The sequence below is a fragment of the Lontra canadensis genome, unplaced genomic scaffold (assembly GCF_010015895.1).
Source record: "Lontra canadensis isolate GAN:19392208 unplaced genomic scaffold, GSC_riverotter_1.0 scaffold71, whole genome shotgun sequence".
NCBI classification, from domain to species: Eukaryota; Metazoa; Chordata; class Mammalia; order Carnivora; family Mustelidae; genus Lontra; species Lontra canadensis.
The window spans coordinates 7524230-7596318 of record NW_022631065.1 but is presented as its reverse complement, the minus strand read 5'-3'; positions in this window follow the sequence as shown (position 1 = coordinate 7596318).

The window sequence follows — 72089 nt, the reverse complement described above, 5'->3', positions numbered from 1 at the left end:
GAAAACATAAGTCAAGAAAGAGAAATACTAAGATAAATTGAAGAAACAAGTTCTTAAAGAAAAAAAGAGATTCTGGAAACTATCTGCTTACAAATCAATGTACTAACTTCTATTGTAAAAATTCCACATGTAAAAAGCTTACTCCCATCTTATATCTTTTCTGCCTGTGAGAACTGTTAAAAGACTTTTTTCAAGCATAAGGAAAATAATATAGAATAAAACTCAGATCTACATAAAGAAAGGAAGTGTGTAGAAGAGAGAATAAGAGATAATAAAATAACTTTTAAAATGTTTTATTATTTTAATTAACCTAAATATAACTGCTTGTTTGAATTAATAGTATCAATGTGCTGGGTGATTATAACATATGAATAAATAAAATGAATGATACTAATGACTGAAGAAATGTGTACGAGAAATTGAGAACTATCCATACAAGGAAACTACACTACTTGTAAAATGATACAGTCTTATTTAAAGATAAACTAAAAGTACTCCTGGGTTGTTAAGCTGATTAAGCCTCTGACTCTTGATTTTGGCTCAGGTCATGATCTCATGGTCCTGGAATTGAGCTCCATGTCTGCCTCCATGCTCAACAGGGGATCTGCTTGAGATTCTCTCTCTCCTTCTCCCCCTCCTTTTCCCCCTCCCCCAAATCGTGCTCTCTTTCTCTCTCTAAAATAAATAAATAAATACATAAATAAATAAATCTTTAAAGATAAACTAGATTAATTAAAAATGCATATTGCAAAGGATAATCAATAACAAAATTTTTATAAATAAGTATAATTGATATATTAAGGGAGGAGGTAAATGGGATCAAATAAAATACTCAACAGCAGAGAAGATATAAGATAAGAAGAACAAAAAAATGACAAATTAACTGATAGAAACATTTTAAATACTAATATAATTATGTCAATAATCATTTTCTATGTAAATCATTTAAATTTGCCAAGTAAAAGATAGAGATTGCCAAGACTAGGAAAACAAAGCAAAAGAAACCCAATTATATGTTGTGTACAAATCTACTTTAAATGTTAGCACTCATAAAGGTGAAAAATAAAGCATGGAGAAAGATGTACGATGTTACCATTAACCAAAAAGTTGTATTACGTATTATAACATTAGACAAGGCCAACTCCAGATCAGGAAGATTATCAGAGATGTCAATATTACATAATAATGAAAGAATCAATTCTCCGAGAAGGTATAATAATTATAAATGTGTAAATACCTAAAAGGAGTGTCAAAATAGGTGAAGTAAAAACTGATAAAACACAGTTGGAACTTCAATGGTTCTCTTTCAGTAATTGACAAATTAGTAGAATATACTTGACATGGACAGCATTATTAATCTATTGTACCTAACTGATATCTATATACTACTATATCCAACAACAATAGAAAACATATTCTTCTGAGGCTCGCATGGAACATTCAGAAAGTCAGACCACATTCTAGGACATAATATATTTTAACAAATTTAGAAGAATAGAAATCAAATAAAGTATGTTCTCACCCCAACAGAATTAAACTAGAAATCAATAATATAACAGATAAATAGAAAATGTGCAAATATTTGGATATTCAACAACAGGTTTCTAAATAACACAACAGTCAAAGAAAAGTCTCAAGTGAAATTCAAAAGTATGTTTAAAGGAATAAAAATAAAAAATAGAACTTATTAAAAATTGTGGGATGCATAGAACATAGTACATAGAGGGAAATCTTTAACATTAAAGTCATATGTTGAAAGCAAAGAATGTTATGAAAGAAATAATCTAAGCCTCCAATTTACTGTACTAGACAAAACTCCAATATGACTGGTGTCCTTATAAAGGAAAAGACAAAGACACACAAGGAAAAGGCCATGTTACAATGGAGGCAGAGTCTGGAGTGTTACATCTACCAGCTAAGCAATGCCAAGGACTGCCTGCGACAATAAAAGCTAAGATGAAGGCCATCAAACAGATTCTCCCTTAGAGCCCTGCCAACACATTGATTTCATACTTCTAGCCTCCAGAATGGTGGTAGAATAAACTTCTGTTGTTTTTAAGCCACCAGTTTGGGGTAATTTGCTACAGTGCTCCCAGGAAGCAGACAGAGATAGAGGACAATAAGACAACATGAGTAGTCAATGTAATTTGGTATCTTGGATGGGATTTGAGTATATGTTCTACCAAATCAAGCATTCCTGGATGGGATTTTAGAAGAGGAACAGGATATGAGGAAAATATTGAGGATGTATCTATATATAAAATATATAGATTATAGTTAATAATAACATATCACTATATCACTATGTAGTGATATATATACATATACATATATATATATATATATACACACACACACATATATAGATGTTCATTAATTGCAATAAAAGTACTGCATTGTTATAAGATGTCAATAACAGGGAAACAGGTTGTGGGATATATGGAAATTCTTTTTTTTTTTTTTTAAAGATTTTATTTATTTGTTTGACAGACAGAGATCACAAGTAGGCAGAGAGGCAGGCAGAGAGAGAGGGAGAAGCAGGCTCCCTGCCGAGCAGAGAGCCTGATGTGGGCTTGATCCCGGGACCCTGGGATCATGACCTGAGCCAAAGGCAGAGTCTTTAACCCACTGAGCCACCCAGGCGCCCCTATGGAAATTTTTAATCTTTGTAATAATTCTGTAAATTTAAAACTATTCTAGAATTTAAAAAAAAATTATATATGTTAAAAAATGAGATAAAAGTATAAACACATAAGAACGGCCAAATAAAGACTGATCATAAATTAACTGATGCACTCTGAGATATCTGAGATGTTCCTACTTTCATGAAATATGTTACAATAAAAAATGACACAACTGAGAAAAGTAATAGCATTGGAAAGTTTTTACATGACTAATAAAAAGAAAAGATGAATGCCTTTGAAAACCATTTCCCAGAATTTAGAGCCAAAATACCTGAGAGAAAAGGTCAGAACTGGATTATTCTGGGAAGTTAAAGGTGATTGCTAATGACTGAATTTTTTTGTTTCCCAAAATTCATATGCTGAAACTTATACCCCCAACGTGATAAGGAGTAAAACTTTGAGAGGCACTTTGGACGTGAAAGAAGAGCTCTCATGAATGGGATTGATGTCCTCAAAAAAGAAAAACAAAGCAAAACACACAGAGTGAGCTTGCCCCTTTCACAATGTAAGGACACAGGGAGAAGACACTGCATATGAAATGGGAAGAGTGGGCGCCTGGGTGGCTCAGTTGGTTGAGCGACTGCCTTCGGCTCAGGTCATGATCCCGGACTTCCAGGATCGAGTCCCACATCAGGCTTCCAGCTCTTTGGGGAGTCTGCTTCTCCCTCTGACCTTCTCCTCTCTCATGCTCTCTCTCACTCATTCTCTCTCAAATAAATAAATAAAATCTTAAAAAAAAAAAAGAAAGAAAGAAAGAAATGGAAGAGGGCTAACACTAGAACCCAACCATACTAGCACCATATCTTGGACTTCCCAGGCTCCAGCACTGTAAGAAGTAAATTTTTCTTTATATAAGCTACCCAATTTGTGGCCCTTCTATATAGCAGCTCAAAGAAACTAAGATAGTAACCTAGAAAAATAAAAGAAAATCAATAGAAAGAAAATATCAAATAAAAATAGAATTTCCCAGACAGGAAAAACACAAATTATTAACTTGAAAGGGCCTTACTAAGGAACAAGCAGAGAACATGGGGAAAAACTCTCTACTTAGATAATCTTTGAACTTCAAAACATAACAGGTAATTTTATGGAGGCAGGTGGAAAAGAAGGAGAATATGAACTCAAGGGTATACATTCATGAAAAATGACATTGGGGCATGGAGGGAATCAGGCCCACCACCAAGAGAAGAGCTCAGTATCAACTCATGATTTGCCTGACTGGCTTGTCTTTGGTGTGGGACCAAAGTCCTGGTCTTGACCATATAAACTTGCCTAATGGCAGTTCTTGTACCTGCAGATGACTACCTTCACTTATCACTCTCTCACCTCCTCACAGACAAGTTGTAGAAGATCCGAGACCTTTAAAACTCAGATTCTGCAGAGACTCTTTCTGAAACACCAAATGATTTAGAACTAACTGAGGATGTATGTTGTCAATCAGTCATTTAAAATAGGAAATCATTTAAAATAGGGAAGTTTTAGTTTGTTTTGTATAATACTATAAAATTAATACAATAATATCCCAGCTGAACCATGATAGCAAGAGAAAGTGGGGAAGCAGATATAATTACTGCTTAGATGGTTAGAAATAACATTAGGAGAATGATTTCAGGCTTTAAAAATTGTTTCAGATAGCTGAGGTTAGGCTGCATGGTGGTATTTTAGGAACATTTATGCAGTAGCAGGTAAGTCAATAAATAGCTTAGGAGTCTAGAATTCTTCACATTGAAGTCAAACCACACAATATTTTAAAGGCTACGTAAATTGGTTTGCACTAGACAGGAAAAACCATGAAAGAGACCTTTGATCCGCAATAGAAGAGCTATCACTAGAACCAATGTTGTAATTCCGTAATTAAGATATTGTATGATTAAACCCTGAAAAAAAAAATAAATAGAAAGAAGGTAAAATACATACAAGCTCAATTGAAAGAGTTTTCTGAAGAGGAGAATTATTTTGGAGTTAAAAGAATGATGTGTTTGCCTAGCAGATATAGCAAAAAAACACCACCAAAATCTAGATTGTATATAAAGTTTTCTCCTCTTTTGTTTCAAACTGTAATTGTCTTTGTGTTCTGCAATTAAAAGCTTTGGACCTATGATGGATATCACAAGTGGCTGGAAGCCTTGAGGATAAGAATCAGATCCTGACCTTATTGTAACATCACACTAATCTATACAAAGGATCAGAGTTAACCTTAAGGATTTTGCCCTCCATTTGATTAAAATAATGTATGACTAAAATCTTATTTCTGCAACAAATTGTTGGAACTACTAGCAAAGTTAAAACTTGAAAATTTTAGTTTTCTGGTTAAGCCCTTAAGGTTTCTCTGGGTCATATCTACTGCTTGTACTTCCTGTTCTAAATGGAAATTGAAAATGCTTTCACACAGACAATGACCAGAAGAAGGCTTACTGAAATATTCATATCAGATGGTGGACATTGGACATTAGTGATTCAAAGTAGGTAGGCATTACAGGTTCTGACAACTCCTTAACAACTTTAGTGTTGAAGGATACATTTAGAAAATATTTTGCCTTCAGGTTTATCTATATGTTTAAATTCATGAGAATTCCAAATGTCTTACTAACTGGATAAAAACAAGCAATTTTTCTTTAAGATGACATTTTGCATTATTTCTTTAATATCACACATTAAAACAAGGATCTCCCTCACCAGTGCTAAGAAACAGAACTGAGGTAAATGGGAAAAATTATAAATGAGTCATATCTTAAATAAATTATGGGCAATTTAAAATTTATTCTTACTTTTACAATCACTTAATCTATGTAAGGTCCTAAATTTATCTTGTGTCAAAAATAATTCTATTTATCCATTTAGACTAGGTGAAAAGGGTAGAATTATTAAAAAGGAAAAGTTCTGAACCTGGAATGTTTGAACTCCAACTAGAAAACTATGTAAACATGAGTAATTTTCTTAAACTATCTGAAAAATATTTTATGTGTAAAATGTGGATAGTAATATCTACTTATAAAATATTTTTTTCAATGTTCAGTATAATCTCTATCATACCAAATATTTAATGTTAGATATTTTATTTCAAAAGGGATAAAGATTTTAGAAACTTAAAAAAACAATAATAACACTGAATTCTTAGAAATCTGATTTAATACGTAATTTAATACAATTATTTTTTTAGCACTGAATAATAAATCAGTTGTTTGCCTGTTTCTCTTGAATTAAACAATCACTTAAAAATAGTAAGACGCAGGGGCACCTAGGTGGCTCAGTGGGTTAAAGCGTCTGCCTTTGGCTCATGTTACGATAACAGGGTCCTGGGATAAAATCCTGCATCAGGCTCTCTGCTCAGCGGGGAGCCTGCTTTTCCCTCTCTGCCTGCCTCTCCCCCTACTTGTGATCTCTCTCCATCAAATAAATAAATAAATAAATAAATAAATAAATAAATAAATAAAATCTTAAAAAAAAATAGTAAGATGCCTCCTTCATTCAGATATTTGTAACTATTAGTTGTTTAGTTGTTAAAATAAATTGACTGGAATGATCCCCCAAAATTAAATAATAGCAGTGATAGCAGCTATTCCAGTTTTGTTCCTATTTAACAGAAAAAAAAAAAAAAAGCCTTGTCTTTCAAATAAAACAAAATACTGGCTAATAATTTAGTATGATTTTTAAAAAATCATATTGCTAGGATGTGAAACTATCTTTTATACTAAAAATAACTGTAGTATTTTTCTACTATTTTTTATCTTATGCCACTTGTTTTCAGATCTACTAAAATCATGTGTTTTCCTTTAATTTTAAAATCTAAAGTATCTTACATTTTAGAGGTTTTTTTGTTTTAAAGATTTTATTTATTTATTTGTTTGACAGAGAGATTGAGATCACAAGTAGGCAGACAGTCAGGCAGAAAGAAAGAGGAGGAAGTAGGCTCCCTGCTGAGCAGAGAGCCCAACGCGGGGCTCGATTCCAGGACCCTGAGATCATGACCCCAGCCAAAGGCAGTGGCTTTAACCCACTGAGCCACCCAGGCGTCCCTAGAGTTTTTTTTTTAATTAAAGTACTGCATATCATTCATTCATTCATTTTAATGTCTGAGCATTTCTGTAACAACCCAATGGGATTATGGATTCTTTTCCTAGATAGCTGAATGTCATTTACTAATATTTGATTTAGAACATTTTTCTTGTACAGTAACTATGTGAAAATAATTCTATCAGATTCCTTTTAAGAATAACACTGCCTTTGTTTGAAAAAATGCTATAGACTTGAGTTAAAAAGTAAGCCCTTCCTGCAAAATTCCCACAGCTTTTCACCTAATGTGTGGCTCGAGAAATAGGGAAAGAAATGTGCTCTGCATGATACACATAAGAAATTTTGCTCTTATGATCCTAAAAAATGTAGAGAACAAATGAAGGAAAAAGGAAAGAATAGAAAGAATTATATAACAAAATAGAGCTCAGGGTGGATTGAAAGGCAAATGCTACCACATAGTCTAGAACTGTTGATGGGAGATTTTTAAAAGGGCTATGTCTTAAAAACCTTTAGCAGTCTTTTGTGTTGTCATGATTCCCCTCCTTAACAAACTTTGAGAATGTCATTCTAATCACAGGTGCTTTGTAGAATAGGTATTTTGAAGATTTTGAAAAAGTGATACATTGGGTTCTTGGATCAATATTTCAGTCAAACAAAATGGCTCAACTGAGATCACAAACTGTAGTAAGCCAAAAGAAAAGATATTGCAAAATTTACAAAAATCTATGGGTGGGGATGCAAACTGATTATAGTTAATTATATTTCTGAAGGCAAAGAGATTTGGATAACATGTGGATGACCTATGCTGTAGGAGCCCCTTGATTTTCTAATTAAACGAGCCTCTGGAATTTGAAGTAGAAGTACATTCTCACTATAGCTTCCAAACTTCAAGAATTTAACAGATTATGCAGTCTGTTTTGCATATTCTAAAATTCATTTTCCATTTTACATTTATAATTGTTTTTAGTTTTTTAATTATTATAAAATAAACATAATAAAATTTCCATCTTAAATATTTTTAAGCACGTAGTTCAGTAGTGTTAAGTTCATTCACATTGTTGTATAACAAATCTCCAGCACTCTTGCAAAACGGAAACTCAGTACCCATTAAACAACAATTCCCATTCCTCCCACCCCCCAACCACTATTTTGCTTTCTGTTTCTATGAATTTGACTACTCTAGGTACCTGCAAGAAGTGGAATCCTATAGTATTTGTCTTTTTTATAACTGGCTTTATTAACTTAGAATACTGGCCTCAAGATTCATCCATGTTGCAGCATGTGTCAGAATTTCCTTCCTTTTTAAACTTAATATTTCACTGTATATATTTACCACATTTTACTTATCCATTCACCCATGAATGAACATTTGGGGTGCTTCTACCTTTTGGCTATTGGGAATAATGTGCCTCTGAACATGGAGCTACCAATATCTCTTTAAGACCCTCCATTCAATTCTTTGATTTATATACCCAAAATAAGAATTGCAGGATTAAATAGCAATTCTATGTTTAATTTTTTGTGGCACTTCCATAGTGTTTTCCATAGATGCTGCACCATTTTATAGTACTATTGACAGTGCACAAGGGTTCCAAATTCTCTACATCCTCACCAACCCTTGTTACTATTTGTATTTTTTATTGTAGTCATCCTTGAATATTAATTAATGACACTAAGTCTGTATGAAATTTCAAATGTGATTAAAAATCATTACTTTCGACATATCTAACTAGTTATATGTCTGTCCATTTATGTATCTATCTTCTATACATGTATATACAATGTGTATTTATATATAGATAGGTATAGATACACAGATATAATGTGATATAACTATAGTTTCATATATTGTATATATGTATGCAATACATATAAATGTACAGATATGAGACATCTGGGGGTTCAGTGGGTTAAGCCTCTGCCTTCAGCTCAGGTCATGATCTCAGGGTCCTGGGACTGAGCCCCACATCGGGCTCTCTGCTCAGCAGGGAGCCTGCTTTCCCCTCCCCTTCTGCCTGCCTCTCTGCCTACTGTCTGTCAAATAAATTAATAAAAATACACTTACACACAAAAAAGTGTACACATAATGTATATGAATTACATGGATGGATGAATGGATAAATAAGTATAATGATTTGGCCTATAAAATCCATATTATGATTATTTAGTTTTAATTAACCACTTATATTTATAAATAATGCAATGAAATAAAGTACTCAAAAATTACACCAAACTCTATTCCTAAGGATAGCGACGCAGTCAAAACAAAACATACAGAAAACTGAAGTCTTAGCTTTGATGATTGTTTGTCATTTAGCACCACCACACAAAATTTCAAACACAAAAGGACTTTTGTGTTTGATTTTCCATCAAAGATGGCAGATTGATTCTAAAATGTAATGAGCTAAGAATATCCAAGGCATTCTTGGAGATTAAAAAATATAGATTTGAAGACTTGTAATGCTATAATTATTGGGAAAGTATGGTAAGGTTGAAAGCTTAGATAAAAATCAAACAGAAAAGAAAGCTTAGAAACAGATCCATACATACAGGGATATTAATTAACAAAAGAGATAGCATGGAACCAATAAAGATAATTTTTCCAACAAGTTGTATTTGGACAATTGGTGTATACATGGAAAAGAATAAAACTGAAAGTATACTTAATACATAAATTAAAATTTATTCCAGCTGAATGAGAGACATGAATATGAGACTATGTTATTGAAATTGGGGTATAAAAAGATTAAAAGACAGAAAACAGACTCCTTTAGAGAAAAATATTGATAAATTTCATATTAAAATTAAGAACTTATATTGATCAAAAACTCTATTAGCAGAGAAAACTGACAAACTACAGAATAATAAAAGGTATTTATAATACATGAAATTGACAAAAGATTTTATTTAGAATAGACTTTGAAATATAAAGAACTATAAATCCTTAAGTAAAATGACTACAATCAAAGGTGCTCAACTCTTACTAATCAGGGAATTGAAAATCACCTAATGAAAAAGAGAGTATCATATATCCTGTTACCTAGCCTATACGTGTTACCTACCCTACAGAAATGTGTGCTTGTGTTCACCAGAAGTAATTATAAAAGCATATTACTCACAATAACTATAAAAGAAAGCAAGTCAGTTATCCTTAGGCAAATGGATAAATTGTATCATCTGGAATACTGAAATACAATACATAAACTACATTCAAACAAAACAATATATATGAATCTTAAAAACACAAGAGTACTTTATGATTCCATTTATTTAAGGTTCAAAAGTAGAGAAAAGGGAAACTAATTTTTGAAATGATAACAGGCGGTATAACCATAGGTGGTAAAACTATTAATGAAGGAAGTAATTGCTATAAACATTACTATGCTGTTAACTCTCCAACAGACAGAACTGTGATCAGATTGACGTGTAAAGAGGGCTAGAGATGCTGGACATTATTTATTATATGAGTGGAGAAAATGTGTTGGCTTTTTGATAAATATTTGCGTTTTGCTTACATTTTCATACACATGCTGTAAAGCAAAACTATTTTTAAAACTGAAAATCTACATGGAAGGAATATTTCTCTTTTATTTTGCTTTTTTTAAGTATATAAACATTACTACGTTTAGGTTACAAACTTCTATTTTGTAACAACAAATCCTGAATCTGATTAATCATTGCATTCATGTGAATGTGTCCACCCAAAACTTTTATTTTCAATTAGTCCACTGATTAGAGAGAACCCACAGTGCTCCCTAACTCCTTCACCATGTGAATACACAGTGAGGAATTGTCAATCTTCAAACTTGAAGAAAATTCTCACCAGAATCAAAACGTGCTGGCACCATGTAGAACTTCCAGCCTCCAGAACCATGAGGATTAATTTTCCTATTAGTAAATCACCCAGTTTATGGTGTTTTCTTTATTGGAGTACAATTAAAAATAAGATTGTAGGATATTTAAAATATATACCATGATGATTTGATATATTTGATATATGTATATGTCAAAGGATTTCTACCATGTAGTTAACTAATATATCATTAATATCAAATATTTATCTTTTTATGAGAATATTTCAGTTCTATCCTTAGTACATTTCAACTATACAGTACCATTACTCACTATAGTCACCATATTACATATTAAATCCTCAGACCTTATATATCTTATAGATGATAGTCTGTAATCTTTTACTAAAATGTCCCTATTTCCCTTAACCTTCAGCTCTTGGCAGTCACTCTCCTACTTGGTTTCTTTCAATATGACTTGTTTTGTTTTGTTTTTAAGATTCCACATATAAGTGATACTGTGAAATATTTGTCATTGTCTGTCTGGCCAATTTCACTTTCCATAATGTTTCATTGATGTCAAAAATATTTATTTATACAATCAAAGTTTCATTGATGTAAAAAATGGTTAGATTTCCTACTTTTTCGGGGCTAAATAATATTCCATTGTGTAGATAAATCATTTTCCATTCGTCAGCTGATGGACACTTACGTTGTAGATATCTTTTGACATTATGGTTTTATTTCCTTTGGAAAAATACTCAGACGTGGAATTATTGGGTCAAATGGAAGTTCTATTTTTAATTTTTTTGAAAAAAATTCCATTCTGTTTTCCATAGTGGCTGTACCAATATGTATTCCCAGCAATAGCGCAGAAGTATTCCCTTTTCCCCACACCCTCACCAAAACTTACAATCTCTTCTCTTTTTGATGATAATCTTTCAAATAGGTATGAGATAAGATCTCAATCCTGAGGATTGGTGATGTTGAGCACATCTTCATGTATCTATTGGCCACCTATAGCTCTTCTTTGGAAAAAATCTCTATTCAGTTCCTCTGTTCATATTTTAATCTAATTTTTTTTTTCTGTTGAGTTGTGTTGGCTCTTTTTATATTTTGGATTTCGACCTCTTACCAGATACATAATTTGCAAATATTTTCTCTTATTTCATAGCTTGCCATTTCATTTCGTTGATGGTTTCCTTTACTGTATAGAACCTTTTAAGTTTGATATGATCCCACTTGTTTATGTTTCCCTTTGTTACCTTTACCTTTGGTGTCAAATCCAAAAAATCATTGCCAACCAATCTCCAAGAACAGCCTCCTTATGTTTCATAAATAACACGGTGGTTGGAGAAGATATTTGATATACTTTCAATCTTTTTAAATTTATTAAATGTGTTTTATGGCCTAGCATATAATCTATCTCAAAGAATGCTCATGTGCCCTTGAGAAGAATGTGTATTCTGCTGCTATTGGATAGAATGTTCTGTAAATGTCCATTAATTTCATCTGGTATAATGTGTTGTTTAAGCCAAATGTATCTTTTTGATTTTCTGTCCAGAAATGATTTTCTGTCTAAATGATCTTTCCATTGTTGAGAGTTGGATATTTATTGTTGAGAGTTCAAGTCCCCTACGTTTTTAATATTGCTGTTGTTTTCACCTTTCAGGTGTATTAAAATATGCTTTATATATTTAGTTGTTCCCATTTTGATTGTATAAATATTTAAAATGATATGTCTTCCTGTTGAATTGACTGGTTTTTCACTATGTAATGACCTTTTTGCTGTTTATTACAGTTTATATCTTAAGTCTGTCTTTCTGATATAAGTATAGCTACTCTTATATAGCTATTCTTTCTCTTTTGGTTTCCATTTATACGAAATAGTTTTTTCTCTCTCTCCATTTTTTAGTTTGTGTGTTTCCTTAAAGCTGAAGTGAACCTCCTTTAACAGTACATAGTTGGGCCTTCTTTTTTAACCAGTCAGCCATTCAATGACTTTTGAATGAAGAACTTAGTCTATTTACATTTAAATTAATTCTTTATAGTATGGACTTACAATTACCATTTGGTTGCTTGTTTTTTGGGTGTTTTGTAATTCTGTTGTTTTTTCCTTCTTTCTTTTTTCCCTTGTGATTTGATGATTTTCTGTTGTGGTATGCTTAGATTCCTTTCTCTTTATCCTCTGTGTATCTATTATATGTTTTTGCTTTATGGTTATCATCAGGTTTACATAAAACATCTTATATTTATAAGCCCATTTTAAACTGATAAGAACTTAATTTTGAACACACAGTTATTTTTACACTTCTCCAATATTTTATGATTTTAATGTCACAATATACATTGTTTTACCTTGTTATCATAAATTATTGTAGTTATAGTTATTTTTAATACTTTCATTTTTTAACCATCATACTAGATTTCTAAGTGGTTTACCCACCATCACTACAACATTAGAGTATACATGTTTGCTCTTGTATGTTTCCTGTTACTATTTGGCACCCTTTTGTTTTGGTTTTTAAGGAACTCCCTTTAACATTTCTTGTAAGGCTGGTCTTGTGGTGATGAACTTCTGAAGTTCTTTGTTTGTCTGGAGAACTTTTTATTTCTCCTTCAATTCTGAAGAACTTTACTGGGTAAAGTATTCTCGGTTGGCAGTTTTTCGTTTGTTTTCTTTCAGCATTTTGAATACATCATGCCACTTCCTCCAGCCTGGAAAGTTTCTGCTGAAAAATCTGGGAATAGTCTTATGGGGGCTCCCTCACGTATCCCTCATAAGATGTTGTTTTTCTCTTGGAAGACTGTCTCCTTGTCTTAACTTTGGACAGTTTAATTTTAATCTGTTTTTGTGTGGGTCCATTTGGTTTCATCTGAAATAGTCTGGTTTTCCTGGATCTGGGTGTCTATTTCTTTTCCCTGGTTAGGAAATTTTCAGCCATTATCTCTTTGAATAAACTTTCTGTCCCTTTCTCTTCTCTCCTTCTGGGTTCCCTGTAATGTGTATACTGGTCTGCTTGATGTATCCCTTTAAGTCCCTTAAGCTATCTTCACTCTTTTTCTTTTTGTTCCTTTTAAAGTACACAAATAGGTCTTTACCAGGAAAAGACTGGGAGCTAGGAATTTTTTGTCTGCTCCCTCTGTGCTAAGCCTGAGGGATAGTCTTCAGGAATCCTTTAAAATTACTTCTGTGTTCACTCTAGTCTTGTTATCCTCACAGACATAGCCCCATTGGCTTTCAGACCTAGGTGTTTTGGGACCCCATCCCCAGTCTTAAAAATTGGAATATTAGATGTTGGACACAAACACTTCATTCCCCAGGGAGAAGCTGGGAGTCGGGAGTTCTCCCCAGGTTGTATGGCTCTATGCCGGGCTTGTGGGTTATTGTAAGAGTGTTTCTCGGCCATTCTTACCCATTTCAAAGTGGGTGATATGAGTATATTCCCACATGCCTGATACGTAGGAGTTGCTCAGCTAGTTTATGTATTTTTTTTTTTTCCACACAGAGTTGCTGTGTGTATAGCTGTAAATTCAAAGTGCCTGCAGGGGAAGACAGGTTTTCAGAAAGTTCCTATGTCCACATCTTGGATCTTAACCTGTCTGTGCTATTTTGCTATAGCAGCCCAAATGGGTTAAGACAATTACCTCAAATTATTTAATATTATAGACAAGTCTGTTGCCCACCAGATTATTTTGGGGCTTGGGGAGATGGAAAGAAGGGGGTTAGATAATCTGTTTCCTTTATTTTAGTGCCTTATTATTTACTTATTTTTTACTCTGTGCTGGAACTTCTGTGATTTTCTCACTATGTCCCTACCTGGGCAATATATTTTTTTCTCAAGTATATATGTATGAAAATTTTCCTTCTCCCCACTGTGTTTTAGTTCAGGATCAGTTCCTTCTCTTACATTGTTCACTTCTTACAGTGTTGACTGTTTGGTTTTTGTATTCTTTAGTTCTTAATTTAAAAATTTTATTCATAGCTATTAGCATCTGTACTTATTCTGGTTCCTTCCCTATATCCAGTTCTGCCTTTGGCTATTCTCAGATTTAGTTTTAATGGTTGAATTATTTCATATGATTTTTTGGAAAATTTTTTTTTTGTCTTTGAGTTTTGTGAGTTGATTTTTTATAGTTTCTATTCTGATAATCACTTATACTACATCATAATTATTTTAAATTGGTATCATATGCAGTATAAATATTCTCAAGATTTCAGTTGCAAACAGAAGTTAAGTATTTTCAAAAGATTTAACTTATACTTTACAGAATGTTTTATGGAGATATATCTGTTCTAAAATTTCAAGTTATTCTACACATATTTAACAGCTTAGTGTATTCATATTCATATCTCTAATGCTATTTTTCTCTTTGCTTATTCTGAGGGACATGAATATAATTGCCAGAATTGAGTTGTTATGGGTTCTGTCAGTCTATGAACATCCCTATTAAAATCTTTTAGATGAAGAATGGATATTTTATGTCTGTAGTTATTTTAGTTTAATAAGTTATAGAGTGTGATAAAAACCACTTCCACATAAATGAATAGATCTTCAGGGTGGGTGGGAAATAGACCATACAGTCACAAGTTATGAAACTTTAAAGAGTCTTCTTAAAAGGTAATACTGATAACGTATATTAAAAGGGTCAGCTATGCATTTCAGAAGAGGTCAGATTTATACGTGAAAATAAAGGAAGTTAACAGTATTTGTTCTTAAGAACAAAGAGGGTATAACATTGAAGTTCTAAAAAGGCTTGAAGCTTATTCATGGAAATAAAACATCAAAAACATCTTTCTTATTTGATAACTTTTAGTACAGGTGCCATTCTTTCCTGTTAAGGGACATAATGTCTTATCTTCCTTACTTGAAATTTAGAAAGCAACTCCATTTGTATCAATCATCAAGAAAAATCTTGAGGAGGATCTTGGGTTACTCTGATATAAATTAAAACCTGTCATTGTGTTAGGATAAAGAACAACAGTGTGCTGGACCCAAGTCCTTGGGTGACCACTTTCTTCCTTTCCTGATATGCGGTCCTTTTAACCAGCAACTTAATATCTTACAAACTCTTCTTCTCCATATAATTGTGCAATTACTTGTGCAGCACTAGGAGCTTTCATGTTGTACTTCCCTCAAATTTTCAGTGTTGATAGTAACAGCATGATAGGAACGCAAAACTCTCTTTTCCAGTGGTACTACTGTTGTCATGAACATACAAAAAGAAGCCAGGAAGCACCACTACAAGAGATCTTTTGTTTGAATCTGACCCTTTGTTTGCATGCCACGTATCTTTCTTGGTTTCTGAGCAAGAATTTGAGCCTAAAACCTTCCCATTTTAATGGGTTTCCTTCCACTTAATTTCATATGTAATTATTTTCATTACATGTCAAACAGAATAGGTGTGTTGTTTTTACTTTTAACCCATCATACCTACAGAACACATTGTAGAAAAGCCTTGATGTTTATTAGGCAGTCATGCCTACCTGGTTTCAGCAATGTATGCCATTTAATTTTTCAATATATTCCCTTTGGCTTTTAGGGGGAAGTTGTAAAGAGAAAATATGTTCAGATTTCCAATTTTACAGAGAAGCCTAACAATTATAATTATATTATTAGTATCATTGTCCTTATTATTACTTGCTTCACCCACCTCCAATGATTTGTATAATATGTTCTATGGTATTACTTTTTCAATAAATACATATCATCAGTTTTCCTTCATATATCAAACAGAAATCTTGATAGCATGTTTTAGGTACTTATTATGTTTAATGTATATAATAAATATTGCCAATTTTATAGAATTCAGTGGTCTCCAAAACAAGTAATAAGACATAATGTGTGTATTTCTTTCTTTCTAATAAATTTAAAAATATATATCAACTAAAAACAATATCCCAATGAACTTTCAATGTACAAGTTATTAACCTAGAAAATAATTCACAACAATACCTTCTGTGAAAAGCAAAAGTTTTTAAAAAAGTTTTTTAAAAAGTATTGTATAAAGAAACAAATGTTCTATTAACTGAAGCCTAAAATTCTTGTTTTGTTTTGCTTGTTTTTTTTGTTTTTTTTGTTTTTTTTGGTTGAAGTAATACTTATTAAAATAAAGAATTATGAAAATATTATCACGACATTTTGTTAGGGACATACATGACCATCACTTTTTTCTTTCTTTTTAAAGATTTTATTTATTTATTTGACAGACAGAGATCACAAGTAGGCAGAGAGGCAGGCATAGGGAGAGGAGGAAGCAGGGTCCCTGCTGAACAGAGAGCCCAATGTGATGTAGGTCTGGATCCCAGGACCCTGGGATCATGACCTGAGCCGAAGGCAGAGGCTTTAATCCACTGAGCCACCCAGGCGCCCCATGGCCATCACTTTCAATCACTAGCCCCGAATCTATCTTCGGCATCAAGAGCTAAGTTTAGAATATTACTCTCAATTACAATGTCCTTTACTTTTAAAATATAGAGCAACTTCTTCTAAGTTTTAAATTAATTCTAGCAAAGGTAAAAGCAAATATAAAAATACGACAGTGTAATTCCACAGAGAGATTTGAAATGTTGACTTGGGAGTGACACTGAAGAGGTTCTAAGAGTAGTGAGTAAAATATCCTTGCATTTTCTACATTTCAGACAGATATAAAACTTTTTCAAGACTTCTTGTCTCCTGGGTAATGTGTGAGGCAAAGCATTTTTCTTATATTGTTTATTCATTTTATGCCTCCCCTTCTATTTCACATTATATTTTTTGGATATAAATTTTCTGACAATTGTTGACTCAGCTTAGATTCCTTGAAATAGAACTATTTTGAGCCATAATTAGCTAGTAAAATGCCCCTCTACCTTTTACTGGGTTTTCTAATCACAAGACAAACTTTAGTAGCAAGTTAAAGATCTGGAAGTTCAGTGACAACATATCTCCAAGATCCCCTCTGGGTTATTATGCTGACAAGATTACTTTGCAAGTTTGCCCTTGTCTCTCAGATTTCTGCTATAGTGTGCCTGATCTAAGGTCAGGTGTATTGGCTTGTAAAATAACATATGGGAGAAAAAGATGATTCTCTACTACCTGTTTATGGAGGACATCAATTAAAATGATATAGATATATCTCTGGTGGAGTCAGACCTTGAAGTCTGGCAAATTTCCTTGCCAGTATTTTGGCCATTTTTTTCTGCAAAGGGCTGGCAATGAAGAAAAGAGTGTTTGGGGGGTTGTTTTTATTTTATTTTTTTTAATCTACTATATTTAAGTAGCTAAAATATTGCTTCTCTTTAAGGTTCTGATTAATATCTATTAATAACAACATTGTTTTATAAAATAATGTTGAACTTTAATTTCCACTTCCATTAGTCTAGCCAACTTTTTTTGTTAAACAGAAGATTCTCTAGCTGCTCTTACCAGGTGCAGACATAAATTAATTTATCCTCATGAAGAGGCACTCTTTAACCATATGTTCACAATAAAGTTAGCCAATATGTTATCTGTATGACTGGGAGACTTGAAGAAGGAAGAACAATGGAAAAAGCCTTACTATTCAGCTTAAGAAGAATAATTGCTGCAGATATCCTTTGTGCAAACTTTGCCTAAAGTCTGCAGAATACACACACACACACACACACTCCCTTCAGTTCCTTCTGTGGACAGTTATATTGTCAAGAGAACTCACATCAAAAAAAAAGATACATCTGAGTTGTTACTTTGCTTTGCAATTGCAGCTGTTTTAGCTCAGTTGGTCTTCCTGTCTTTATCAAGATGCTTTTTAAATCACATTTCCTTAGGGATAACTGGATCTGCCATCCTTGGTTATCAACTTTTCATCCCATCTGTTACAGTTCCTATTATAGTTGCAGTAAAATACCACAAACAGGCTGGCTACAATGCATAGAACTGAAAACATTTGGCTTTGTGACCAAGCATTTAAACTTCACTTAATTTCAAAGCATGTACGATGTGACTTCCTATAGTTAATTTTCAATGCTGGCCTCCTTTACCATTCCCCTGCCTCAGTTGCCATGTAGGGAGGCTCAGTTTTTTGACACACAGTGAAGTAAACTTGGCCTGGGAATGAGGAGTCCCTGTTTCAATATCACCTGCCCTTTTTAAAATACATGTTGGGCAAGTCACCTATCTCTCTTGAGCATGAATTACAAAAATAGAAGTATCAAGGTATAATAAAACCAGCACTAATCTTGGGATCACAGGGTACGGTTTAGGGTGACATTCTCCACTTTACACCTTTGCACTATAATTCCTTGGGTAATTTGATTAAGTACCCAAACTACTCCATTTTCCTTTGTTACATGGGGATAATAAAAATCTTCCTGAAAAGGTGAGGGGAGGGTAACAGATGCTAACCTTTATGTCATGTAACATTGCACAGAGCTTTGTACTAGTAGGATGTTCAGTTAAAGTTAGTGAGATTCAGAAGTGCTAGAAGATCAGGAGGATTTAGCTCTAAAATTTTATCTATTGTCTAAGATTTCCCTGTATGAGCTTGGCAGAACTGGTAAAGATTACAAATTTTTCTTATTCTTTCCCTCTTAAAAATTCATTTTGTAATATAATGTTTTACTTCCACTGGATACAACACAAGAAAAATTGATAAAATAGTTTCATACACAGTTGTAAAGAAACGTGCTTATAAAATATACTAAAGATACTATATGGGGGAAATTAATTTAAGGCCTCCCATTTTAACTATCTCCAGAATAATCTGAAAAAAATTTATGGAACCTGTGGGTAGTGGAATTTTAGTTATGAAGTGAAATCTAGCATTCCATTTGAAATAATTTCAATTTTTTTCTTTAATTTTTGAAAGAGATATGCTCTTAATTCATGTCCCCTATACCATAAAATATTTGATATTAGATTTTTAGGAAAATGTTTTTGATTTGATAATTAATTCAGATAACTTTTGCTTAAAAATAGTTGCTTTTTTTTTTTAGTCATACCTACATTCAAAAGAGGTATATCATATACCTGTGCTGAGGTATATTACTTAATAATAAAATGGGCAATCAGTACTATTTAATTATGTTTTCTGACAGAAATAGAATATATGCTACACACAAAAATATTAAGATATAGACACTGAATATTATTTTTAACCCCTTACTCAGAGGTTTTGATGCACCTGTTCTTTTAGTTTAAAAATATAAATATAAGAATACAGGAAATCCTCATGTTCCTACCACCAAAAATGAGTAAATTAAAAAAAAAATCACATTGGCCTCATGTTTTTTAAAATATTTTTTATTTATTAATTTGAAAGAAAGAGTGGGGCACCTGGGTGGCTCAGTGGGTTAAGCCTCCGCCTTCGGCTCAGGTCATGATCTCAGGGTCCTAGAATCGAGCCCCACATTGGGCTTTCTGCTCAGCGGGGAGCCTGCTTCCTCCCCCATCTCTCTCTGCCTACTTCTCTGCCTACTTGTGATCTCTCTCTCTCCGTCAAATAAATAAATTTTAAAAAATTTGAGAGAGAGAGAGAACGCAAGAAAGAAGGCAGAGAGCACAAGCAGAGAAGTTGGAAGAAGGGCAGAGGGAGGGGCCGAAGCAGACTCCCCACTGAGGAGGGAGCCATTGTGGAACTCCATCCTAGGCCCAGGGCACATTATGACCTGAGCCCAAGGCAGATGCTTAACTGCCTAAGCCACCTAGGCACCCCTGGCCTCGTGTTTTTAAATTCTAAGACATTATATTATAATACATGAACAATTAATCATAATAACAACCCCATGAAGTAGACAATCCTATTACTTCCTTTAAATGAGTCGAAAACCTTAGAGTGCTGAAATAAGTGCTTAAGATCAATTCACTCCTGGTCCTCCCCATGGAAAGTACCAGAGGTAAAAACCATGGCCTCTGTTAATGGAAAACAGGTAAATGTCTAAATCTAGAAAAAATCAAGGAAAACTTTTTTCCATGAGGGCAAAAGTCCATTTTTTTTTCTCCCTCAATAGCTCTTCAAAGAAAGGAAATAAAAACTAAAGAGACAGAAACAAACATAGAAAGGAAAAGCAGAAAGAGTATATTAGCCAGAGGTAATAACTTTGATAAAAAATTAAGTAACAGAGCTAATAGCAAAAATATATGTAAGTTAAGATTTACTGAAATAATGGCATATGTGTGAAAAAGACATAGATGAAACACAGAAGGAAATTCTTGTCTTACTTGTTTAAAACACCATTTATACCTTTCCAGTAATGACATTAGAATCAAACCCCCATCCATGTCCCCCCAAAATTCCTTATTTATTCTCTAAAAGAGTCACAAATGGGAACAGATTTCAAGTAATAATGAGTTCAGTTGTGAAAAACAAACTGTTTCCTGAGAATAGTTCAGAGTAAGATCATATACCCCAGAATACGTCCCAGTAAGACGGAATGAGTTCCATTGTAGGATCTTCAAGGGGAAGATCATGGTTCAGGTCTACTTTCACAGCTGAAATCTCTACTCACTAGTCGTAGTAACTTAGGTGATAGAAAGAGTTTCTACAATACACACTCACCACCGTGAGGCTCAAAAGGTGTCTGAGAGATAAAATCCACTTACTCCATAACAATAAATACAAGTTTGTGACATAATTAAACACACAGACCACAGTGAGATCACAAGAGAGCACTTGGTGGCTAAGTAAAATACAAAAGCCAAGTGTGTCTATACAAGGCACAAAGAGAGAGCTACAAAGACAAATAGAGGACAAAACAAGAAACTAAAAATCCATGTTAGATGAAAATAATACAAGAAACAGTTTTAAAATGAGATAACAGCAGATGAAAACACAGACTTTCAGGCAGGGGGAAAAAAAAAAAAAGCACAAGATTTCTGTCTACCGAAGTGAAAATTCCAGCTAAAATATAAGGCAGATTTCCTGTTCCACATCTTAAAGAATGAATGGAAAACCATGAATCATCATACACTTCTGAAAAGCCAAAATTACGGCAAACAAATACCTTAGATAGACAAAGAAAAGAATTAGCTTACGATGGAAAAAATGAGATAAAACTTTCTTATTGGTAAATAAAGGAAGACTAAAAGTATTACCACATCTCTTAAACTTGACCAAAATGAGATCTAAAAGTAATTTTAAAAATTAAGACAAGAGGTATTTTTATAAGTTAAAATGTGATTTCCATTAAATCAACAAATTATTGAAAAATTAAATTCAGGAAAGTCCAGTCCAAAACTAAAGAACCAAAGTCTGAGAGATAAAAGTCCTATAAAAGATAAAAGATTTTTAAAAAAATTGTAAAAAAGTCTAATAATGAACTATTAGTTATTCTATAAAAAGATCACAGAGAAAACAAAGGGGAGGAAATTATTAAAGAAATAGCTCAAGCAAATGTGCTGGAGATGATGGAAGATACACATATATACCAAATAAATAAATAAATAAATAAATACTTTTTAAGGAACAAAAATAACAAGGTTAAAGAGAAGATCATAAAAACATATAAAGAAGAAAATAATATGACAGAAGAATCTTATCAATATCAGACTTTTCATTAGCAATGCTGGATCTGAAGAAAGCAAGGACTGAAAATGTATGAATGATAGGGATCTTTTTTTTTTAGTTCCTTAATGGAAGAGGGGCTCCCCAAAATGGACATGAAAAGGGATATTTAAAGATTGAAAAATAAATGAAGAAAGTGCACTCAAGAAAGATCAGCAAACTATTACTGACATTTTACAAATTTCTAAATTGTGCAAGATTTGATTTCAGAGAGAAAGAAATAGTGTAATTATTACAAAATTTGCCTAGTGTAAGGAAATTTTAATGTCACAATTAACATCTTAAAGACTATGTTCATTAGTGGGACTTCAGATAATTTGCATGTATTGCCTGAGAATATAAACTTTATCTTTCTCTTCTCTTTTCTCCCCAAATAATACCATATCTAGACTAGGAGCATTGTTCATGTATACTATACTAAGGACTGGTTCTTGGAATAATTTGTCTTTGAGGATGATGCTATTGTATCAGGTTTAGTAGAGCATCAATTGCTGTGACATTCACATTTGATGCTAAGGATTTGCTTTGTTTTCTAGTTGAGGGTCTGTGGGACTAACAATGTGTTGAGTTCTAGATCTTTAGAAATCATTATATTTAAGATGTTTTGGATCAGGGAAACACATATGCTAAAGAAGTTTCATTAGTTCCCATTGATGAAAGTTCCAAACAAGGACCTTTCTGGAAACATAATGAGAAACAGAGAGAAAGAAAAGGGAGAAAAGGGGAAGTTTGTTTGTTTTTTTAAATACAAAACAATAACTCCTCTTGCAAAAATGAATGACAGATTTAGTAGAGAAAAGGGCTATTTTTTGTGGGAGTCAAGGGACTTGCCTTTATAAAAGATGACAGAAAATTTGGGGAATTTTTGCCACTGATATTGTGGTAAATGCATATACAGCAAGTCACGTTAATGTGTATTGTACATATGGTTGGGATTTGAAAAAAAGAGTAAGGTGACTGGCTTATTGACCTAGTGTATAGCTGGCTTAACTGTGAATCAAAGTAATATCCAATGTTGATGCATTTCAGAGGTTTTTGAGGAAGAATCAAAGAGACTATGTAATGGCCTAGAGAGACTCAATTTTCCAATGAATTGATACCAGGTGGATTTATGGGAAGTTGTACCATGAAGTCACTGGCAAAACCAAGAGATTACAGAAATATCTCTGGTAGTCTCTGGGCCTCACTACATATTGTATTAGAAAGAACAGAAAAGCAAATTAATTCATGTCCTTTCTCTTGTCCTTGTTAACCTTCATAAAAATATTGAAATGTCTAACCTCTCTTCAGTGCTGTATCTCAGTGGCATCACATAGATCAATGGCCACAGGGGCATAGGATTTAGGGTTCTGTATACTAGATTTCTCACAAATTCTTTCTAGGACAAAGACATAAAGAGTTTATTTACCTAGTACTGAAACTACAGATTGGTAAATTAACCCTCATTAAGAATTAGTTAAAGCAAGAATTCTCCCTACTTCACAACAATGAATGCTTTTGTTGGTGATACAAAAATCAGAGTCTAGAGGAATCAGTTCCCAGCCCCAGCTTTTTTTTTTTTAGGATTTTATTTATTTACTTTCTGAAGAGAGAGAGCACAAGCAGTGAAAGCAGGCGACAGAGGGAAAAGCAGGCTCCCTGCTGAGCAAGGATCTGGATGCAGGACTCTGGGATCATGACCTGAGCTGAAGGCAGGAGCTTAATCCACTGAGCTACCCAGTTCCCTTTAAACTGTTTCTTTGCGTACCTTTTAGCACTTTTTCTCTTCTGCTTGAATTGTTTTGGAGTTCTACTAAAATTCCATTCCCTTATTTCCCAAGTGAGAATGAACATTACAGGAAGTGCCCTCTAGTCTTACCTTACCTGTTACATGTCTTACTGAAATTCTTTCAAGGTTTGAAAATGTAAAGGTCACTTTTCCCTAGACTATAGGCAGGCTATAATCTTTGACAACAGGGTCTTCAATATTTTGCTTCATTTGTCATCCTTACTTACCTTAAATAATAAAGCTAATTTTTATTAAATTCACTATTGGCCAATAACTGAATTTTTTTTTAAAAGATTTTATTTATTGATTTGACAGAGAGAGATCACAAGTAGACAGAGAGGCAGGCAGAGAGAGAGAGAGAGGGAAGCAGGCTCCCTGCTGAGCAAAGAGCCCGATGAGGGACTCGATCCCAGGACCCTGAGATCATGACCTGAGCCAAAAGCAGCAGCTTAACCCACTGAGCCACCCAGGTGCCCCAATAACTAAATATTTTAAGGCACTGAAGTTAACTACTAAAACTGAGCATAATGTATTGGGGAAAAAAAAATCTCTGACCTGGAACATGAATATGAATTCCTTACTCTATCTACCATTAAATAGAATTTAGGAAAATTTAGAGCTCTTTCTGGGCCCCAATTTCCTCATCTGTAAAATAAATGTGTTCAGTCAGATATTTTGTAAGGATACTTACAACTCTAATATAATATAATACAAGTCTATATTGAAATTTCCCAAGACCGTTCAGTACAGTGTGTCATCAAAAATGGCTCACTGTCAAATACTCTGAGATACACAGAAATTCCATTTGCTCCTCTTGAAGATTCAAGTTACACTTCAGCCTATTAAAAACATTGATAAATATGATGGAACAGAATCTGTCTTTCTTTAATTTCTCATTTCCCAAGACTAATTTAATTATGTGTAATTCCCTGTATCATCAACAAAACATACTTGAGAAACCATAAATCACACATGACAAATCCTCCCCAGGTATTTCCCATTCCTTGACTCTGCCAAAAATCTAACATGCATTTTTATTAAATACCTACAACAATTAGCTTGACAGTTGAAAAATTCCCCTCAATGGTCATAATGAAGCAGCACATGTTTGAGTGGAATGGAGAATAATGTCTCTTTATTTCTCCAAGCAGAAGGTGTTCAACAGGGATTTCCAAATTAAAAAAAAAAAAAATGAATAAAGGTATGGACAAGAGCTGGCTTTGATAGAAATTACGATTTAACTGTTCAGATTGAATTAACCACAACCCTTCACATTAACATCTTAAGTTTCTGATTATTCACAATTTAGATTAACAAGTATAAGAATATAGAATCTAATTTCTAATTAGTTGTTCTTAAAAGCAATATTATTGGGTGCCTTGGTGGCTAAATTGGTTAAGCTTTTGCCTTCAGCTCAGGTCATGATCCCAGGGTCCTGGGCTCAAGTCCCGCATTGGGCTCCTTGCTCAGTGGAGAGTCTGCTTTTCCCTCTATCCCCTCCCCCTGCTCGTGCTCACTCTCACTCTCTCAAATAAGTAAGTAAAACCTTTTTTTTAAAGAAAGCAATATTGTTTTATAACTCATCCAACCTCTTGTAAAGAGTGTCTGAATAAGAGAGTACTCTAAGAAAAAACTCTATTTGTGGCACACTCATATTGAACTAACACTTCTGCTTACTGACTTAACTCATTTGGCTACACAGTAAGGTCTAGCCTCTGTCCTACTGAACACAGATTTTATGGTTTTGATGTTATAGAATTCTAAAATTAGACTGGGTTCAAAAGAAAACCAAAGCTGGCGACATCACAATTCCATACTTCAAGCTCTATTACAAAGCTGTAGTCATCAAGATAGTACGGTACTGGCAAAAAACAGACACACAGATCAATGGAACAGAATAGAGAGCCCCAAAATAGACCCTCAACTCTATGGTCAACTAATCTTCAACAAAGCAGGAAAGAATGTCCAATGGAAAAAAAGTCTCTTCAAGAAATGGTGCTGGGAAAATTGGACAGGCACATACAGAAGAATGAAACTGGACTATTTCCTTACACCATACACAAAAATAGATTCAAAATGAATAAAGACCTCAATGTGAAACAGGAATCCTTCAAAATTCTTGAGGAAAACATAGGCAGCAATTTCTTTGACCTTAGCCACAGCAACTTCTTCCTAGAAATATCAACAAAGACAAGGGAAGCAAGGGCAAAAATGAACTATTGGGACTTCATCAAGATCAAAACCTTTTGCACAGCAAAGGAAACATTCAACAAAACCAAAAGACAACTGACAGAATGGGAGAAGATATTTGTAAATGACATACCAGATAAAGGGCAAGTATTCAAAATCTATAAAGAACTTATCAAACTTAACATCCAAAGAACAAATGATCCAATCAAGAAATGGGCAGAAGACATGAACAGACATTTCTGTAAAGAAGACATCCAAATGGCCAAGAGACACATAAAAAAGTGCTCAACATCACTCAGCATCAGGGAAATACAAATCAAAACCATAGTGAGATACCACCTCACACCAGTCAGAATGGCTAAAATTAAAAAGTCAGGAAACAATGGATGTTGGCGAGGATGCGGAGAAAGGGGAACCCTCTTACACTGTTGGTGGGAATGCAAGCTGGTGCAGCCACTCCAGAAAACAGTATGGAGGTTCCTCAAAAAGTTGAAAGTAGAGTTACCCTATGACCTAACAATTGCACTACTAGGTATTTACCTTATAGATACAAATGTAGTGATCCAAAGGGGCACATGCACTCGCATGATTACAGCAGCAATGTCCACAATAGCCAAACTATGGAAAGAGCCTAGGTATATCAACAGATGAATGGACAAAGAAGACGTGGTATATACTTATGATGGAATATTATATACCCATCAAAACCCACAAAATCTTGGAGCGCCTGGGTAGCTCAGTGAGTTAAAGCCTCTGCCTTTCACCCAGGGTCCTGGGATCAAGCCCTTCATTGGGCTCTCTGCTCAGTGGGGAACCTGCTTCCCCGTCTCTCTCTCTGCCTACCTCCCTGCCTACTTGTGATCTCTGTCAAATAAATAAAATCTTAAAAAAAAAAAAAAAAAAAAACCTTGACATTTGCAAAGACAATGGAACTAGATGGTATTATGGTAACTGAAATAAGTCAATCAGAGAAATACAATTATCATATGATCTCACTAATATGTGGAATTTGAGAAACAAGAGAGAGGATCATAGGGAAAGGGAGGGAAAAATGAAACAAGAGGAAACCAGAGAGGGAGACAAACCATAAGAAACTCTTAATCTCAGGAAACAAACTGAAGGTTGCTGGAGGGGAGGGGGGTTTAAGGGACAGGTGGCTGGGGGATGGAATTGGGGAGGGTATGTGCTTTGGTGAGTGCTGTGAATCATCAGCAAAGACTGATGATTCCCAGACCTGTACCCTTGAAATAAATAATACATTATATGTTAATAAAAAATAAATAAAAACAAAATTAGACTGGGTTCAGAATTATTGGGCAATAATGGAAGGAACGTAAAACTAAGGTATAACTTCCAAAATCCATATGTATCTTAACATGAGTAATTATTTTTTTTTTTTTTAAGATTTTTATTTATTTATTTGACAGAGAGAGAGACAGTGAAAGCACAAACACAGGCAGGCAGAGGGAAGTGGGAAAGGGAAAAACAGGCTTCTTGCTGAGCAGGGAACCCAATGTGGGGCTCAATCCCATGACCCTGGGATCATGACCTGAGCTGAAGGCAGATGCTTAATGACTGAGCCACCCAGATGTCCTTTAATTTGAGCAATTATTAAAGTTTTTCTTTTACAAAATAATTATAAGAAACAATGTAGTTCACATATTCCTCTGATACTTATTTTGAAAATTAGCCTTTAATCTTAAAATAATCCTTTCAAAATACAATAAAGAAGTAAAGTTCTGGGGCACCCGGGTGGTTCAGTCCACTAAGCATCTGACTCTTAATTTCAGCTTGGGTCATGATCTCAGAGTCATGGGATCAAGCCCTGTATCAGGTTCCTTGCTCAGTGGGGAGTCTACTGGTGATTCCTTTCTCTCCCTCTCACTCTGCCCCGCCTGACACACTCATGCTCACTCACTCTGTCTCCCTCTAATAAATAAATCTTCAAAAAACAAAACAGAGAAAATTTTAAAAAAGCAACAACCTTAAAAAAAAGAAGTAAAATTCTCAAGGCTCAGTTGGTTGGGTGTCTGCCTTCAGTCGGGTCATGATCCCAGAGTCCCAGGATGGAGCCCTGCTTCTCCCCCTGAATCCCTGAACCTCTGAACCTGAACCTCCCCCCACCATGCTGTCTCTCTTTCAAATAAATAAAACTCTAAAGAAAAAAAAGAACTAAAGTTCTTAGAAATATGAATCACAAGAAAAGGTAGAGAAAATTTTCCAAAAATAAGAAATTTCTCACCTTTTGTTTTACAAAGTAACCTATGTATAGGTTCAGTTACCTATGATTTTGGCATCCTGGGAGAATTATCAAAAATATCTAAGTTTGCATTGCATGTTAAAAATGGTAACAGGATCTCAATTTGGGGAATAAAATGTGGTTAGAATACAAACTTGTAATATTTGGGGGGAAAGGCAAAGAAGATTGTATTTCTCCTTAATCATCAGTGGGAGTCGGCTCCCTCATCCCCAATGTCTTGGTACCCTATGCATCCCATGCCTTTTAGTAAGAGGCATAGCTCTGCCTTTGGGAAGATTTCCCACCATTCTGAGGTGATGGAGGCTTGAAATAAAAATTAATTTGATTCATAGAAAATAAAGAATGTGATAGGTTCTTACAAACCCATGTTTGTAAATTAAAATACATACCCATCCAAGGTTTTCCTTCTCCTCTTATTAAATATATGTTTTATATCTGTCATATAAATAGTTTGTTCACTGCATTGGGGTACATCAGGGTTGATGATATTGATGATATTTACTTCTTAACAGTTACTTGACGAGCAAGATTGACAAGGACAGACACCACCCAGACTGCTTAGATTTGAAACTGAGTTGAGTAACTTGAAAAACTTGAAGACAGTTTCTTTTGATGAAGATAGCTTCTTTTGATGACAGTACCTATTATACCATTTAGGAGGTGGAATTTTAGGTGTATACATGTATACATAGAAAGAAAATTTTATATATGCTCCCAGTCAGAAGAATGTGGTATTGGTATACTATTTGTCCAGCAATGGATCTGATATTTTAATCTTCCTCTACTATCATAATTTTAGGGAGATTGTAATCATACAGAGATGCCTGCTGCAGCAATGACATGGAGAAGAGATTTGGTTCAAGCTGGCCAATCAGAATATTAGAGTCCACGGCCTAATGTTTACTTCAAATATGATTAAAGTAAAAACAGAGGCAAGAAGAGTTTCCTTGTGATTTTCCATGGATCATTGGGAGAGCTTGAGTATTTTAAAATAATTTTTTATTACAAGAAATAAAATGCTAGTGATGACTATATTTCTTATGTAGAAGAGTCTTTCTGGGAATGAAGTTTATTTTCTATGTAAGGACAAATTAAGAGCAGAAAGAAAGACCCGGGGTAGATGAGTCCCTGAGGTCTAAATCCAGTCATATTTTGAATTAGCACTCATGCCCTTTGCCTTCCAAACATCATAATCTGATAAATCTCACCTCCTTTTAAAAAATGCGTTTGAAAACTGACTGAAGGGGTTCCTGGGTGGCTCAGTTGGTTAAGCGACTGCCTTCAGCTCAGGTCACGATCCTGGAGTCCCGGGATGGAGTCTCGCATCAGGCTCCCTACTCAGCAGGGAGTCTGCTTCTCCCGCCTGACTTTTCTCCACTCATGCTCTTTCTTTCTCTCTCATTCTCTCTCTCTCAAATAAATAAATAAATCTTAAAAAAAAAAAAAAAACCTGACTGAAGTTAGTATTTTATCATTTAAAATCTGAAACACATTATTAATGGGCTCAGAATATTTAAGAATCCTCTATATATTAATCCAGTTTAAAAAAAATAAAGTTAGATTCAAGGTCAAGATGGCCTATTCCTTTTTTACCTACAAGTACTTTAAGCCTCAAATGAAGTGGACTTAAGATTATGCATTTAAAAAGGACTCATGGTAAACAATTTGGTCTCGGAATTATTGAGCTTCATTTTCCCTGCATTTTTTTGCAATTTTGTCATGAGACAGCTTATTACTTATCTAATTTATTATATCTATTAATGTTCAATTAGTCATCTGTTTACTCATCTTCCTACAAATAATGATGGTCACGTTGCTACTAACGCATGGTCCCTGGGTTGATCAAATCAATTAATGCTCATAAAAATATTTTCAAAACTATACAGCATCACACATACAACAAATTTAGTATTTAAAATTTTAAAAATTATTATTTGAAAGATTTTTGGTGCAGTTGATAAAGGTGTTTTTTTTTTAATTTTAATAGACTTTTTTTTAACTTTTCTTCTGCTGGCAATTACTTTCAGTAAATATGTTGTCAAGACATTTTATTACTGCCAGAAAAACAAAGAATGCAGAGGTCTCTATCATCATGTCATGTAATAAAATGGTAGCTTAATTACCTGACAGTTTGGGCTGATATTTAAAATGAATGTTTAATACTCTCTGGATATATTGATTTATATTTTGAATTATGATTTCAAGTATTATCCAGTGTGCAAATCCTTTAACTCTCATTTTCTTTGACTAAATGTGGGAAGAATTCTAATTGTAATGCAAATCATGCTTTTTAATGTGTATATGTGTTTTTGCCTGGAAGGAATTATGATTTAATTTGATTTTAATGAGAAAAGTAATTTGAGCACAAAGAATTAGAAAATAGGGGGAAATGGAAATAAAATATCTTGATCTTATAAGATGCCTTAAGGAAAAAGGCAGACATAGTTTATCTTTTTTTTTTTTCTTCAGACATAAACAATGTTGTTCTACAAGCTAAATTTTAGAATTTATAATGGTACTCATAATACAAATATTGTTTGGTTATTTTCTCATATATTAATATACAAAATATAAGAATATATGTTCTGTTCATAATGGAGAATAAAAATGTATGTACATGTGTGTGTGTATTTAACTTTCCTATATTCTAAATCTATTTTGTTTCATTTGACCTTAAATGGACTAGTTGTACATATGTTCCTATTCTTTCAATATTAATTGTTTAAATATTTTCTGAAACTTTTCAAAATTAAGAAATAGGCTTAATATTATGTGAACTAGAGAAACATGCACTAAAAAATATTCCACAAAATAGTAGTTACGAAAAATGTTAATATTTGATCCTTCCAAATTTTATATGTCCCAAAGGACATACCTATTAATCAAAATCTTCACCATAGTAATGTGTTTAAATATCTCTTAACTTATTAACATGCCAAAATATTAATTAACCACAAAATAATAAAATTATGTAATTCCAAAGTTTTAATTTTAGCACAGGCCATTTATTTTTGTGTTTAAAAGGAGAACGGTGCCTAGGTGGTTCAGATGGTCTAACTTTTGGTTTTAGCTCAGGTCATGATCTGAGTCATGAGACAGAGCCCTGCCAGGGGCTTTGTACTCAGCACAGAGTCTACTTAAGTTTCTCTTGCTCTGCCCTTCCCCTCACTCTCACTCTCTCTAAAATAAATACATGAGTTTTAAAAAATAAAAATAAAATGAGAAAACAATACTTCCTTTGAGTGCAATGTGAAAATGAATTATTTGAAATCAGTGGAAGCACCATTCTGCCTCTGAAATCTATTCAATGTGTGCCTAATCTTTGCAACATAAAACTAGTTTATGCAAGGTGATTGGGAAGAGAATAGTTAGAAGTGGGCACTAAAGAGTTTATTACATCAATATGAAATGCCATTATAATTTCTATCGCTACTATTATTACTAGCTAACTCTTACCTGGGCAAATTTAATCCTCAAAACCATACTATAAGTGTCAATTTATATGCTTCTTATGTATAAAGAAATGAAGACACAGGTAGAACTCATCAGAGGCAAAATGGCCCCAGCATTCACATTTTCACCCACTGTGCTCTCCCCATGCCACTTTCTGCTCAAGCAGGCAGGGAAGGTAGTCTCTTAGACTGTGCACCAAGAGAAATACGAGAAAAGAAGAACGTTTTGAAAAAGGAAGAACGGAGTAATCAACTTCAACACTGAAAGATGCAGTGCACTAATGATATTCAAGAATCTGTAGGAAAAGAAAAACCTCAAGCGACAGGCAGAATAGCTTCTGCAGTACCAGAGTAATGTTCACATAAGTCTTCAAATTCTAGAAATGTAAAAATAGAAAGAGCCAGAAACCTTGAAAGACCTTGCAACAAATAATGAGAAGCAAAGAAGCAATGTAAGATAGGCATGCTTCTCTTTTGGGACAGAATTTGTGACAGGGTCAAAGAGAACTAGATAGGGCCACAACTCTGAGTTGTTGCTCTAGGCTAAATACAACTTCAAGCACCTCCTGAATTCACAATGCTAAACCCTAAATACTAAACTGAACATCAAGCACTTATTCTAATTTTTATAATTTATTATGATGTCATATTTCTAAATTCACTGGAAAGGACAAAGGTTTACCTATTTAAACCTAATCTGCATGCCAGTTTCGTGAATATATCAGCCATTATAACTTGTTTTGCAAATTATTCATTACATTTCCCCTTTCATTATTGGCTAGTTCCATAAATCAGTTTTGTATTTTACAGTCTTTTATGGTAACTATTCTTTTTGTACTTTTTGAATTTTGTACCACATAAATGTATTACAAATTCAAAAAATAAATGAACAGAATTTGAATATAAATAAAATTAAGAATAAAAAACAACATAAAATAAATTCATGAGTATTAGCCTTTTTTCTTTATGTGGCACAAAGACTCCTCCGATTGTTGTTCATTTTTTAATTAAAAGACAAAATATTATTTTAAATTCTTCTTTAAGATTTTATTTATTTATTTGACAGACAGAGATCACAAGTAGGCGGAGAGGCAGGCAGAGAGAGAGGGGGAAGCAGGCTCCCTGCAGAGCAGAGAGCCCAATGTGGGGCTCTATCCCAGGACCCTGGGATCATGACCTGAGCTGAAGGCAGAGGCTTTAACCCACTGAGCCACCCACGCGCCCCTTATTTTAAATTTTTATGGAAAGTAATAGCTTTTCTCTTAATGTCTTTTGATGCATTTAGAGTGTAACCACACAAACTGTTTAGATTTTTATTTAAAATTTAAATTATTAAAAGACACTCCAGATATATAAAAGGATTGAAAGAATCTAACAAAAAACATTATGGCCATTTTAGGTGGATTAAGAAAATACCACCAGTATATTACCAATTGTATTCCTCTCCAATGCAGCCAAAGGTAAACACTCCTGAATTTGGTGTTTGATGTTTCTCTCTCCCAAACATTTATTTTTATAGTTTTATTATATAAGTATGTCTTGGAGAATTACTACTCACAGATAATCTTAGATAAATGTTTTAATTTGGGGCTTTTCAGACCATGTGGATAATACAATTTGAACCCTAAACCTGTATTGCAAATCCCGAACCCTCTCTTCTATCTCCCTACTGGTCATCAAAATTTAATACTCCTATTTTCTGAGGTTAGCTTTAGAGTCTGCTTTTTGTTCTAGTTTGTGTTTTCTCTTTTCTTTAGTTTCCTTTCCTTTTTATTTTCCCTCTAAAATATAGGAATTTCATTTTATTGGTTGAAAAAACCAATTAGTTATTTATAATACCTAGTTTAGGGCATTTGCTTTCACCACATGGTATTTTTATTCATTACAATCTATCTTTGAGGCAGAAATGCAAACACTCCCACTGCATCCCCCATCCCTAAATGGAATGGTCTGTTTGAAAGTTAGTAAAGTCTACTTAATGCCAGCGCTATAGAGAGAAGATCTGGTGCAGATTCGTGAGTGACATAATAAAGCATGAATAATCCACTGCTCCATACGGGATCTATACAGAAAATGACCTCTCTGTTTTAGATAAGGCAGAGGAACTGAGGTTCCAGTTAGCATGAACTACAGAATGGCTTCAATAGTGAATAAACTAACCTGAGGATGGGAAAACATCCTGTCGTATCTCCTTCAATGTTTCAATTGTCAGTAGAAAAATTATAAGTGCATGGGAATATCAGTGCCTTTTTTCTTCTAATCGTATATACAGTGGAGAGATAGTACATTTAATCTCTGGTTGGGAGAAAATAAGATATAATGTGACCATTTTAATTTAATAGCGTGAGTTAATTTTCGGGATAAGTAAATCAACTTCAAAATTGATATAATTTGAGGTCATGTTTAAAAATCTGTATCAATTTAGATACTTGGATTAGTTTTTTGAAAAACAATAAGAAGAAAAAGAGATCATTAAAACTTAGTTTTCCCCTTTTTTATGTAACTTTTTGATTATTACTTAAGTATCACATCATAGGAATTTTTAAAACTGTAGATGTCTATAATAGTAAAATATTTACCAGTCAATGATAACTTCCCTTAATTTCATACCTATGTAAGATATATTTTATATATTTACATATTTACACATACAAATATATCTATAAATATAAAAGTATATGCATTCTGTTTACAAAAATATTGACTGTTCTGGTTTTCTATTTTAATCGGCATTATTTACATCAGGGAAATATAGGACTAAATTTTGGAAACAGGTTTGTGATGATCATGAATGTACAGACATACTACTCACCTAACAGCCATGTCACTACCATGAAGATCCAAAAGTAAAAAATCAACAAAAAGTAAAATAAACACTGATTATTTACTCTGCAAAGAAAAAGAATAGGATTTGGCAGACTAAAACCTGAGGTCGCAGTTGGAAGAGAAGATAAATAAACTCTCAATAATCCACAGTCTAAGAATAGCACAATGAAAATATTGCCTGTGGCAAGGAATTACTAGTGGACTTTAGGGAAGTGATTTCTAATTCTCAGTTTCAAGTTGTTTGCTATTGTGCATTCATCCTCGTTATCTCAAAACCTATCTCCACCTTTCCTTCCTTCAACATACATTTATCGATTGTCCATTGTCTATCCAACAGCCTGGGTAGGCTATAAAGTTGTGAGTAAAAACACATGAAAACCCTAATTTCATGAAGCTTCATTCTAGTGCAAGAGACAGATATTAATCAAATAATTATGCAAACAAACAGAGTAACTCTCAGCAATGCTGCTAAGGGGAGATGCAATATGCTCTTAGACTACATGACAGATGGCTTTGATCCGTAGTAAGTGTGAGCTAAGGGAGAAGAAAGAAGCCCTGTTTTGCATGGCAGAGGGAACAGAAGGAAATGACAGAACAAAAGGCCATGTAGTGTGGGGGTGGGGGTGGATAACAAGCTGTGTGCAGATTCTGGGGTGACCATTTGCCACAGTCAGCGCAACGGGATGGAAGTTCTGACAGTACTAAGATTTACTTCTCTCCACTGAGCGCACCATACCCTGTCCTCATCTCTGGTTCCTGCTCTGATAGAATGCAAGTGGATAGCATTCTAGAGAGCGTTTTGAGAGATGATGGGAAGATTTCACTTATTATCCTAGTGGAATTCCCTTTGGTACCCAATGAAATATATTTGGTTTGTGCTCCGTTTTTCTCAATTCACCCTGCATCTTTTCTTTTGGAAAACACTCTTTTAAGTTTCAGACAACTAGAAGGAAATTTTCTAGGTTCCAGTGATGATACAGACTCCTTTGATATTGATTGAGTTATTTCAAAGTAAAATTTAGATATTCAAGGGAGTCAAATGTCTTGTCCCAAAAGTATCACTCTTTAACTTGATTTTTTAAAGTGTTTAAAATTAAAATATTTATAAAGAATTCTTGTGCTTAGGGAATGGAAGCAATAATAAAAGGAGGGGAGCAGAGAAATAAATTGATTTTGAGAAGCAATTCAAATTTGAAGATTGCCCTTTATTTAAATTTAGAGGACATTCTAAATAGGAAACTGGAAGGAGAGAGAGAGAAATGTCTTCACAAATAATTGGTTGATTTTTTTCCTTGTCAGGGAGAAAAAAAAAAAATGATACTGTCAAAGAAGAAGAAGCTATTAAAGCCCCATAACTAGTTTGAAAAGAGAAGTTAATAACCCATTAGTGTCTTTGACAGTGATTTTGTTAAAAATTTAAAAAGGGAAACTTGATTGCCTCCATGGAATACAAGACTTCAATTAGAAGTCATATAAAGATACAAAGAGTTCCCAAGGCACCAATGATAAACTGAGAAAAGTGCTTACTAATAAAGTCATCTATAGTTAATGTAAGAATCAACATTTCAGTTGGGTGTGTCATGTTTGTCTCTGATATCATATTAAGTTGTATGAAAAAGAACAAATTCTCTGTGTAGATAAGTTGAAATACATTTAAAATATGTAGAGAAACTTTTGTAGAGAAAATATGTAGAGAAACAACTGAAATTTTTTTTTTTCTATTACACTTGGGAATTCCCAGGTACCATATGATGAATATAGTATTTTTTTTAACTTTTGAATTTTATTTTATTTTTTCTCAGTGTCCCAAAATTCATTGTTTATGCACCACACCCAGTGCTCCATGCAAAACATGCTCTCCATAATACCCACCACTGGGCTATAAAAATATACTGAACTGTTTTGAGTGAAATTATTTTAATTAAAAAAACATTTTTCTCTCACAACACCATAACTCAATAGAATTCACTTTACTGGGGCTGATCTACCTCCCTATGTTCTATATTCTTCTTTGGCCATACATATTAAGCAAGGCTAGGCTTCCTTTATCCATGGGAAATTGCAATGAGCCACTCTACCACTGAAGCCCCAGTACTCACTGAGTCCAGACACAGAGATGATTGCATTTGCCTATGACCACCCCTTTAGTGCTACACTTTTTTTTTTTTTTTAAAGATTTTATTTATTTATTTGACAGACAGAAACCACAAATAGGCAGAGAGGCAGGCAGAGAGAGAGGAGGAAGCAGGCTCCCCGCGGAGCAGAGAGCCGGATGCCGGGCTTGATCCCAGGACCCTGGGATCATGACCTGAGTCGAAGGCAGAGGCTTTACCCACTGAGCCACCCAGGGTCCCCTTCAGTGCTACTCTTAAAGACCCATCATATCTCTCCTAAGAAAAAGAATAATATAATGAAAATTTTAAAAACTCAAAATCTAAAAATCCCTGATTTCACAATTCATCATAAATTCTCTAACTCCTACTGGAGTTTTGTTTCTGCATTTATTCCTGTTTTCCACTTCTGACTCTAAGCTTAAATTCTAAATTCAGCTGGATTACTGTAATGACTTGGGAACATATTCACAACAAGAAAGACCAATTAGCTACCATTATACTCTCGTAATCTTTACTTTTTGTGTGAGAAGTTTTGATACGTTGTTTTTAATATTGAAAGGCCTTATCAGACACATCTAAACTACCTGAAGAAATAATTAATCCTGGTAGAGTATGACTGGTCATTTTATCTTGAGCCTGTTGAAGTCATACTTCCAGTTTCTAATTTCAGTTTCTTTTTAAATTTTGTACTAAGTCATCCTTCTCCAATTTCTCTCTAATCATTTAGTCCACCATTAAAATCACACCATTTATAAACATAAAAGTTATGCCAGTGGCACCAAATGTTACAAGTTCTTACAACATCTGTATTTTTATATTATCATAGCTCAATGCATTATGAATCCACTTACTACACCTCAATTATACCAGAAGAAGATATCTTCATAACTTGAGAAACTAAGGCTTGCCCAAAATTTCATTTTTTAAAAAAATATTTTATTTATTTCTCTGACAGAGAAAGACACAGCGAGAGAGGGAACACAAGCAGTGGGAGAGGGAGAAGCAGGCTTCTTGAGGAGCAGGGAGCCTGATGTGGGACTCAATCCCAGGACCCTGTGATCATCACCTGAGCGGAACGTAGACGCTTAAGGACTGAGCCGCCCAGGTGCTCCTCATTCTTTTTTGAACAAATATTTCTTAAGCACAAGTATTTACTTAATGGTATTCTGGAAACCTGGAAAGCAACATTAACAAGCAAATATCCCTGCAATGCAAGGATGCTTTGATTTGAGCTTTGCACACATGGGCTCTATGTTTATAATGACTTGCATTATTTTCTTTTTTAAACAATATTTTATTTATTTATTTATTTGAGAGAGAGAGAGAGAAAGAGCATGAGCAGAGAAAGGAACAGGGAAAGGGGGAAGCAGACTTCCTGCTGAGCAAGGAACCTTATGAACACAGGACTCCATCCCAGGACCCTGGGATCACGACCAAAGCCAAATACAGATGCTTAACTAAGTCACTCAGGTGGCCCAATTTTCTATGAATGAATATAAACAGAAATGATTTTTAGGAAAATTTCTGTAGAGAACTATAACCTTTCTAATAAATATCTAATGAATAAGAATCTGAGCAAATATCATGAGATAGTAGCAGACAAATTATACTAAATTCAAGGCAACCCAGGTTAACCAGTGAAGAAATTGCATAATAAATCTGAAGACTCTGCTACATAGTTTAGTATTAAAAATATTTTCGTGTGGAGCATCTGGGTGACTCAGTCGGTAAGGGTCTGACTTCCACTCAGGTCATGATCCCAGGGCCCAGCCCTAGGATCTCCCTCTCCCACTCCCCTTGCTTGTGTTCCCTCTCTCATTGTGTCTCTCTCCATCAAATAAATAGATAAACTCTTTAAAAAAATGATTGGCTTTATAAAAAAATATTCTAGTATGTTTAATTTTTCACACACGGTTTAAAATAATTATATATTCTTTTAAAAATTTAATTAAATGTTTATGGATCCTGAAGCACTTCTGAAAAACTCTGTTATTGGTAAAAATTTCTTAAACCTACTCCCTATGAAGTAGAGATGGAACTCATCTTTGCTCTGGTCTGGCTGGTTTTTCCGGTCACTGGCTTCCAAAGAGGGCTTATTATGAACATTCATAACATTATGAACATTCTTGCCACTACTGGCTGTAGTCGTCTCTCCAGAAAGAGCATCTTTGCCTGTCCTTATGCACCTCTCTGACACTTGCTCTTTAACAACAAACTATTTCTCTTTTAACTATTTTCCAGCTTTAGATAGATATTTCCAAATGATTCTAAACAATATTATAATACTGAATTCCCTTGTTTTCTTCTGTAATTTAGTGTTAAGGTCTTCATTTTTTAAGTCTTTCAATAAATATTTGCTGCTTTTGGCTTCTAATGATATCTATCATTTATATGCTGATTAACTGAATTCCCATCCTTTCATCAGAAATGTCCATTTAAATTTATCAAATGCCTTTAGCATCAATTAAGATAAGCATATTGTTTTGATCCATTTACACAAGAAGAAACAATACCAAAGTAATAGTCCGTATGTTAAAATGTATGACAAAATACATAGCAAGACTTTGTAATTAATCAATAAAAGGAGATGTGTAAAATCCAAAATATGATTTATCACAATTTTGTAAATGGATTAAAATACTGTAAGCATATTAAATTCAGATACTGGGTTAAGAAAAAGTGCACACGGGTGCCTTGTTGGCTCAGTCAACTGGGTGTCTGCCTTCAGCTCCAGTCTTGATCTTGGAGTCCTGGGATGGGTCCCCAGTCAGGTTCCCTGCTTAGTGGGGAGTCTGCTTCTCCCTCTCCCTCTGCTCCTTTTCTCTCTCTCAAGTAAATACATTTTAAAAAACCTTTAAGAAAAAGTGTACAAATATATTTTTGTGTGTTTATATATCTTGCTAAAATAGGTATTTAAAAAATAACTTAGAAAAGTAAAGAAAAAGTATACAGGCAAAAAATTTGTTGCCAAATCCCATTGTATGATTTATTGATTTCTGCTTAGCATTTTGGAAATTGACAATAGTACCTCACAAAAAAGTCACATTTTCCTAAAAGCCATACTGAGTAACACTTATTTCATTTCAAATCACTTATGTTAAAATAGATGTGATTTGCTTCCACCATTGACGTAATGTAGTTACCTTTCCATCATCAAGTGAATGAAATTCTTGAGTGAATTTTAAGGAAAGTATCATTAAAACCCTACCAACTTTAGATCTCAGCCTGAGTGAGGAATTTTTTTAACTATAATTATTCACCATTACAAATGAATGTCCCTCTCATAAAAAGCCAAATACTATTTAAAAGCAAATTCTTTTTCGTACATAAGATTAGCTAAAACTTAAAAGTAAAAATGAATATACATTTTATTCTAAAATATAACCTCGTTGATAAAATGTAACTGTTCTTAAGTTGATATGAAAGCTAACTCTCAAGGAAAAAAACAGCTTTTAAAAGTACAGAAACAGAGGCGCCTTCGGCTTGGGTCATGGTCTCAGGGTCCTGGAATGGAGGCCCTCATCGGGCTCTCTGCTCAGCAGGGAGCCTGCTTCCTCCTCTCTCTCTGCCTGCCTCTCTGCCTACTCATGATCTCTATCAAATAAATAAATAAAATCTTTTAAAAAAAAAAGTACAGAAACAGTAAATAAAGTCTAAAACATACAGTCGATGTGATCCTATTTCCTCATTTGCCTAAAACTGACCCATTTATGCCTGTTGTTCTAATATTGCATGTAGTTAGAGATTTTTACATGTTAAATGAGAATTATTACAGCTAGATTCATTAAGCTAAGCCATCACTGATTGGTGAACCTCTTCTGAATTCATGCCTCTGCTCTGGTTTCACTTGTTTGCGTATGAAACACATAAGCAGGGTGCCTGGGTGGCTGTGGGTTAAAGCCTCTGCCTTCAGGTCATGATCCCAGGGTCCTGGGATAGAGCCCTGCATTGGGGCTCTCTGCTCGGCGGGGAGCCTGCTTTCCCCTCTCTCTCTGACTGCCTCTCTGCCTGCTTGTGATCTCTCTCTGTTAAATAAATAACTAAAATCTTACAAAAAAAAAAAAAAAGGAAAGAAAGAAGAGAAACACATAAGCAGTGAACCAAGTTCTTACTTTAATGCATAGTTAAATAAAGATAAACAGATACAACTTTTTGTTTCTTTTCTAATACCTTCTAGATTGTGTCACCAAAACCTCTTTTTCAAGGCATGTCTATGGGGTACTTGGGAAAACAGTGAGGACACAGTTGGTAAGGTTACATAATTTCTTCAAGGTAGCAGGTATGATGGAAATAATAATAGAACCTATTTCACTTTAATCTCTTAACATATTTTTGGGAAAAAAAATAAATATTAAAAACATTTTATAAGAAGTATTTTATTGGTCCACAAACATAATAAAATATTTTTTTAAAAAATTTATTTATTTGAGAGAGAGAGCGAGTGAGCAAGAGAGCATGAGCCCTGTAAAGGGCAGAGGCAGAAGCAGTCTCCCTGCTGAGCAGGGAGCTCAGTTGTTGGACTAGATCCCAGGACTCCAGGATCATTGCCTCAGCCAAAGGCAGACGCTTAACCAATTGAGCCATGCAGGCACTCATAATAAAATATTTTATCAGTAAACCAAATATATATATATATATATATATATACACACACACACACACACAAACACACACACACACACATATACACACATATATACATTATACTCATATATCTATCATATAAAAATTTTAAAAAATTATACATATATCTAAAATTTTAATCATTTATACTGTTTTTTCACTTTAAAAAAATTTTTTTTAAAGATTTTATTTATTGACAGAGCACAAGCAGGGGGGTGTGTCAGGCAGCGGGAGAAGGAGAAGCAGGCTCCCTGCTGGGTAGGAACTCTAATTTAGGACTTGATCCTAGGACCCTGGGATCATGACCTGAGCTGAAGACAGACACTTAACCGACTGAGCCACCCAGGTGTCCCCCTCTTTCACTTTAAAAACTTTCTGGATTTGAAAATTAATTTGGTAATGTTCTTTGTAATTGAAAATGGAATTGTATTCTGCGTGATGCAAATTTCACTATTTTTTGTATATCTAAATAAAAAACTAAAGACATCCTTCAGTCAATAAATAATAATTAGATGGTTTATTATATAGAAAAAAAAGGACATAGTCTTTAGTCTGATTTTAGAATTGTTGAGCCCAAAGTAATTCACAATTACTTACATTTCCATGTTTTTTAACTAAGATGGATTTTTCCCCTATTCTCTGTCATTCTCATTAGTAACAATATCAGTTTACTGAATTACAATAAGAATTTATAAGTTATTAGAATAGACTTCCGTTTCTAAAAATAGAGCATGCTAAAGGAACTCTAAATTCTCCTTATTACAAATTTCAAACTATGCTGGGTTTAGAGGGAAATATTAAAAAGACTATACTTGTTCTTAAACAAAGATAAATTCAGAGATGAAATGAGAGGGAAAGTAGGTATGCAAGGAAGTAGGTATTCAGAGTGAAATCGGTGGTTCTGGGGAGTAAGACCAGAGGTGAGAGTAAGAAAAATTGGTGGCTAAATCTGCTATAAACAAACAAACAAAAGCCCACATCCTTACTTAACCACATGCAGGTGTTGAGTTCAAATTTATATTACACTGTAGAAATATCCAAGTAAAGAAATAATTTTCTCCCAGGGTTTGGATTCTGATGGAGCACTCAGCATATGTACATTGAAAACAACTTTGGAGTGAAGAAAAAAACTCCATACCCACAAATGGACAAATATTTCAATATGATCAATACACAAATATATGCTGTGTATTCAGCCTAGATGTCATGAGGTGAAAGAAAAAGAAGTCTGGTTATAATTGAAATTTGAAGTAACTGAAAGAAAGGGCCCAAGAGTAAAAAAATAAAAAAAAAAAAGAAAGAAAATATTATATTGGATAAATGAGTTATAAAAGATTGTCCCATGCAATGAGGATACCCATTGCCCAGATCTTAATTTCTAATACCATTTTCCAATAAAGGGAACTAGGACACCTTAGAGAAATAACTTGCTTCTAAGGTTGGGAAGAAAATTCACAAGATGATTCTGGAGCATTTTATACTGCCAGGAAAAAGGAAGTGCAAAACAAACAAAACAAAACAAATACCACACACACACACACACACACACACACACATATGCATACACAGCAAAGGGGGTGTGTCAAAAAGATAAAAGTCAACTGAAAGGGTTCTCAATGTCCAAAGCTGGAAAATTTTGAACAATAATAATAATAGTAATAATAAATAGCTATTTCATTACAATCTAGATTATAAAATTAATACCCAGGAATCCATACTGATAAAATAAATATTTAAATAAATAAGAATAAACATAATTCTGATCTCAAAGCTCTCTATATAATTTATGAAGATAATCTGTCCTGGAGGAGATGGACAAATCTCCCACCTAAGGATTCTGAGCTTCACACAGTGACTTCTTTCTGAGAGTACAGTATGAAGGGGGGTGCAGTGGATAAGTTTATAATGGTATAGATAAATCTGACAAATAATAACTAAGTCAGGTAATCAAGGTCAACATCAAAGATGGTAAGTGATGTTGACAGTATGTATCCAGGATATGATGTAATGAGAATTGCATTTTACTTCTATGGTTTTCTTTTCAAAAACACATAACTTCCGTATAATCATGAAAAAAAAAAAGATCAGACAAACCCATATTAGGGAACATTGTACTAAAATATCTGACCAGTATTCCTCAAAACTGTCAATATTATCAAAACAAGGAAAGTCTAAGAAAAATAAGACTAAAGACAAAAATTAAATATAATGTGTTTCACTTGATGGGATCCTAGAAGAACAACAAAAGATAGAAAGAAAAATAGAAAGATAGGAAGGCAGAAAGAAAAAAATAACATTAGGTAAAAATCTTAGAAAATATGGATTAAAATAGAGTTGGTTAATAATAATTTAATATTGGTTTTATTTGTATTCTTATTTATCACAAATATACTATACTGATGTAAGATACTGAGAAGAGACTACTGGGTATGAGATAAATGAAAACTGTGTACTATCTTTCCAATATTTAAGTAAATCTGAAACTATTCTAAAACTTAAATGTTAAATTTTTTCAACAATATGTAGAAACATATGATATTTTTGTAATAATTCATATGTTCATATATTACTCCCTATAACTGTATGCATATGTACCTATTTTATATGCCTTCTTTAAATTTATACATATTTATATATGTTTACACACATATGTAAAATAAAAAATGGAATAATAGGATATGCATATTGTTAGGTAACAAATATTTTATTTTTGAAATAAGCACCATTCTTTCTTATATCTCAAATCATCCTTCAGAGATATTTTTTTCTTTTACTTAGAATACTGTATTTTTTTATATCCAGAGACAACCTTCTAATACTTAAATCATAGTTAGTTTTGCAATTGTTTATATGTCACAGTTTAATAGGCAGCTTTTCTCTTTCATAATGAACATAAAATACTGGTGCATACTACAATATTAAAATTAATTAAACCTTAAGTTGAATGAAATATTGTTCCTTAATTAAGAATCTATTGATACTAAAGTCTAAGGTTTGTTTTGTTTCATTTTTGTCTGATAATTTTTTTTTAATTTTCCAAATTCTTAATGGATTCCTAGGGTAACTGCATAATTTTAATTTTGGAGTAATTTTTCTCATTGCCTTGAAGATATTGTTCAATATCCTGCTCTTGTGGTTGCACTCAGTATTCAGTTGCCAGACTAACTGCTATTCCTTTAAAAGAAAATCGTATGAACTGAGGGTTAATATAGGGATGTGGGTAGGGAATGGGCTACGTGGGTGATGGGCACTAAGGAGGACACTTCTTATGACGAGCACTGAGTGTTATTTGTAAGTGACGAATCACTAAATTCTAGTCCTGAAATCAATATTACATTATATGTTAACTAACTAGAATTTAAATAAAAATTTGGAAGAAAAAACAAAAAGTAAAAGCAAATTGTATTTATTGGCTTCCCTTGTCTTTGGTGTTTGTTTCATGACACTGTGTCTAGCTATGCATTTATCCTAATTGTGGTTAGTAATGTTACTTGAATCCGAAGATTCACATCTTACACCAACTTTGGAAAATTTCTAGGCATTATTTGAATATCCCCACCATCTTGTCTCCTCTATAATTCTTAATAGATTGATTTTAAATCTTTTCCTTTTACCCTTTCTAACATTTGACTTTCCTTTCATATTTTCTTTCTATTTGCCTGCATTCATTACCAAAATTCTTCAGTTTTCTCACTGTTTCCCTAATTCTCTCCTTAGGAGCTCTTGAAACCATTGAATTTTGTTTTTTAAGATTTTATTTATTTATTTGAGAGAGAGAGAGAGAGAGGAAAGAGAGCACAAGTGGAGTGAGGAACAGAAGGAGAAGCAGACTCCCCACTGAGCAGGGACCCTCATGTGGGGCTCAATCCCAAGATTCCAGGATCATGACCTGAGCTGAAGGCAGACACTCAACCAACTGAACCATCCAGGTACCCTGAAACCACTGAATGTTTACATTCCCAGAGTTTTCACTTCTTAATTCTTCTACAAATCTGCACGAAACATCTTTTTTTGTCTTCGATTTTTCAATGCACTCTACCATTTCTCCAAACATTTGAAATATATAGGTGTCAGGGCACCTGGGTGACTCAGTTAAGCGTCCGCCTTCAGCTCAGGTCATGATTTTAGAGACCTGGGATTAAGCCCCCTGTCTGACTGCTCACTCAGTGGGAAGACTGCTTCTCCCTCTCCCTCTGCTGCTCCCTCTGCTTATGATCTCTCTCTCTAAAATAAATAAATAAGATCATTAAAAAAGAGAAAGACAGAAAGAAATATAGAGGTCTCATACTACCTAAATCTCATCTGCTCTTGAAAATATTTTGGATGGTGAATTCCAGAGAATGGAGAACTTTCTTTTCTTATTTTTAATTTTTTTAGTATGACATATTTCAGGGGCACCTGAGTGGATCAGTCAGTTAAGCATCTGTCTTTGGCTCAGATCATGATCCTGAGGTCCTGGGATCAAGCCCTATGTCTGGCACCCTGCTCAGCAAGGAGTCTGTTTCTGTCCCTTCCTATGACCCTCCCCTTGTTCCTGCTCTTGCTCACTCTGTCTCTCTCAATGAATAAATAAAAAATAAAATAAAAAAATTTTTAGAAAATATGATATATTTCAAACATACTAATCATAATAGATATTCATTACATATTTATTCCTTGATATTATATTACATATTTATATATTATATTATATTACATATTTATCATTTAACACATTCCTCTCTTTCCTGTCCTTCATGCTATATTGATCTCAGTTTTCTTCTCCTGATCAAGATAGGTAAGTCTTCCTATAGTGTTTCTTCAGGGTGAGATTTTGAGTTTCTAGTAGAAAGCATATATTTTTTTAGATATTTCTAGATCCTCAAGTAATTAGAATCACACACTTTTTATGCCCTTGTGAATTATTAGTAACTGTGCTTTATTAGTCATCCACAGTTAGAGAAAAGACACAATTTCTTTTCAGTTTTACTAATTGTTCTCAGATCTAAACACCATCCACTCCACTTTTTTTCCCTTGGCTTTGGGACCTGAATATTTGTTAGTGATTTCTGGGATCTACTTCCTATAGCCCATAGCATCTCTTGTCTCCCCCCTTTTTCATCTTCCTACTTAGTCCATAGAGTGATGACTCACAACTCTTCAGTAGTTATTGGTGCTTTGGCAAAAATCACACATATTTTGAGGTTCCTAGACATAACTAATTAATTATTTAGTTGGAAATGTGATCCATGCGTGGTTTTGTTATCTTTCCTCATTGCTTTCTACATTATTTAGAAGATATGCTAAGACACCTGAGTGGCTCACTCACTTTAGTGTCTGATTCTTGATTTCAGCTCAGATCATGATCTCAGGATCATATGATGAGTCCTGTGTCAGGGTCTGTGGTGGGCATGGAGTCTGCTTAAGATTCTCCCTCTCCTTCTGTCCCTCCCCCCCAACTCAAAAGAGAGAGAAAGACAGACAGAAAGAAAGAGAAAAGAAGGAAGGAAGGAAGGATGGAAGGAAGGAAGGAAGGGGAATGAGAAGAGAAGACAAAGAAAAGAAAAGAAAGAAAAGAAAAGAAAAGAAAAGAAAAGAAAAGAAAAGAAAAGAAAAGAAAAGATGTGATGAAACTCAGGAACCATACTCCTGCCCAAATTCTACTAAATCTGAGCTCATCTGTTTTTCAAAAGGTATAGTTTCAAACATATACAAAAGGAGCTAGTATTGCCAAAGAACTCCCAAATACCCTTTATCCAGATTCATGCATTGGTAACCCTATACCACAGTTACTTTGTCATTTTATTATCTATCTACCTACCTATTTATCTACAATCCCCTACCTATTCCTGAGCCATCTGAGAGAATGTCACATATATCATATCCTATATGCTACATTATTCAACAGTTTTGAAGAAAATTTAAAAAACAATAAAAGAACACTTTTTTTCAATGAAACACTGCATCATCAACTTTCATAATAGAATAGGAGCTGTTATTTCCACAAATGATAATTCTAAATTGAAAAGTGACTCAGCAGATCAGACTATGAATGGGAAATCATTTTAATGATATCTTACATTTACTGTGCTTACACTTCCGATTTATGTATGCACAAAAAAGATACATAAATCAAGGTTCATCAAAAGACCTCTTTCATTAAGTTTAAAATTCACTGTGAAATGTTGTTGGAATTTAATTAGCAGCAGTTTTTTTTTTAATTTTTATTTTACTAGTTTACGAAAATCACTATCTTAGATTTGGTAAAATACAGATATTTATAGTATTATCTGAGACATGGGGCTCTCTTTGAGAACTTCCCCTGTCGCTAATGGCAGCATTGACTGGCTTGCTCCTCTCCTCTCCAGTTCCCTACAGCTACAGAAAATTGTTTTAAATTGTTTTTGCTTGTGGTTGTTTCTTCTTAGTCTCCTGCTTGGCTTGTGCCTATCTCCTCTGATCACATAAATGCTACTTGGAAAATATAGTGTTCATCAGGGATTTTATCATGCAGTGCCCCAAAGCCAATAAACAAGCTACTGCCTTGGTACTCATCACTATATTTTCACTTCACATTACAAACATTGAAAAAAAAAAACATTAAAGTTTTTAGTATTCTAATAACTTTAGACTTTCCGCCCAGGGGAAATTTCATTCATTCTCCTTACTTCTGCTACCATCTCTATGATAACATGCATTAAAATCGGTATCTCAGATTTTCCACACTTTTTAACTTTCAGGAACTCTCTTTAAACTGCTAAGCTGAATGTACCTGAAGTTTATATTGTTAGGGAACATTCAAATGATGAGAGAAGAGAATGGAATTAGATTTAACATGCTGTTTTTATTTATCTGCCCTTATTGTACCTTGCATCCAAAATTTTATTTAGCTGAACTTAAGTTTTCTTACAAGAAGGAAATACTGATGCTTGATTTGTTTAGTCTGCTGAATCCATTATGGTTTAAATGAGATAGCATATGTGAAACTGCATTTTACCTGCAAAATTGAAACACCTGCAATTAATGGTGTTAATATTTCCTGTCACCATGATTGAAAGCTGATTTTGCCTCCACTTCTCCTCTTTGTCTCTCTATGGAATAAATGGTATCTCTAAAATATTTCTTTAAGTTGACCTATCTACTTCTGGCACTGCTCTAGTATAAGCATGTATCTCTTGCCAACACTGCATTAGTATTTTTCTAATTGTGTTTCTTTGTTAAATATCACAATCCTCATTTATTTTTGATGCACCCACCAGTTACTTATGTCTGTATTTAATTTTTCATTCATAAATAGCAATGACTCATTTCAGATTATTTTAAACTCTCTAGTCTTCAATTCTCAACACTCCAAACAACACTCTACTTCATTTAGCTTGTAATATCTACACATTTCAAATACCTCAAAGTTTTTGTTTCTCTTCTTTGATCTGTCTGAAATACTTTATTTTGAAGATTTATGCATTTGTTAAATCATGTAACATGCTACCTTCTATATAGTATTGCCTTACATAATCAAAATTAACCCAAATTTATCTTTCTTGTATTTGAAAATGATTTGTAGGTCTTCTATAATATGTGTCACATTTGTTCTTGTGTTTCTATTTATCACTGACCTTCAACTAACAAACTGTGAAAAACTTGAGGGCTTGCAACTTTATCTTGCTTTTTTCCTCCACAGTCCATGTGGACATTTACCATATCAATAAACGTTTCATGAAAAAACGTTGTGTGTGACATAATATACCTATATCTTACCTACCATACCTATTAGATATGCATCACTGTTTTTCAATCTGAGACATAAATTCTTTCAAAGCATATGTTGTGTTTCCTTCAGAATAGATCCCCTGGACTAAAATCATTTTACATATTTAAGCTTATTTAAATGCTGTTTTTATATGGTCCATGAGCTGAGGATGGTTTTACGTTTTTAAATAATTTTAAAAAATCAAAAGGGGAATATTTCATGACACTAGAAAATTATATGAAATTAAAATATCTGCATCCGTAAACAAAGTTGAAACATAGCCATTCCTGCTCATTTATATATTGTCTATGGCTGCTTTCACGCCACAATGCAGAGATGAATAGTTGCCAAAGAGACTGCCTGGCAGGCCTAAAATATTTACCCTCTAGACTTTAATGGAAAGTTTGCTGACCACTATCCTAGGTGATTCATATTGCTCAATCAAATCAAATACTTACACTGAACACCATAAGAGGCCCATTTGTTGATGTGCAGGAAAGGGAAAATACAGATACAGCATAAATAAATCATCTTTACTCCTCTCTACATGCATAGTTTGTCCTAGCATAAAATATTTTCTCAGATCTCATAATTTTCCTCTTTGATTAAATAGACTGATATCAGATACTGTGTTAATGCCTCCCTCTGACCATGGCAGGAATCTGTGGGTTTTACAAACAGGACTTCAGGAAAAGCTGCCAAAAAAAAAAAAAAAAAAAAACAAAAACAGGTATTGAGGTTCAAGGTATAAGTTAATGAGTTTATGATACTACTAGTGTCGAATGTGTTATATAACCTTATCAGAACACAGACAGTGCCTTATTTCCAAATGTTATCCATTTAACACATAAAACAATTTTTCACTAGTCTTTTTTTTTTGCAGTGATCAGAAGTAGAGGTTTATCTTTCACCTTATTAATACAAAGGGATGGGGTCTAATTACAATGTACTCACCTAATATATCATAGAGAGACAAATATAATGTCAGAACATCTTCTAAGTCATGTTGATTAGTGCAACTGTATCTTTCAATTCACTGTATCTTTGAACAAAATTCTATATACAATATAAACCCTAAACAATGAAAACATAATTCATTCTGAACTTTTTCAGAGGGGAGAAAAACTATAGCAACATTTAATTTAAAAAAAAGAAAAAAAAGTGGATGGACTATTACCAATTTTACTTTTTAAATCCTAACCTCTATAATCAGACAGTGAGAAATAAAAATTAAAACATAATTTCTATCTTATCCTCTAAGATAACTTACAGGATAACTTACAGGATAACTTACAGGATCTTATCCTGTAAGATAGCTTAAATATATTGGTATAGAAAATTCTTCATTGTGCCATATGAAATAAGCCAAACTCAAAGGATGAATAATGAATAATCTCACTTGTATGTAGAATCTAAAAAGCTGAACCCACAGAACCAGAGAACTAACACGATAGCTGTAAAGTTGGGAGGTAGGGGAAATGAGGAGATGTTAATCTTAGGATACAAACTTTGAGTAGTAACATGATAAATTCTGGGAATCAAATATTTATCATGGTGACTATACTTAATAATATGGCATCGTATGCTTGAAATTTGCTTAGAGGGTAGACCTTAAGTATTATTACCATTAAAAAAATGGTAACTATGTGAGGTGATAGATGTGTTAATTAGCTTGATTGTTGCAATTATTTCACAATGTACACATATATTAAATTATCACATTGTGCACTTTAAAAAAATTTTATATGTCAAACATACCTCATTAAGCTAGAAAAAAATCTTTATGACTTACTACCATGTAAAAAGTCAAGTTTCAAGTATATAAATACAATTTCTTTTTAAAGAAAAATAAAACAAGACAAGAAAACTACAAATATGTATATGAATATTTTGTGACATATATTTTTGAATTATGACAGAAATGTTATTTATAGATAGATAATAGATGCATAGATACATATACACACACAATTTCAATCAAGCAGAGGTTTTGAGAAAATGGAATCACATATATAAATATATATATATATATATATATAATTATTACAGAAAATTCATAGGCTATAAAGTAGATTCTGTGACTATATTTTGTCATGGAACAGACCTTGATATCTGTAAGTATACAAAGAAATTTTTGGCATTACAACCTTGAAATTGTGAAAGACTTTATATAGACCACCACTCACTAAAACTGCAATGCCTATAATATCTCAACATAATTAAAACTTAGTAATGATTTGTGGACTGGTCAAAACTTTAATGGAGGGGGCGCCTGGTGGCTCAGTGGGTTAAGCCTCTGTCTTCAGCTCAGGTCATGATTGCAGGGTCCTGGGATCGAGTCCCGCGTGGGGCTCTCTGCTTAGCGGGGAGCCCGTTTCCTTCTCTCTCTCTGCCTGCCTCTCTGCCTACTCGTGATCTCTCTCTCTGTCAAATAAATAAATAAAATCTTTGAAAAAAAAAAAAACTTGAGTGGAGTACAAAGTCAGTGGACTAGTCTTGGGAATTGTTGGATGATATGCATTTAAGGATGTTAAAGAGAGGACCCAGCAAATATCATCATCTGGAAGACTTTACAAATGAGAATTTCAGGCCTCATGCCTGACCTCCCAAATCAGAATCTGTGAGATTGGTTCCAGAAAACTGGTTAAACAAGCACATCTTCATCAGAGGACAGAATTTTAAAGCCTACCATATTGGGAGTAAATATATTTAAACATGTTTTCAAATTCATTCAAGGGAAGTAGGAGTGGCATGCTGGAAAACGCCAATACTATTCAAAGAACCACAAATTTAATCTAGCAGTTAATTTAAAAGAAGGAGGAAGTATTCCTACCATACTAAGTTGCCATCTTTAATAGTTTCAAATTACAATGTTTTTGTTTCTCTATATTTACCTTGAGAAAGTCTTTAGAAATCATAATCAGCCCCCCAAATTTACCAGTGCTGCATCCTCACTATGTTGAAGCCACTGTGTGAACTGCAATCGCTTAGGGCAAATTCTCAGTAAGCATCTGTTAAAGAATTCTGGATCCTACATGAGCAGAAAAAAATTCAATGTATCACACTAAACATATGACTACAGCTGAAGGGAAATCATGAACAAGAAGACTAATATTACACTGGCAACTGCTGCAAATGGAATTACACTTCACAAGCAGCTGCACATTAAACATTCACTACTTAACAGAGAACTTAAAGACACAATTAATCCTGGAACTAATGGACTAACGAGAGGTGGGCAACCACATCAGTTCATATGAGAATCATACTTAATTTTCATTCCCAACTTTGGCTTAAGTGGATTCAGGATATTTCTCCTTAAATGACAATCATTTAAAAGATATAATTTCCTATGCTCTCTAATACAAATATGCATTGGACTTTCCCTGCATAATAAAGTTATTCAAGCAGCATTTTTTCCCTCTTCAGAAAAATCAATGAAGAAAATGATACCATATAAAATATTTCTAGTCTTTCTTGATCTGTTGTGTCCCCAAAATACTCTACAGGTTTGTTAGAAAGAACACAAAGAAGTCCTGTGGGTTTTTTTGTTGTTGTTATTTTTTTTGTTGTTGTTTTTCAGGTTTTTTTAGCATTATGGAGAGACCACATAAAAGAAGAAAATCAGCATAATTTTAGAGAGAATTTCAAAATTTAATGTGCATTCAAATCATGTGGAGAGCTTTTAAAACAGTTTTCTGGATCCAACTGCACAGATTCTGATTTGAGAGGTTAGGCATGAGGCCTGAAATTCTTTTTTTTTTTTTTTAAAGAATTTTATTTATTTACTTGACAGACAGAGATCACAAGTAGGCAGAGAGGCAGGCAGAGACAGAGGAGGAAGCAGGATCTCCGCCAAGCAGAGAGCCTGATGTGGGGCTCGATCCCGGACCCTGGGATCATCACCTGAGCCGAAGGCAGAGGCTTTAACCCACTGAGCCACCCAGGCTCCCCTGAAATTCTCATTTGTAACAATCTCCCAGATGATGATATTGCTGCTGGCCCATGAGAAAAGCTGTAAGTTGCTCTGGAGATCACAGTTCTTCCACTCATATGTTTTTTAACTCTCCGGAAGTGGCTGAACCCCCTAGAATCTTAAAGATTTCCCCCATGTATGACAAAAGAGATAGAAGCATAAACTTCACATGGTTACTGAAATGAGGTAGACATTTAATAACAGTTGTTTTTTTTTCCTCTCTCCCCTGCCACTTCTCTTCCTATCTACCTCCCTACCTATGTATCATCTATCTATCTATCTAATCTCTATCTCTATTTCTTTTTGTTTCTTTCTTCCTTAAAGTTCTGATCATTGTGTTAGAGAATGTATGAGAACTGCAGTTGTTTATTACTATCAAGAATTGAGTGGTATCAACCCCCTGATCTGAAACCCACAGACCTGCACTTCCACATCTGTATCTCTATAACCAGACATATTCAAAAAATTAATCATAGGGGTGCTGGGGTAGCTCAGTCAATTAAGCATCTGACTCTTGATTTCAGTTCAGGTCATGATCTCAGGGTCCTAGGATTGAGCCGCACGACAGGGCTTCTCTCCCTCTTCTTTTCCCTTTGCCCCTGTCCCCTCTCACATTCCAACATTCTGTCTCTCTCAAAATAAAGAAATGAAATCTTTTTAAAAATGATAATTTTCATGTGTTTTTCTCAGTATTGATGTCCAAAAATCTGTATAATACTAAAAAATGTGTTTCTACTACTTAATAAAGAGCCAGGCACATTAAAGACACTCAGTAAATGTTGGGGAAAAGAAGAGAGGGAAGAGACTGTACATAAATTTTTAAATGCTCTCTCAAAATAGAAAGTATTATGCCTACTTACAGAGTTCCCAGCCCAAAGTAGATGTGCCTAAGTATTTGTAGAAACAGATTTTTTTTTTTTTTTAGCAAATCTGTACATGTAATCCAGTAGGTACAATATAAGAAAGCCAAACTAATCTCTGCACAGCTGGGGTAGGAGGGCTACTGAACTAACTCCCTGTTCCTCTGCAGAGCTACAGATTGAAAAGCTTTGGCTCTCTTTTTGTGTCCATGATGTTTCTTCCAACTTCAGCATTCTGTGAAGGTGACTAGAATTCACTTCCCTAATATGCTATGGATGTGCTCATTCTCAGAATAATATGAGAGGTAAAGTAAATGAATGAACAAGAGCAATGGGTTCCACTCTGCTCTAGGTGCTGGGCCAAATGCAACTGCTACATGAGGAAGACAAAAACACCTAAGAAGCAGGCCCTGGCCTGGGTAGCGTAGGGAGATCTGAACTTTTGCCTCGGCCAATACCTTGCAAACAGTGCTGGGTCACCTTAGGTCTGCAATCTCAAAACACAAATATATTTTCTTCCTGAGTTAGTGATCACGACAGGAAAATGAAGCACAACTTAGCAATTAAATAGACAAATTTTTATACTCAGAAAGATTTGAGTGTATATCTTCTTTACTAATTAATATTTGTTTAGCCTAGAGTGAAATGCATAAATTTGGTTTTGATCTCATAAGCAGTAGATCGTTAACTCATCCTCTCACCTTGTATCTAAATTTTATCATGGTTCAGTCTTGTTTTGTTTATTTATGGTCAAAATTGCCATTTTCTACTTTAATATCCCTGTGTAAACATTCTAATATATTTAACATAATTAATATTAGAGTATATTTTTGTAAAAGGTACAAAGCTCTGTATGCATGTATTTTTATTTTACATGAATGATATCTGCCTACATCCCCATTCAGTTTCTTAAAAAAAAAAAAACAACAAAAAACAAAAAATGAAAAAAAAAAAAAAACTCCACCGTTTTTAGGTCTGTTTATGTTGCCCTGCACCCAGCTGCTGCTTAATGTTCCATAGAGTGTGCCCTCCACATTTTACTTAAACAAGCCCTAATGATATTCTACCAAGTGCCTTCAAATGCCCATTTCCACAAATGAAACTGCAATAAACATCTTTGTACTTGTTTTCTTTTGAATCCTTGTGTGGGGGCAGGATTATTGGGTCAGAAGAGTACCTCTACTGTTAATTTGACCCTGGACTGCCACATTCATTGGATGTGCCAGCCTCCCACCCTGAACTAGGGCTCCTCTGTGCCCACTCCCCCACCAAGTGGTGCTATGCAACTTTGCTCTCAATGCCAATCTGATAGGTACAGTGTGATACTTCATTATTACTTTAATTTACTTTCTCTAATTACTAATGAGTTTGAACATCTCTTCATATGCTTGAAGGCCCTTTGGGTTTTCTCTGTTTTAATTATCCACTCAGTCACAGGTCACAATGCAGAAGAACACGTGGGATAGGAGATATTGTTGAGGGCATTTTTGGAAAATATTCTATTGAATTATTCACTTTACCCCACTGATGTCCTGTTTCTCCCTTCTTTTGTCTCTTCCTCCCTCTCTCTTTCTCTTTGCTTTCTGCTCAGTTATAAACCAAACTGTAATACAGACACTGGTCTATTACTGCTTTTCTAGTCCTTACTATCTGGTAGGCAAATTCCCCAACCCTTTTACTAAGTTCTTCTTTTTAAAAGTTGGAATGGAATGGTGATTCTTAATACTGACTCATCCCATAAAAGTATAAAAGGTTTCGTTTTGCTTTAGATCTGTTTGTATATTTATTATACAAAGAGGTCTTCTGTAACCTATAAAAGGCTTTATAGGTTTTGTTGCTATTACAAAAAATTATTTTTAGTTCTGTTTTTTTGTTGTTATAGTAATTAATTTTTTGAAGATTTTATTTATTTATTTATTTATTTATTTATTTATTTATTTGACAGAGAGAGATCACAAGTAGGCAGAGAGGCAAGCAGAGACAGAGAGGGGAAGCAGGCTCCCTGCTGAGCAGAGGGGCCCGATGTGATGCAGGGCTGGATCCCAGGACCCTGAGATCATGATCTGAGCTGAAGGCAGAGGCTTAACCCACTGAGCCACCCAGGCACCCGTATAGTAACCAATTTTTATAAAAATATTTTTAACTGAAACTTTATACTAAACACTTTTATAAGTGCTAATGATTTATTGATTCTATTACTTTTTTTCTAGGAGATAAGCATATTAAATGTAAAATGGCAGGTTTTTTTTTCTTTTTCAATTCTGACATTTCTTATTTCCTTTTCGTTTCTTACAGAATTAGACAGAACTGACCATATGTTAAGTCACAGTGGTGACAGTTGGCACCATTCTCTTGTTCTAATCCTAAGATTTACCCTCATATATGATATTATTTAAATAAATAGCAGTTAACAAGTTAGGAAAATTTCCCTCAAAGTAATATCAGCAACATGGCTAAACAAGCTGTCCCTCATCATACCTCCCTGACAATAATCTGGCATCCATCCACAGACAGAGGTGTCATTATGGGAGCTGTGGGATCCAGAAACATACACCAACAGGGAAGCCTGCCCACCTGTGCATCAGGTAATAAGCATACAGAACTTGGTCTCGGTTGTGAACACTTCCATGTCCCATTAACCAGCTCTATCTAGGTCCTCCCAGCCACAGTCTGGGAACCCCTGGAGAACACCATCTTAGACAATCATGCAGAGGTAAGAGCCTTTGTGGAAGTACAGGTTTTCAGGAGAGAAATTTCAGCAGACCATGAGAGTTAAAAAATATGAGTTTGGATGCACTGGAGTGGGTAAGGGGAATAGTATGACTTTACCCATATCACCCTTTACCCAAGGCAGCACTGCTGGCACAGCACAGCTCAGTGCCAAATGTGGCCTTACCTGTGTTATCTCCCATAGAGAGAAGTAAGAACATGGGAGTGAGTGTCTGACCTCCCCAGTTGTGTGGGATGTCCCAAAGAGGACTACTTCTCTCTTATGCAGAGGTCTAGGTTGTGATCTTCATGATTGGGAGGTTGGAAGAATCTGAGAGAGCCACAGACAAGAGTCTTACAAGCATGAAAGTGATGTGGATCTTAGTAACTCTGTTGTGGACTCTATCAAGAAACCCATTCATGAGCCACTAGGGATGCCTCACCTGTGGATCCCCCAAATAACATATGGACACCCTTAGTGCCCCATGTGTCTCACCCACTTACACCCTTCTTTGTGACCAGCCCTCTGTCACACTCCTGACAGTGATGGGTCATGACACAAGTCTTAATAAACTTAAGAAAGTTGAAATCATACCAAATTATCTTTTCTGATTGTACAATGGTATGAAACTAGAATTCAAACAGGAGGAAAATTGGGAAAATGCACAAGTAGTGAAACTCAAACAATACATTCTTGAAAAACCAATGAGTCATAGAAAATGTCAAAAAGGAAATAAAAAATATATTGAAACAAACGAAAATGGTAATACAACACATAAAATATGGGATGTAACAAGAGCAGTTCTGTGGGGGGAGTTAATAGAAATAAATGACTACATTAAGAAAAAAGAGAGATCTCAAACAATCTAACTTTACATACCAAAAAACTAGAAAAAGAAGAATAAATTAATACCAAAGGTGGCAGAAGGAAAATAACAAAGATCAGAGCAGAAATAGAGGAAATAAAGAACAACAAATAATTTAAAATGTCAACAAAGTATGAGCTATTTTTGAAAGATAAACAAAATTAACAAACCTTTAGCTATACTAACAAAAAAAGAGAAACTCAAATAAATAACATCAATGATGAAAGAGGAGACATTGCAAATGAAATACAAAATGATACTGAAATACTGAAATACAAATGATCATGAGACTTTGAACAAGTATAAGCAATAAATCGGATAGCCTAGAAGAAATGGACAAATTCTAGAAACATGCAACCTAGCCAGACTGAATCATGAAAAAAATAGAAAATCAGAACAGACTACTAAGGAAATTGTATCAATAATCAAAAACTTCCCAACAAAGAAAAATCCAAGACCAGATGTTTTCCCTGATTAATTCTGTCACATATGTAAAGAAGCATCACAAATTCTTCTAAAATTCTTCCAAAATATTGAATAGAAGGGCACACTTCCAAACTTAATTTATGAGGTAAGCATTAGCCTGATACCAAAAACAGACAAGGACACTCTAGAAAACTATAGGCCAATATCCTGATAAATAAAAATGTAAAAATCCTCAACAACATACTAGCAAACCATTTAACTCAAATGCATATTAAAAGACTCATACACCATGATCAAGTAAGATTCATCCTTGAGATGCAAGCATGCTTTAACATGTGATACGCACATCCATAGCATGAAAGACAAAAATCATGTGATCCTCTCAATAGATGCAGAAAAAGAATTTGACAAAATTCACCATCCTTTCGTGATAAAAGTTCTCAACAGATGTGGTATAGAAGCACTGTACTCCAACATAATAAAGGCAATATATGACAAGTCCACAGCTAACATCACAGGCATTGGCTACAAGTTCAAAGCTTTTATTCTAAGATCAAAAACAAGGTAAGAGTGCCCTCTCTTATCACCCCTACTCAGCGTAAGAATTGGAAGACCTATACAGAGTAACCAGACAAGAAAAAGAAAAAAAAAAATCTTACAAATTAAAAAGGAGAAAGTAAAATTGTCTTTGCAGCTGCCATGCTCTTAGGTAAGAAAATCCTAAAAAGATTTTTTTTTAAAGTAAACCTTAGATACTGCATCAAAAAACTGTTAGAACTAATCAATAAATCCAGTAAACTGGTAGGACACAAAATCAACATACACAAATCATTGCATTTCTACACAGTAACAATAAACAATGTGAAAAAGAAAAAAAAATCCCATTCACAATATCATCAACAGCAACAAAACAGAAATAAATTTAACCAAGTAGGTGAAAGAACTGTATACTTAATATTGGGTTACTCTGATGAAAGAAATTGAAGAGGATACAAACAGATATCCAATGTGCATAGAGCAGAAAAATTAATATTATGAAGATGTCTGTACTACCCAAAGCCATCTACAGATTCAGTGTAATCTCTGTTAAAATTCCAATGGCATTTTTCTCCAAAATAGAAAAAGATCCTATAATTCATATGGAATTGTCAAAGCAATTCTGAAGAACAGCTGGACTCATCACACTTCATAATTGTAAACTATACTATAAAGCTATAGTAAAAACAGTATGGTACTGGCATAAAAACAGACACATAGACCAATAGAACAGAATCAAGAGACCAGGAATAAACCCTCACATATACAGTCAATAAGTCATTCACAAGAAACACAAGGAGAAAGAATTATCTCTAAAATAAACAACATTGGAGAAAATGGACAGTCATATGCAAAAGAATAAAATTGGGCCTCATAAAAAATAACTCAAAATGGATTAAAAACAAACATAAGAACAAACTCCTGGAACATTAAAAAAAAAAAAAAAAAAAGTCCTTTACAGAGACTTTGATTTCTTGGGTGTGCACAACATAAGCAACAAAAGCAAAAATTAAGATGCCTCAAACTAAGATGTTTCTGCACTTCAAAAGACCTAATGAACAATGTGAAAATGCAACCTACAGAATGGGAAAAGATATTTGCAAACCATATATTTGATAAGAGGCTAATATTCAAAAGATATAAAGAACTCATGCAACTCAATAGCAAACAAACAAAAAACACAATGCAATTAAAAAATTGGGCAGAAGAACCAACAGTTCTTTTTCCAAAGAATACAAATGGGCAACAGGCACTGGAAAAAATGTTCAGCATAAGCAACCTTCAAGGAAATGCACATCAAAGCCACAATGAGATATCACTCACACCTGGTTAGACTGGTTATCAAAAAGTTAAGAGATAACAAGTGTTGGCAAGGATGTGTAGAAAAGGTAACCCTTGTGCATCATTTACCAATAAAATTGGTGCAGCCACTATAGAAAACAGTATGGAGGTTCCTCAAATATTAAAAATAGAACTACTATATGATCCAGCAGCCCAACTTGTGGACATATATACAAAGGAAATGAAATCAGTATTTTGAAAAGCTATCCGCATTAGCATGTTCTATTCAAATAGCCAAGATACAGTAACAACCTAAGTGTCTGTCTATGAAAGAATGGATGAATACAATGTAGTTTATCTATACAATGGAATATTATAAAGCCATGAGAAATAAGAATATCCTGGTATTTGTTTCATCTTGGATGGATCTTGTGGGCACTATGCTAAGTGAAATAAGTAAGAGAAAGACAAATCGTATGATCTCACTTATATTTGGAATCTAAAAAAGCCAAAATCATAAGAAAAGATAGCAGAATGGTTTCCAGGAGTAGTAGGATGGGGAAAATGGGGAGATATTATACAAAGGCTACAAACTTGCTGTAATAGGATAAATAAGTTCTGGGGATCTAATGTAAAACTGGTGATTGTAGTTGACAATAATGTACTATATATGGGGCGCCTGGGTGTCTCAGTCGGTTAAGCAGCTGCCTTCAGCTCAGGTCATGATTCCAGGGTCCTGGGATAAAGTCCCCATCAGGTTCCCTACTCAGCAGACAGCCTGCTCCTCTCTCTCCCTCTGCCCTCTGCTCTGCTTACTTGTGCTCTCTATCTCTCTATCAAATAAATAAAAAAATAATTTAAAAATAATAATAATGTACTATATATTTGTATGTGACTAAAAGAGTAAATCTGAAATGGTAGGGCACCTGGGTGGCTCAGTGGGTTGAACCTCTGCCTTCGGCTCAGGTCATGGTCTTGGGGCCCTAGGATCCAACCCTGCATTGGGCTCTCTGCTCAGCAGGGAGCCTGTTTCCCCCTGCTCTCTCTGCCTACATGTGATCTCTTTCTCTGTCAAATAAATAAATAAAATCTTTAAAAAAAAAAAAACCTGAAATGGTAATGAAGTAATAAAGATAACTAACCCTACCATAGTAATTATTTTGTAATATATGTATATCAAATCATTATACTGTATACTATACACCTTAAACTTATACAGTATTATATATCAACTATATCTCAGTAAGCTAAGAAAAAAAGAAAGTGTCCCTCTCTTTCTATTCTGCCAGGATTTACTTTTAAACCTTATCTAATTATTAAATGTTATAAAAATTTCCTACAATTATGAGGGATAACATTTAATATATTGGGACTGTTATATTAAAAATACTGAAAAATGTGGGGTTCAGTTAATTAATAGTATATTTTTTGCATTATGCATAAAACTTTTAGGATTTATCTGCCACATTGGCAATGTTTCAACATCTCAATAACATGAAATTATGCATTAAAGATTAATTGATTTTACTGTTCATTTTAATTTTGGTATAGCAGTTCTATATTTGAGATTGTTATTTCTTTTTTAATGGACATCACCAGAGATTTGAACTCGTTTTAATTTTTCATACACATGTATCTGTATACAGTTATAAAGACTATTTGTATTCAAGTACCAACTTACAATAATACTTTATTTTTTAATTTTTGTTCATAATTTTCTAATTGGAGAAATAAAAAATGACAAATTTTAAATTCATCTGAGTCACAACTCTGACCTTGTAAACTCTAGACACAACAACTACCATGTACATGGAATAAATCATTTCAGTCCATACTGCTTTATAATTATTTTGAAACAGCTTCATTTACCCTTCCACAACCCTTTTTGTTGGTTAGTTTGATACTTATAATTCAGTCATCCAAATTTACAATTTTAATATTCTTACATAAATTTAGAGAGTGATTTTTATTTCTCCTACTTAAGTCAGTTTCATGGGAGTGCATCCTGTGCCGTTGCACGGAGCCCCAGACTCAGAAGGGCTTTGTGTTTGATTTAATGTTGTGCCTTCACTTTCTTTAACTCAATAATTTCACCTTACAACTTGTATTTATAAGTGAAGTCCAATGGGAAAAGGTAGCATGTTCGTGAGGAGAAAAAGATTATCGGATGGGCCAATCCAATCACATGAGCCCTTTAAAAGCAGAGAATTTTCTCTGGCAGGGGACAGTGGGGGGTGTGGGGAGGTGGGGACTGGGAAAGCTAGAGAGATTGGAAGCATGTGAATGATTCTATGGGCTGTTTCCTCCTTTGAAAATGCAGGAAGCACATGAGAAAGAATGTGAGCAGTTACTAAGAGTGGAGAGTAGTCCAGGGTGACAGTCATCAAGGAAACTTGAAACTCAAGCCAGTAGAGTTAAAGACCTAAATTCTTAAAACATCCAAATTATCCTGGGAGCTAATTATTCCCCAGAGGCTCCAGATAACAGGCCAGCTCAGGCAAGACCTTGACTTTAGGCTTTGTAAGATTAGGAGCAGAGAACCCAATAAAGCCTGCCCCGATTTCTGACCTACAGAGCCTTGAAATAATGAATAGGGGTTGTGGTACATTTGTGGTAATAAAAAACTAATATGTAAACATCAATTAAAATAATAAGATAATGCCTAAATCATCTTATATATCTTATGTTTAATCTGTTATATGGAAATTTTTTACTTAAATGACCATGCAGGTTTCTGTACTTTCAAGGACTCCATCTTTTTTATTTCTATTAACATTTTTCATTGCTTGCCCTAATTTTACAAGGAGATTACAGTTTGCCTGTCACTGGGAACTGAAAGAGATTTTTTTTTTTTTTAGATTTTATTTATTCATTTGACAGACAGAGATCACAAGTAGGCAGAGAGAGGCAGGCAGAGAGAGAGAGGAGGAAGCAGGCTCCCCACGGAGCAGAGAGCCCGATGTGGGGCTCGATCCCAGGACACTGGGATCATGACCTGAGCCGAAGGCAGAGGCTTTAACCCACTGAGCCACCCAGGCACCCCGGGAACTGAAAGAGATTAAAACTTTGAGGAGTGCCTGGGTGGCTCAGTCAGTTAAGCATCTGCCCTCTACTCAAGTCATGACCCCAGGGTCCTGGGATCAAGCCCCACATATGGCTCAATGGGGAGCCGGCTTCTCCCTATCCTTCTGTTGCTCCCCCCTCCACATGTGATCTCTTCCTCTGTCTCTTTCATATAAATAAATAAAATCTTTTAAAAATAAAAAAATAAAACTTTGAGAGTTAATTTTCAGACATTTTAGCCAGAAATACATATATGCTCCATGTATCTTATTTTTATTTATAATTAAATTATGTATTTTATTAAATTTGAAGGGAAAAAGGAATCTACAACAGATGCAAGGTTTTCCTTTTATCTTGATTGTTTAAGCCCGGAGTTACGCTGAGGAAATGTCAAACATCTAGAATGAATTTGGATATAACCTGCTTTAGCTAGCCTGCTGTACATGCTATAGGATATGCCTAGAGTGAATGTCAAAGTTTGTCTTTTTATTGGTTGACAATGCAAATTCACCTATGGATTTTCAGTTTGACCCTCACCTCCACCAGCATTGAGTACAGCACACCTGGTTCTCACCCCCATTCCATACACTATTGATTTTGAGAATATTAGTGTTATCCTAGAGGTCTATTTCTCTGTAAAGAACTGTGACATCTACAGGTTAACTAGGTTGCTCTTCTCGTACTTAGATGACCTCCTTTTTAGAATTGATGATGTTAATGTCTCTTCTTTCCTATACTACTGACCTTAGCCTGTTGGAACATGGACTGTGCATTGTAGCCTCTTGTCCTGAAATAGTCTGTCAATAGTTCAATGTTCTGACATAGTCGAGCTTCAGGAAATGTCTCTTCAAGATCAAGAAGCATAAAGTGTTTTCCAAAGGACCCTGTGACTTCCAAAAATATATCTGTACCTGTATACCTCTATCTGTATATACCTATATCTTTTTATTAATGATTTAAGAAAATAAAAATAAAAACAATCATGACTTATTGTGTTAAATATTTTTTTCTGAATTAAAGTACAGATTGAAATTAAATTTGCCGGAAGCCTGCATCTTATTGATATTTCAAAATGTCATTTAATATTGGTAGAAAGTAACAAAGATTTCTTTCAGCAAAAAAGTTACTTTAAATAAAACTGACTTTCTAAACATCAACACAAATATTAATATCAGATTATTTGGGGGGAAGAGGGAAAGTGGAGAAGATCAATAAATATTTTGAACATCTATCTTGAGTTTTCTTAGAAAGTCTATATTTTTACCACATTGTCCCCATAAATGTCTTAGTTGCTGAAATTCCAACATAATTCTTTCCCAAAAATATATCTCCAAAATGATTTATGGTCTTCTGGTTCAAATCAAAATTGTTTCTAATGTTTTACATCTTAATTTCAGAATCAGACAATACTGTTGCTTTGTTTAGAACTTATGGAAGACTATAAACCATGTAGATTTGGTTTTGGCAATGTATTTTTCCTCTCTTTTTCCTGAGTATAAGGTAAGAGAAAATATGTAAATATTTGGGTGAATATCAAGGTTGGACGATTTCAGATACCAATGATATCTTGGGAATTAGTCAATAAAACTTAAAAATAAAAACACAAATTAATATCACAAAAATTATTTTAAGTAATCTATGAATTTAATTTCTTCTCTTAAATATTAAACAATAAAAAACTGAGTCACCTACTGATAAAGTAGCAAGTGAAAATATCAAAATATACAAAACTTAAATTTTTGAAAATAATTTACTCCTTATGCATTTGTATCACCACTTTTCATTATTATGTACATTGTTTCATCTTCAGAACATGAATCGTTTTGTATTAGAGAATAAAAAATAAGAACTAATCCTATCTTCGAGAGGCTTAACTTTAGTTGATGACATATGGCAATGAAAATGGAATGACTAACAATATGAGAAAGCTCCAGAGAAGTATCAAAGGAGAGATTCTGTGAAGACTTCTTGGAGAAAATATGAGAGTGATAATCTCTCTAGAAGAGACTATAGTTAGTTCCTGAGGACTATAGGTAAGTTATTGGTAAACTACTTTTTGCAAGATGAAAAGAATCAAGAATTAAGATTGATACAGATGACTGTTCCTTCAAAGCGTTTACATATATGAACATGGCCAAATAAAATTATCCTGCTATGATTAAGAAAAAGTAATTTCAATTTTTTTAAAAAAGAGATTATCATGAAGGCTTCATAACAGGAAGAAGTGGGAAGTTTACCTGGAAAGGCAGCTTAGGACCTGAGAATAGAGATCCTTGAGATGGAAGGTAATTTTGGATACCATCATATGAGTAATGAAGAAACAATGGCAATCATTATGGAGCTCAATGACAGGATGAAAGTATTTTTATGATAGCATGAAAAACAGGATATATCTATATATCTATATATGTATATCTATGTATCTATCTCTATATACTTACATAGAGATAGATACATAGATAGATGATATAGATATAGATATAGATATAGATATAATCTCACAAAAATTATCTAGAATATAAACTACATGGAAGCAAATGTTTTGGTCTCTTAATCTATTACATCCCTTAAAGAGTACCTGGGATATAGTACAGTAGTTGCTTATAAACTCTTTGAGGAGATGAATAGGGTTTTTGTTAATGGGCATGCGATTCAACAGTCCTGATCCAGCAATGCAAATAATTCATCACTAAATGTGAACTCATTATTGCGCTAAGTGTTGAAATGTGAAACAGACTTCTGGGGTGTACCATGAAGAGCTCCATGAACTCACTGTCAGCAACACAAGTGAAACTGTTACAAGCTATAAAAACATCATTCAGAGTTTCTAGAAATCACTATGAGAGCATACAGCAAATAAATATGCATTCAAGAAAGTCTACCAAAACTCAGTAGCAATAGCTAGCATCTGTGATATTTGAGTTACAACCCACCTACTCTCTCCCATCCCCACAGCTCAGGTTGATAGAAGTTCAAATCTCATTGGGTGTGATGAGAAATATAGCTTCCTTCAGCTTCCAGCCAAGGGCCACTTTATGTCACCATGAGGGGCATACCAACATGAGCATATGAAAGTATCAAAGAAAAAAGGAAAGAAAGGAACAGAAAAAATTTTAAAGAATTAATGGCTAAAAACTTCCCTAATTTGATGAAAAAACCCAAATGTTAATCTAGAAATCCAAGCTCAATGAACTTCAGCTAAGGCAGAGGGGAAAGTGTCCACATCCAGACACATCACATAAAAAGTTTTAAAGGAAAAGAGAATATCTTAAAATAAACAGTGATAATAACCTTTACATACAAAAAAAACAAAACAGATCAATAGTAGACTTCTCATCAGAATCAATGGGAGGCCACAGACTAAATGATCTTTCAAATATAAAGACAAGAAAAAATTTTTCCAGATAAAGAAAAACTGAGAGAATATGATGTTAGCAGAGTCACCTTATAAGAAATATTAAAGGATATTCTTGAGGTTGAAAGCAAGTAAACCTACATGAAAACACAAAGAGCACCACTAAACCATACATACCAGAAAAAATTCACAAGCTATATATCTGACAATCTCAAGAATCTAGAATACATAAAGAAGTATTAAAGCTCAAAAATAAAAGTATAACCCAATTAAATAATGGGAAAATTATCTCAACACACAGTTCACCAAAGAAGATATGCAGATGACTAATAAGAACTTGAAAAGATGCTCAATATCACTAGCCATCAAGAGTACGTATATCAGAACATATAGTAATAAGATACTACTCTACACCCACTAGGATGACTAAAATAGAAATAGAAAATAATAATAACTGTTAGCAGAGATATAAAGAAATCAGAACCCCCATACACTGCTGGTGGAAATGTAAAATGATGTACTCACTTGGAAAATTTTCTGGGAGTTCTTTAAATATTTAAACATAGGGGTGCCTGGGTGGCTCAGTGGGTTAAACCTCTGCCTTTGGCTCAGATCATGATCTCAGGGTCCTGGGATCGAGCCCCGCACTGGGCTCTCTGCTCATCAGGGAGCTCTCTGCTTCCCCCTCTCTCTATGCCTGCCTCTCTGCCTACTTGTGATCTCTCTCTCCATCAAATAGATAAATAAAATCTTTAAAAAATAATAAAAAAATAAACAGTTAAGCATAGAGTTACCATAAAACCCAGCAATTTCATCTGCAGGTACATGCCCAAGAGAAATGAAAACATATATCCATAAAAAACTTGTACATGAATGTTCACAGCACCATTATTTAAAAAGTGGAAACAATCCAAATGTCCACTAACTACTGAATGGATAAATAAAATGTAATATATTCATGCAATTGAATATTATTTGACAATAAAGAAAATGAAATATGCCACAGATTCACTTTGCAAACAGTTCACAATACTAAGTAAAATAAGTTGGTTGCAAAGGACCATATATTGCATGGTTTCATTAATGTGAAATATCCAGAATAGGCAATCTATAGAAACAACAAAATTGAATAGTGGCTGCCTATGGTTTAGAGGGAGGGAGGATCTGAGGGGTGACAGCTATGGGATGTGAGGTTTCTTTTTGCCATAATGAAAATGTTTTAAAATTTATTATGGTTCAGGATATACAACTTCGCAAAAAGCCACTGAAGTGTAAGCTGAAATGTGTGAATTGCATGGCATATGAGTTACTTTGAATAAAGCTGTTAACAAACTTTAAAAAAGAGAGTGAATCCAGATTTATTCACTTAAATTTGTTATGATAAGGGATTCAACATTAGAGACAATGTGGGGTCACTTAAAGCTGGAAGAGGATCAATGAAAACCAACTTATTCTCATATAAGTTCTTTCTAGGGCTTTGCCTCCTCTTGTGCATTGATAAAGCCAAGTAATCAAAATGGATGGGAAGCTAAAAATATTTTGAATAACAAAACATGAAATAAAACTAAAATAAAATCATTGAGGCATAAAAAGACAGAATAAAATTAAAACAATAATATGAATTAAAGGTGAAATTGTAAAAATTATAAGAAACCAGGATAAAATAGACATAACTAAGAATATCACCTAGATGAGATATAACATAGGTAAAATAACATTAAAACAGATGAGACAGAGGTATATTTGAAGAATCTGAATAAAAGAAGTAAAAGATAAACATGATAAAATCAGTTAAACCATCTTATAGATAATAATATGAGTAAAAGGCAACAGAAAAAAAACTTTGATATTTAAAAAATATGTTAAATATGACTGCTTTACAAAGTCCAGTACATAATAGATAGTAATAGACCCAGACAACCTAACTAGTCAATAATAAAGATACAAAGCAGATGGTTTCCCTAAACACTGAGTCCCTGGGCACATAGTCTCAAGACTGATAGAGAAATCACCAATTTCTTGCCTTCTTACCATTTGTTTAGTGGCTATATTTTATACTCTGTAGAACAAAAGAGGCAGACCAAAATTAAACACGTCATACTTATTCCCACACTGACGACACTTTAAGCTCCTTCCCATTAGAAACTAGCAAGCGTGTATTCCCAGACACATGCTGACAAATGGAACAACTAGAAATTGATCTCAGACATCAAGGCATCAGTGCTCTGATTCTGATTGTCTTATTGTACATTATGACCTTATATATGACCCTTAACTTCAAAGGGTCCTATTTCCTCATCTCTAACATACAATGATCACACTAGATCACAAGATGTATACCTTTTTTCTAGATACAGTCCTTTATTCAAATGAAGTTTTAGTGGAAACTCATCAATAACTTAGATAAAAGAACTATCAATGGAAACATTATTTAAGCATTAAGATAATTTACACCCATCAGATGGGCAATGGTATGTGTGAGAAAAAAGGTTTTTACGTGCATTAATAGTGGCAATATATGTTGGTACAATCATTCTAGAGGGTGAGCTATCAATATGTACAAAATATTTTATTATTTTTTTTAAGATTTTATTTTTAAGTAATCTCTAAACCCAATGTGGGGCTCAAACTCACAACCCTGAGATCAAAAGCAGCATGTTCTACTGACTGAGGCAGCCAGGCACCCTTGTATCCAAGATTCTGTTTAACCCATAAAATAAACTCTTAGGGAGTTTCATTAAGGAAATATTAGATTAGTTCTCAAAAATATTTATTTGAGCATTACTTTTAAAAATAAATTAATGGAAAAAGGACATATGTCCAAAAAAGACAGAATGATTAACTCTAGCTTACTAGGAAATTATAAAAATGATTATGTAGATATTTCTCCTAAGTTTTCAATATAAAAGAACAGCTCTGTTATCTTCTAAAGCTAAAAACTATCATGGAGAAAACTTTTCATAGTGTTAACTAATATAATTTAAAAATAGAATGTCAATAAATGGTGCTGGGAAAATTGGACAGCTATATGTAGAAGAATGAAACTTGACCATTCTCTTACACCATACACAAAGATAAACTCAAAATGGATAAAAAACCTCAATGTGAGGCAGGAATCCATCAGAATCATAGAGGAGAACATAGGCAGTAACCTCTTCGATATCAGCCACAGCAACTTCTTTCAAGATACATCTCCAAAGGCAAAGGAAACAAAAGTGAAAATGAATTTTTGGGACTTCATCAAGATCAAAAGCTTCCGCACAGCAAAGGAAACAGTCAACAAATCAAAGAGGCGACCCACGGAATGGGAGAAGATATCTGCAAATGACAGTACAGACAAAAGGCTGATATCCAGGATCTATAAAGAACTTCTCAAACTCAACACACACAAAACAGATAATCATGTCAAAAAATGGGCAGAAGACATGAACAGACACTTCTCCAATGAAGACATACATATGGCTATCAGACACATGAAAAAATGTTCATCATCACTAGCCATCAAGGAGATATAAATCAAAACCACATACTTAACCACCTTACACCAGTTAGAATGGCCAAAATTAACAAGACAGTAAACAACATGTGTTGGAGAGGATGTGGAGAAAGGGGAACCCTCTTACATTGTTGGTGGGAATGTAAGTTGGTGCAGCCACTTTGGAAAACAATGTGGAGATTCCTTAAGAAATTAAAAATAGAGCTTCCCTATGGCCCTGCAATTGCACTATTGGATATTTATCCCAAAGATACAGAAGTGGTGAAAAGAAGGGCCATCTGTACCTCAATGTTCATAGCTGCAATGGCCACAGTCGCCAAACTGTGGAAAGAACCAAGATGCCCTTCAACGGATGAATGGATAAGGAAGATGTGGTCCATAAACACTATGGAGTATTATGCCTCCATCAGAAAGGATGAATATCCAACTTTTGTAGCAACATGGACAGGACTGGAAGAGATTATGCTGAGTGAAATAAGTCAAGCAGAGAGAGTCAATTATCATATGGTTTCACTTATTTGTGGAACATAACAAATAACATGGAGGACATGGGGAGATGGAGAGGAAAAGAGAGTTGAGGGAAACTGGAGGGGGAGATGCACCATGAGAGACTATGGACTCTGAAAATCAATCTGAGGGTTCTGAAGGGGCAGGGCATGGGAAGTTGGGTGAGCCTGGCGATGGGTTTTATGGAGGTCACGTATTGCATGGAGCACTGGGTGTGGTGCATAAACAATGAATTCTGGTACACTGAAAAGAAATTTAAAAAATAAAAAAATTTTAAAAATTAAGTAAACAAACATTGTTTAACCCAGAAATTCTACCTGTTAATATATCCCAAATAAATGCTTAAGCAATTTTGTAAAGGAAAAAAAAAAAAAAAAGAATGACAAGAAAATTAACTAAAAAAAAAAAAACTAAATAATTTATTCAAAGGGTAAAAAATATTGCAAAGAATCATGGACATAGTATAATTTAAGAAACATAAAAATGAAAACAGAAGGAAAAAGATAAAACCTCACAACACATGATCAGTTTTAAAAAGGCCTTAGTAGGGGTGCCTGGGTGGCTCAGTTGGTTAAGCATCTGTTTTCGGCTCAGATCATGATCCCAGAGTCCTGGGAAAGAGTTCCACATCAGACTCCTTGCTCAGAGAGGAGTCTGCTTCTTCCTCTCTCTGCCTTCCCCACCTCTGGGCTTGAGCTCTCTCTCCCCCTTGCGCGCACTCTCTCTCTCTCTCAAATAAGTAAAATATTTTTTAAAATAAAATAAAAAAATAAAAGTTCTCATAAGTTGTGATGAGCACTGGGTATTATATGCAAGTAATGAATCACTAAATTCTACTCCTGCGACTAATATTACACTATACGTCAACTAACTGGAATTTAAGTAAAAATTTGAAACAAAAGAATGCTATATTTTCATAAATATATGGGTAATTAAATAAAAGTTCTTAGTAAAGATAAGACATGATAAATATTACATTTTGACTCAAAAACAAAACTCAAATCTTTACTTTTTTTTGAAACTTATATAAAATTAAATGAAAGGAAAAAAAAGACATGGGGATGAGACAAAACATAATATAATAGAGATAATATGTGTAGCACTGCCTACATCAAACAAAATAAAACTCAAAATAATAACCCTAAGTAAAAAGAAAATAAATAGCAACAATAGGAATTTTTCATTTGATAAGTCAAAATCCAGATAGACTGAGTCATTATCATGCCAAGTATAGGATTAGTATATATAATTACTCAAACTCTTACAGAACAAAAAATTGGAGAAAATACAATCGTTACTGATTTTCTATAGCAAAATGACCAAAACACCCAACAAACAGGATTGAAAAATAGGAAATATTTATTTTACCTAACTGAAGGTTAATGACCAAATGCTGCTTGATTGAAGAACCTTCATCAGGTTGAATCTCTCCTTTCTAATGCATGTTGCCGTATCAGAAGCAGCCTGTACTCTGCCAAGTTTAGGTCCCCAGGAGGCAGTAGGGGGATGTAATGCCTCTCTTTCAACAATTCTGGATGGGACCCTTAGTCTCAGTGAACCCCATGAAAAAAGCCATATTCTGTTTGATCCAGCATAAGCCAAAGAGTTGGCTCTACTGGAAGCACGGTAAGAATAAGGAGATCCCCTCAAAAATAAAATAAAGTAAAAATAATAATAGAATTACCAAATGATCCAACAATCCCACTTTCAGTTAATATTCAAAAGAATTTAAAGCAGCAACTCAAAGAGATCTATTCAATGCCATGTTCGTAGCAGTATTATTCCCAACAGCCAAGACATGGAAATCATTTAAGTTGCCATTGAAAGATAAATGAATAAAGAAAATGTGGCTATATACCCATGCAATGGAATATTATTCACCTTAAAAAAAAAAGTAAAGAAGGAAATCCTGCCATAAGCATGAGTGTGGATGAATCTTGAAAATATTTTGCTAAGTAAAATTAGCCAGTCATAGAAAAAATGCTGCATGGTTCCACTGTTATGTGGAACCTGAAAAAAACAAACTAATTGAAACAGAG